General features: G+C 40.5%; 1 protein-coding gene across 2 annotated transcripts; it reads left to right on the top strand.

Moving 5' to 3' along the window:
• The first annotated feature begins 1168 nt into the window (after window positions 1-1168).
• Window positions 1169-51944, top strand: LOC127451724 (LIM homeobox transcription factor 1-alpha-like). 2 transcript variants are annotated; one of them, XM_051716627.1, is made up of 9 exons: window positions 1169-1260; window positions 3884-3969; window positions 4664-4847; window positions 46660-46892; window positions 47178-47341; window positions 47435-47512; window positions 50017-50134; window positions 50207-50362; window positions 50499-51944. In XM_051716627.1, exons 1-9 carry the CDS (start codon window positions 1217-1219, stop codon window positions 50654-50656), a joined length of 1221 nt encoding a protein of 406 aa, XP_051572587.1. In that variant the 5' UTR covers window positions 1169-1216; the 3' UTR covers window positions 50657-51944. The 2 variants fall into 2 exon arrangements, with proteins under 2 accessions (XP_051572587.1, XP_051572589.1); XM_051716629.1 differs by having other exon boundaries at window positions 1252-1260; window positions 4668-4847.
• The last annotated feature ends 825 nt before the right edge of the window (window positions 51945-52769 follow it).

Here is a 52769-nt window from a genome sequence, read left to right as displayed (position 1 = left end):
ATTATGTGCAATACATAGTTTAGTCTTTTTTATATTTATACAACACATCTAACCTCTTCTGCCATTTCATTCCTCTGAAAAAACAAACAAACAAACAAACAAAAAAACAAAACAAAATTTGCAATGTACATAACAGATTTGTATTTGCACTGTACATAACAGATAACAGATATGTATTAGATTTGCTCTATGTATGTGTATGTGTGTATGTATGTGTGTGTATGTATGTGTGTGTGTGTGTGTGTGTGTGTGTGCTGTGTGTGTATGTACGTATGTGTATAATTATTTTTTATTTTTTATTATTATCTGTCTTGCTGCTGTTTTTGTATTGTTTTTGTATTGTTGTACACTGGAAGCTCCTGTCACCAAGACAAATTCCTTGTGTGTGTAAGCATACTTGGCAATAAAGCTTATTCTGATTCTGATGACGTAACAGTGGTGTCGTGTCAGTATTTGGCCACTAGATGGCAGGAACGATTGATTTAACGACCCCCAGATCTACTTGGGGATTTTGATCACTTCATGAACTGTCCTAAACTCCTAAACTAAACTCTTAAACTGTCCGTAACTAAACCTAAGTATGTCTCAAAGTTAAATGCTGACATTTGGCATAATGTTCTTCTAGCCTACATTTGAAGAATGCTTGTTTATCTTTCTATCCTCACACCTGAATGCCTGAATTATTATTGTCAGACAAATAGACTAGTCAAGCAAATATATTGGACACATTATACTTACCTGATATGGCTAATGTGAGCTATACCGTGACAAGTGTATGCTTGCCTCTACATCTGAAACGCTCTTTTGCTTTAAAATTACAAATGGCCAATGGTATGTTACAGATTTGTCTGTCATGTTACATGTAATGATCATTATGAATGGAACGTGTTATTTAAAATGGCCTAATACGGACCAGAGAGAGAGAGAGAGAGAGAGAGAGAGAGTAGACTGGTTGCTGTGATACAATAGGCCACATCTACTTTCTAGATGCCCGTCTTTTTCTTCTTCTTCCCCCTCCCTGGTCTTTTCCTCCTCTTCTAGTACGCGCAGCCCCGAGTCTTCACTCACAGGTTCAACACAGCGATAAAGCGCGCGCGTCTGGAGATCGCCTAAATATCTCGCTATGTTCACGTGCCACTACGTGCATTTGGGAATATAACACTAATATTTCGTTTTTGGAGCATCGTTGCCCGTCCATTTGCTCAAAGGTATTTTGATGTTACCAACAGAAATCGCCGGAGGAGTGTGTTTCAGCACAAGGTAAGTGCGAGCACACGGGACGCATGAGCAGGTAGTCTGCCTCTGTTCTCTCATCAAATGCACATGAGATAACATGACTTTTTAACTTTTATCTGCCGACTCTTCTACTGTGCTCGCATTACGTCTCCAAAATTGCGTGATATTTTCTCAACACTACAATGAACACTTTTACATGCTGTCATTTTACAGAAATGTACACTTTTTGACTGTGCAGGATAATAGTGAATACCTACTTAATTGCAAATAATATTTTAATATTGGGGTTCTGTTTAGTAAAAATGGCAATATTAGGTTAAGCTAGAATAAGCCTTTGTTTCAGTACAGCGAATGTCAACAAGGCCAATAAAACAAAATTCAGACAAGTTGCCTATTAGAATTTTTGAATAAAAATAGGTAAATAAATAAATAAAAACTATCAGCAGGTTAATTACACCGTGTAGGCTAATTTTAGTTTGTTTAGTAGCCTCAGTGGGGTATTTTATTAAATATTACTTAATTCAATTTGATGGGAATTTCTTATGAAATTGAAATGCGTAAATCTAATAATAATAATAATAATAATAATAATAATAATAATAATGCAAAATAGCCCTTTGCATCCCTGAAATAAAGCTATTTGGCAATCTTTGTTTGTGTGTTCATAACATTAATAAGGATCAAACTGGCACATAGGCATTATCGCTAATCGAAGCTCCACTGTTCTACACATCTGTTATCATTGATGATCAGACAGCGAATGACGTAAGAATGTTTATAAGCAGAAAAATTGTTCTATTGCCATAAAGTTTCTATTTACATTTACACTTTAAATCATAACATAGATTATCACATCACAGAGCACCGGAATTGTATTCGATACATGCAAGTAGTCTCTTTCATAACATTTAATGTCATTTATAGACTACACATTATTTTATTGTTTAAATAATATAGCTGAATTTAAACTTAAATGAATGCTACACATGCATCAATATATTTTTTATTGTCAGTGTAGATGAAGACGGAGTTTTTTTCACTTAAATATTAAGTTGAATGCTGCCTTTTTTCTTTTTTTTTAAGATATAACACCTTCCGTTATATCAATATTTGATATTATATTCCGTTTTAAGAGGAATGGAGGTTTTATTAAACGTTAATTGATCTATCAATTTAATATGCTAGATTTGATTATTTAACATCAGTTTTATTTTCGCATATTTTTATCACATCTTGAACTATTTAAAAACTACAAATCTGCACAAACATAAAACGCAAATGTCTCGGTTCAGTGAGAGTGTATTTAATAACACTTCAGATTTAATTAACTGCTTTATTTAAGGGAAAGATATTCGACATAATGTGTGATTTCAATCATAAATTATTACAAACTTAAATTCATGCTTAAAATGTCAGGAAACTATGCTTTATTGCAAATAAACGAAATAATAGTAGTAGTAGTAGTAGTAGTAGTAGTAATAATAATAATAATAATAATAATAATAATATATTGTTTTAATAATAAGTACCAAACTACAACTCTAGCCTTCAAAGAATAATTCTATTTTAAAAGCAATACAGAATATAAAGAAGAAAACATATGGCTAAGCGCATTCTCTTTTGTATTCAGCTGTTTGCCGTCATATCTGTTCACTTCAGTGCCTTAAAAACTCAAACACATTTTAATGAGAAGGCCTAGAAAAATCAAAGCGTTGATCACGCGTGCAACCCGTTATTATTTGATTGAAAAACGCAGGAAAATTATACCAAAATTATGTTCATTTATTGTGTTATAGACCTTATTCCTATATTAAATCAGCTGCGTTGAACTGGATTTAATTTCCAGGTGAGGTATAGGTGCTTTGCAAAAAAAATAAAAAATAAATTAAAAAAATAAATAAATAATTTTTATTAATTAACGAAGTGTAAATTTGGGATATAGACATTCTGTCGGCGCCGCTCCATGCTTTGAGCGCAAGAATAACATTTTATGAACAGTTATCAAAGCACATCCGAATGATAAAAAAAACAAACAAAAAACACGGGGAGATAGATCTGTAAAACACGTTATAAACGGGACCACAACGGACCAGATTTAGGCTTTTTTTTTCTTCCCTGTTTTATACATATGAGTTCTGTTTACTCATTTTTTTTGTGTTAGAATCTTTTTGAATGCGTTCAGGGTAACACTTACCATGTTACACTACTTTTAAATATAATACGCAAATTATAATAGTGATTAAAAATAATAAAGCAGCTCACAAATGAATTAGCCTATGTAATTAAATAAACATGGTATTAACATGTTTTTTTTTTTGGACATGTCACCATCTGATGTGAACATAATTTTTTTAAGTTCAGTGTAAAATACCATTGTATATGAATGTGGGAATCATTTAGGCTAATACTATTGTATTTATTAAAGTACCATGATATTACAATCTAATATCATCACTGTACCACGCTGCCACTTCTGTAAGTGTAACTACACATTCATTATCAAGCTATTACACAGTAATTACATATGTAATTACACTGTAACATCAACATTAATGGAAAGTGCAACCGTCTGCACAACCATGTATATTTGTTTGTGTTTATCGGATTTGTTTCTTAATATATTCTTTGACATGTTGTTTGACTTCAGTCAGCACTCCAAAGAAAGAAGGAACGGAATGAAAACAGAGGAAAACCAATCATGTCTTCAGCAGGCCCCCTTTGCCACTCCTTACGGTGAGACACAGTGATAATTCTGGCTATTGAACTGGCAGCATCAAACATAATTCTTTCAATCTGTGTAAAGCTTATTTACACAAATTGATCACATCATGACAAACTAACAAATGCCAGCAAAAAATATAAAATGGTTTTTGGTTGGTTTTACATGCTTTAAATGCAATCTGTTAAAGCTGAAGTGTGTATTTTCTGTGCAAATAATAACTGTTTTCAAACAAATTCCAGAAAACTCCCCCATTTTCCATTGGTTGTACAAACACACTGTCCCGCCCCAAACTCACACCATTGGTCAAGTCAGTGTCACCATGTCGGGCTGGACAGAACGCTCAAACAAATAGAGGAATGTTTTGATAGCACCACAGAGCCACAGTATTACACTTATAGCAAAAATCAACATACAAATAGCTTACTTTTAGTTGTCTCTACATTAAGCAGGGTTTACCGACTGGCCCCCATTCACTTTCATTGTAAGTAGCACACTGTAACCTCGATATTTTCTTTTTTTTTTTAAAGAAAAGGAGGGACATGTCGAAAATACTTTTTGTGGTAATCAATGTTATGCCACAAATGCTGTCGATTGAGCTCAGCTTGTATTGAACCCAGAACATTCTTTTAATATTTATCAGTTCATTAAGTATTATTTTCGTAAAACTTTATCTGTTAATATCAGTTCTGTTTTCTTTTCCATCAGACAGTGTTGGAGGAGGTGAGGTGTGTGCAGGGTGTGAGTCTCCCATCGCAGACCGTTTCCTCCTACGTGTAAATGAACTGTCCTGGCATGAGACCTGTGTCAAGTGTGCAGTATGTCGCAGCGCATTGAGTGGGACCTGCTATTGTCGGGACCGCTTGCTTTACTGCAAGCATGATTATGAGAAGTAAGACAGCAATTTAATTTGCATCCACACATTTATATACAGTGGCCCCAGAAGAATTTGGACACTTATATGTTACACTTAAAAATGTCTGAATGTCATTGCAATAGATAACAAAATATCAAAGCAAGTGACATTTGCAAACAAATGATGCTAGACCTTTTCTGAGCCACTTTTAATCCACTGGGGTCAAGTAGATTTTTAGTGGATGAATGAAGTCAGTTCCCCTCAGGTTTACACAGAGTAACCATATATAAGTTTATCCCTTAAGGAAATTTCCTTTAGTATTGAAATAAATGTTGGTGGTAGCTGACTCATAGTTGATGAACTAGACCGTAAGTCTGTATCTTAATTGCAGTGGTTGCTGGTTCATTGGTGTATCAATGTTAATCCGAGGGAGATTCCGAGCAGCCATAATTCCCCAGTGACATCACCGGGAGGGCGGACAGTTGAAGGATGATTTTGTGGCCTGTTATCACTGTTGTGAGAAGTGTCAGACACCATTGAGTGGTGTAGACACTCCCACTGTAGCTGACCTCTGGAGGAGAGCTGGAGGAAAACAGAAAGAAAGGCAGGAGAGAAGGAAATGTAAGGTGGAAGAATTCCCAACATGAATGTTCTGGGAAGATAAATCACCTGAGAGTCAAAAATGTTCTAGGATATGAAATTAGTGCATTAATTGACAATTTTCTGATCATTTTTCTTCAGACCGCTGAAGATAAATTGAACCGCTGATTTGATAATAGACTTGCAGCAAACATGTCATAACAAGGCTAAAAGTGATCAACCATTATAAAATGATTGCTCTGGGATCATCATTGCACAGTGAAAACATTTATATTATATAAGCATCTGCTGCTAACTGTTTCAGTGCATGTCAGCAATGTTATTCCCTGTAGCTTGATCAATTTATAATACACTAAATACCGTTATTCAACATAAGATAATGAAGGGGTTTCTTTTCGACCTAGATGTTTTCATATCTTACCACATATACAGAAAGTTGCGAATGATCAAGAAGTAAATGCTTTTTTTGTGCCGAGCTCGAATGCAAATGCTATGTTTGCTGATATTGTTTGCGATATTAAGTCTGCACCATGGTATGTACTGTATTTGTGGAGGAGACTTGGCACAGTCTTGTGCCGGTGACCTTGAGTGAATCAACAACAATGTCTCCTTGTGTTCTCTGTCTGTCCATCGGCACCCACCACTCCTGTCCCGTTACCCCTCCTCAGTCTACAGCAGGTGCGTGCTCCATTTTTGGGGTGCCAAGGAATCTTTGATGGTGCATAAAATGGAATTTGGGAAAAAATTCTTTCTCTTATCTCGTGCTGAACGTACACTGTAAAATGTGCTCTGTGTGGTAACATCTAAATAAACTGGTTTTGTTCACGTCAAAAATATTATTTCAAATGACTACATAAGTCAGGTTCAGGAGTGAAGAAGTTCAGAAGTAAGGGGCAGAGCAAGTTATTATATTTCAATAAAAATTTACAAAGAACAATTCTTTTTTACTTGGACTAATGTGCAACAATGAGTCATGCACAATAAGACCAAGAATGTGCATTAAGAAAGTAGTGTCAATTGTTGTATTCATTCTGACTGCACCTAATAACCAAACATTTTTTATTATAATTCATTATTATTATTTTCAAGTCGAAAATATATATATATATATTTTTGATTTTCTTCCCTTTTTCTCCCCAATTTGGAATGCCCAATTCAAAATGCGCTCTAAGTCCTCGTGGTGGTGTAGTGACTCGCCTCAATCCAGGTGGCGGAGGATGAATTTCAGTTGCCTCCGCGTCTGAGACAGTCAATCCACGCATCTTATCACATGGCTTGTTGAGCGCGTAGCATGTGTGGAGGCTTCACGCTATTCTCCGCGGCATCCACGCACAACTCACCACACGCCCCACCAAGAGCGAACCACATTATAGCGACCACGAGGAGGTTATCCCATGTGACTACCCTCCCTAGCAACCAGACCAATTTGGTTGCTTAGGAGACCTAGCTGGAGTCACTCAGCACACCCTGGGATTCAAACTCACGAACTCCAGGTAGTCAGCGTCTTTACTCACTGAGCTACCCAGGCTCCCAAGTTGAAAATATTATTTAATATGACTGAATCAACCTGACTACATTAGGTTATACCAATAAAAATTATTTAATGGTCAGGTGAGGTAGAAACATCTCCTTAAAGTCAATGCAAAATGCCGTTCACAGCCCATTTTACATCCGTAATCTGATGTATTTCTGAGTGAAACATGATCTACAACAAGAAAAATGTAGGGCGGGACTCTAATCCATTAGGAATTGATTGGATTGTAAAAAGTGGGTGTAACCTACCAGATTGGAGCCAGGTGGTTGAAAGGACGAGGTTGAAAAGTAAAAGGTGGAGTAAATTATTATATTTTTCATAACAATCTATGAAGAACAACCCTTTTTTTACTTGGAATAATGTGCATCAATGAATCATGCACAATAAGACCAGGAACGAACATTGAAGGAATAGTTCACCCAAAAAATTAAAATTCTCTCATCATTTACTCATTCAAGTAATTTTTTACTATAAATTCTCCTCCCTGCCCTGTGGGTGGCGATATGCACAAAGAACGTGGGGGGGAAAAAAGTGGAAGAATGTGAAAGTGAAAGTGGAGATTTATAGTATAAAAGGACTTAAATATTGATCTGTTTCTCACTCACACTTATCATATCACTTCTAAAGACATGGATTTACCACTGGAGTTGCATGGATTACTTTTATGCTGCCTTTATGTGCTTTTTGGATCTTCAAAGGTCTGGTCACCATTCATTTGCAGAGATATTCTTCTAAAAATCTTCGTTTGTGTTCAGCAAAATAAAGAAAGTCATACACATCTGGTATGGCATGAGGGTGAGCAAATGATGAGAGAATTTTAATTTTTGGGTGAACTTTAACTTTTAAGAAAGTGCATGGGGTACATTTTTATCATTCCGACTGCGCCTAATAACCAAACAATTTTCCTTTTTCCAGTGTATGGAGTTTGTATTATTATTCATGATTTTTATTTATTTATTTATTCATTCATTTATTTATTTATTTTTGATCAAGTTAAATATATTTTTGAATATGACTGAATATACCTGACTACCTATGTTACAAAGAAAGTAATTTTTGAAGGTTTGGTGAGGTAAAAATAGTCGACACGAAATGTCAAACGCAACGTCCTGGTTACTTGTGTAACCTCCGTTCCCTGATGGAGGGAACGAGACGTTGTGTCGATGTAGTGACACTAGGGGTCACTCTTGGGAGCCCAAAACACCTCTGGTCTTTGATAAAAGGCCAATGAAAATTGCAGAGTGGTATTTGCATACCACTCCCCCGGACATACGAGTATAAAAGGAGCTGGTATGCAACCACTCATTCAGGTTTTGTGCTGAGAAGCCGAGACAAGGTCCTGGCCATTTCAGCGGGTAGTTCAGCATTGTGGCAGGAGGGACACAATGTCTCGTTCCCTCCATCAGGGAACAGAGATTACGTAAGTAACCAGGACGTTCCCTATCTGTCACTCACTCGACGTTGTGTCGATGCAGTGACACTAGGGGTCCCTATACGAAACACCACACTGGCTGAACTGTGTTACGTGAACTGGCGGTGTGTGACGGGCAGACTACTGTGTCCCTCGTAGCCAGCACACCAGGCCGACACATAACCTCCCCCAACGCTGTTATGAGTGTCGAACGGCCCTTCGGAGACAAGTCGACTGCCCAAAAGATAGAGAGAGGCTGGCCCAGTTGTGGCCTCTTATCCTCTTTTATTTCCTCTCCCCAAAAAAAGGAATTAACCAACTGGGGCCACCAGGTCTACGTCTGGGGGGTGTCCCTCCCAAGGGGAAGACACCATGGAGACCACACCCCGCCCAGAGAGGGGAAGGGGGTATTTGAGTGGAAATATGTCACATGGACATGCTGAGCTTTGTCGGAATTATGTCATGTGGAGAAGTCCCATGGTAGGTCCTACCCTACGGGGGAGGAGTTTCTACAAGCATGGTGACTGGGGCAGAGGGGCCTCTGCCCAAGGAAGACGCAGTTTACCAACAGGGAAATGAATTAGCGGAAGTTATATGTCGCATGGGGTTACCTATGGGGATCACCTACCCCAGTACAGGGCTTAGATAGCACATGTACTGAGCCGGCAGCGAATTTCTCCGCAAACTCGTCTGCCACAGGGCTTGGAGGAAATCATCCAGGGAACACAGTTTGTGAACACTACTGGGAGTCAACAGCGCACATCTTCAGCTCAGGGGAGGTGTAAGGTGCTATGCGCAAGCGATACACCCGGCCAGCTGTCCCGGACTTACTTGCTTGTGCCTGCCACTACACGGGACGAAACTGGTTCCACCCGGAGATTGTAGAACCTCGCAAAGGTGTTGGGTGTTGCCCAGCCCGCTGCTCTGCAAATGTCTGTTAGAGAGGCGCCACTGGTCAAGGCCCAGGAGGCCGCTACACCCCTGGTAGAATGGGCTCGTAGCCCTGCCGGGGGTGGCATGTCCTGGGCGCGATATGCCATTGTTATGACGTCAATGAGCCAGTGGGTGATCCTCTGCTTGGAGACAGCGCTTCCTTTCCGCTGTCCACCAAAGCAGACAAAGAGCTGCACAGAGACTCTAAAGCTCTGCATGTGATCCAAATAGATGAGTAAAGCGCGCACCGGACACAGCAACGTCAGGGCTGGGTCTGCCTCCTCCTGGGGCAGCGCTTGCAGGTTCACCACCTGGTCCCTAAAAGGGGTCGTGGGAACCTTGGGCACATAGCCCGGTCGGGGTCTCAGGATCACGTGAGAGTAGCCTGGACCGAACTCCAGGCACGTTTCGCTGACAGAGAACGCTTGCAGGTCTCCTGCCCTCTTGAAGGAAGTGAGCGCAGTCAGGAGGGAAATCTTCAAAGAGAGTGCCTTAAGCTCAGCTGACTGCAGGGGCTCAAAGGGGGCTCTCCGTAGACCCTGAAGAACTACAGAGAGGTCCCATGAGGGAACGAGGCATGGTCTGAAGGGATTCAACCTCCTGGCGCCTCTCAGGAACCTGATGATCAGGTTGTGCTTCCCCAATTATTTACCGTCCACTATGTCGTGGTGTGCCGCTATAGCAGCTACATACACCTTCAAGGTGGAGGGGGACAGCTGCCCTTCCAACCTCTCCTGCAGGAAGGAAAGCACCGATCCTACTGCACATCTCTGGGGGTCTTAGCATTGGGAAGAACACCACTTAGTGAACAGACGCCACTTCAAGGCATACAGGCGCCTCGTAGAGGGGGCCCTAGCCTGAGTGATTGTGTCTACCACTAGAGGTCTGGTCGCGGGTGCCAGATGGTGCCCCGTCCCTGAGAAAGAAGGTCCTTCCTCAGGGGAATTTTGCCTTGGCTGTCGTGAGGAGCGTGAGGTCTGAGAACCATGTCTGGGTGGGCCAGTAGGGTGCTACCAGGATGACCTGCTCCTCATCCTCCCTGACCTTGCACAGGGTCTGTGCAAGTAGGCTCACTGGGGGAAACGCATATTTGCGAAGTGTGCCAGCGCGTCTATACCGAGAGGTGCCTTGGTCAGGGCGTACCAGAGCGGGCAGTGGGAGGATTCTTGGGAAGCGAACAGGTCTATCTGTGCCTGCCCGAATCGACTCCAAATCAGCTGGACCACCTGAGGGTGGAGTCTCCACTCTCCCCTGAGGGTAACCTACCATGACAGCACGTCCGCTGCAGTGTTGAGGTCGCCCGGGATGTGAGGGGCTTGCAGCAACTTGAGGTGCTGCTGACTCCAGAGGAGGAGACGGCGGGCGATTTGTGACATACAACGGGAGCGTAGACCGCCTTGACGGTTGATATATGCTACCATTGCCGTGTTGTCTGTTCAAACTAACACATGCTTTCCTTGGATCAATGGCCGAAACCTCCACAGAGCGAGCAGGATTGCCAGAAACCCGAGGCAGTTGATGTGCCAACATAGCCGCAGGCCCGTCCAGGGGCCGGCAGCTGCATGCCCATTGCATACAGCGCCCCAGCCCGTTTTGGAGGCATCTGTCATAACCACGACGCACCTGGAGACCTGCTCTAAGGGAACGCCTGCCCATAGAAATGTGAGGTCGGTCCAAGGGCTGAAGAGGCGGTCACAGATCGGCGTGATGGCCACGCGATGTGTCCCGCAGCGCCATGCCCATCTCGGGACTTGAGTCTGAAGCCAGGGCTGAAGCGGTCTCATATGCATCAACCCAAGTGGAGTGGCCACCGCTGAGGATGCCATATGCCCCAGGAGCCTCTGAAACAGTTTCAGTGGAACCGCTGTCTTCTGTCTGAACGCCTTCAAACAGGTCAGCACCGAATGTGCGTGCTCGTTCGAGAGGTGCGCCGTCAACGAGACTGAGTCCAACTCCAAGCCGAGAAAAGAGATGCTCTGAACCGGGAGAGTTAGCTTGCTCTTTTCCCAGTTTACCCGAAGTCCTAGTCGGCTGAGGTGCGAGAGCACCAGGTCCCTGTGTGCACACAACACATCCTGAGAGTGAGCTAGGATTAGCCAATCATCGAGATAATTGAGGATGCGAATGCCCACTTCCCTTAACGGGGCAAGGGCTGCCTCTGCTACCTTCGTGAAGACACGAGGGGACAAGGACAGGCCGAAAGGGAAGACCTTGTACTGATACGCCCGACCCTCAAATGCAAACCGCAGGAAGGGTCTGTGTCGAGGTAGAATCGAGACAGGTTTACCGCCGCAAACCAATCTTGATGCCAGACGCTTACTAGAATGCGTTTTTGCGTCAGCATCTTGAACGGGAGTCTGTGTAAAGCCCGGTTCAGTACTCGCAGGTCCAAGATTGGCCACAACCTACCGCCTTTTTTCGGTACAATGAAGCAGGGGCTGTAAAACCCCTTCTTCATCTCGGCCGGAGGGACAGGCTCTATTGCATCCTTCCGTAGGAGGGTAGCGATCTCCACGCGCAAGGTAGCAGCGTTCTCGCCCTTCACCGAGGTGAAGTGGATGCCGCTGAACCTGGGTGGACGCCTGGCGAACTGAATCGCGTTGCCAAGTCGGACGGTCCAGATCAGCCATCGTGATGGGTTGGAAAGCGCAAGCCACGCGTCCAAGCTCCAGGCAATGGGGACCAAGGGGACAATCTTGTCGGACGTACCGGCGGGTGGGGCCTCGCGGTGGGGCAGAGCCTGAGGTGCCACGCCGTGTCGTGGCACTTATCTGGCTCCTTGTGACCATCCCCGGAACAGCCTGGGATGGGGGAGGAAGAGGCCTGTCCTCGTGACCCGTGTTGACTGTCACATCGGGGGCAGACTTGTGCCACAGCTGGGCACGCAGGGGTGGGGAGTCCGCCGCTGGAGCGCCAAACCTGCCAAAATGGAATGGTGGACGGTGGTCATGATGACGGCCATGCACACCGGGTATGTGACCCAGGGAACAAGGAAACCGCTCTTTTGCTGGGCAAAGTCCTCGACGGTGTCGCCGAATAGGCCAACCTGGGAAATGGGGGCAGCAAGGAACCGTGCCTTGTCGGCCTCTCCCATCTCGACCAGGTTGAGCCAAAGGTGGTGCTCCTGGACCACCAAGGTGGACATCGCCCGCCCAAGAGACCGCGCCGTGACCTTTGTCACACGGAGAGCAAGGTCGATCGCCGAGCGCAGCTCCTGCATCAATCCCGGGGCAGAACTACCCTCGTGCAGTTCCATTAGCGCCTTGGCTTGGTGGACTTGCAGGAGAGCCATGGCATGCAGGGCGGAGGCGGCTTGTCCAGCGGCACTGTAGGCTTTGGCTGTCAGGCCTTGTAGGGGAGCTTTGGGCGCCCGCGCCAGGTGGCGGCACTCTGCGGGCATAGGTGCACTGCGAACGCCTTTTCCACCGGGGGAATCGAAGAATAGCCCCTGGCCGCCCCACCATCGAGCGTAGTGAGGGCGGGGGAGCTGAAAGATCGGGACTGGGCAGTAAAAGGTGCCTCCCACGACCTTGTCAGCTCCTTGTGCACTTCCGGGAAGAAAGGAACTGGGGTGGGGCGTGGCTGTGAGTGGTGCCGCAAGCCCAGGAACCAATCATTGAGCCACGAGGGTTCAGGGGAGAGCGGAGGGTTCCACTCTAGCCCGACGCTCGCGGCTGCCTGGGAAAGCATGTCATTTCCGCGTCAGCCTGTGACTGGGCGACCGTACCCGAGGGGGGAGCCCAGCAGAGGCTTCCGCGTCCGACTGGATGAGCCCGCTCTCCGATGCTGCACTCGAGAGCTCATCACCTTCATGGGCTCCGAACAAGAGGTCGAACTCGCTGTGAGACGAGCTGGCGGACTCATCCGGAAGTCCAATCGAGGCAGACGAGCATGCTGGGGAATGGGAGGTCCGTGGGGGGATACCCGGCGGAGGTGGTCCCATTGAGGTCCCCAAATTGCCCCCCCAGTGCTAACCGCGCTGGCCTCATACCCGTAGGTAGAAGGACTGAGGTGGGGAGCTGCTGGGGTGGCTTTCTTTCTTATGAAGGCAAGCCGCGACCGCAACGTTGCTATGGTCATGTTCTCACAATGAGTACATGATCCATCCACGAACGCTGTCTCCGCTTGGGTCGCGCCCAGACACAAAAGACAGTGATCGTGTCCACCAGAAGGCGAGAGATAACGACCGCAACCAGGAATAACATACAAACGGAAAGGCATCTTTAAAAAAATGCGTCTTTAAAAAGACGTTCCATGTGTGCCCCTCTTTTAGAGAAATATACTCTTTTATTTCTGCCGAAGCGCCCAGGGGTGTTCTCTGCAGTGCACCAGTGCAGAGGAGGGAGAAGCCGCTGAAATGCGCTGTCAGATCCAGCAGAGGTGAATGAACAGTCAGCTCAGTGAACATCGACCGTTCGGCTCCGAAGAGAAAATCTGAATGAGTGGTTGCATACCAGCTCCTTTTATACCCATATGTCTGGGGGAGTGGTATGCAAATACCACTCACCAATTTTCATTGGCCTTTTATCAAAGACCAGAGGTGTTTCGGGCTCCCAAGAGTGACCCCTAGTGTCACTACATCGACACAACTTCGAGTGAGTGACAGATAGGGAACCAATTTTACTTCTGTAATCGGAAGTATTTCTGAGTGAAACAGGATATTCAACACAAAAAAAATATAGGATGAGACATGACTTTAACCCTCAAGAATTGATTGGCTTGTGAAAAGTGGCCATTACATACCAGATTGGAGGCAGGTGATTGGACGGGAAAGGTTGAAAAGTAAGAGGGAAGATTCGTCATGTCTGCCAAAAACGAGTGCGTATACATGCATGATCTTACATCGATTATGCTTAAGAAGCGACAACACAAAAGGTAATGTAAACACCTTAAACAGATTTATTTTATCAATGAAAGGTCATAAATGGTTTAAGCAACAACAGATCGGCACATGTAAATGTGTTCAAGTGTGGAGATCATGCCTTTAAGAGAATAATCCGATGATTTCAGTTCTCATGTAAATGTGGTTTTCTTGCATAGTCTGAGGTTTCGAAGAGGTTTATTTTGGGCAGCGTATTGGTGTGCATGTGTAAACACACTCCATGAAAGTTGTATTAGCAGCAGGTCAAATTACTAGATTTTGATAAAAGATTACGAAGGACATACCGTTTTTACTGGAAATAACGTGCACCAATAAATCTAGACTAGGAGTGTTCATTAAAGGGATAGTTCACCCAAAAATGAAAATGCTCTCATTATTTATTCACCCTCATGCCATCCCAGATGTGTATGACTTTCTTTCTTCTGCTGAAGTCAAATTAAGATTTTTAGAAGAATATTTCAGCTCTGTAGGTCCTTTTAATGCAAGTGAATGGTGGCCAGAAGCTCCAAAAATCACATAAAGGCCACACAGAAGTAATCCATAAGACTCCAGTGGTTAAATCAATAACTTCAGAAGCAATATGAAAGGTGTGGGTGAGAAACAGATCAATATTTAAGTCCTTTTTTTACTCTAAATCTCCACTTTCACTTTCAGATGTGAAAGTGAAACTAAACAGGCATCAAATGTGACTTTCTGATGCAAAAGTGAAAGTGAAAGTGGAGATGTAGTGGAAAAATTATTCTAAAAATCTTTATTTGTGTTCAGCTGAAGAAAGAAATTCATACACATCTGGAATGGCTTGAGGGTGAGTAAATGATGAGAGAATTTTCATTTTTGGGTGAACTATAACTTTAAAGTGCACCTATTATGGTTTTTAAATGTGCCTAATTTTGTTTTAAAGGTCTCATACAATAGATTTACATGCATCCAAGGTCAAAAAACACTTTAATTTGCTCATAATTTAAATTGCAGCATTACCTTTTTTCCCAGTGTCTCAAACGACTCGTTCAATGATCCGTTCTAAAGGATTCATTCTAAACTCCTCCTTTCAGAGAGCCTACTATGCTCTGATTGGTCAGATGTCCCAGTCTGTTGTGATTGGTCTACCACTTAGAGCGCGTGTCGGAAAGGAAACGCCCACTACCATATCCGAGTTTCAGCTCCATCTGAAAAATGTCTGTTTTACCTTACCAATTTGAGCCCGAGTCCGATAGTGATACATCGGAAGATCAACCCGAACCACCATCGCAAGCATGACGAGAACAGGACGTTTCTTAGTGATAAGTTTATATGTAGTTTGACAATAACGTGAGTTAGCCGGTTAGCACAGGCTAACAGCTAACAGGCTAAACAGCCTGCACTGTCTGTACATCTAAACAGACCAGAGGTGGGTTTTTGTTACCAAATTACGTAGGTTAGTACAGGAAGTAAGTTTGGAATTACTAACGACTCGTTTCAGGTGTTCAGAATCTGTTCTTTCTTTTGGGTGTCAATAACTCCATATTTCGTGCACTTTGATTTTTGAAACTTTGCAGACTTTTTTTACATTCACAAACAGCTATATACACACTACATGAAAGGTAATATTTGAAAAACCATAACAGGTGCTCTTTAAGAAAGTAAATAATGTCAGTTTTGATTTCATGTTGACTGCATGAACCAGCCTGACAATATTTTTGCAAACCAAATTTGTCTGCAGTTTCCCAGTGAAATGCCCAGCGGGGGGCACCAAAAGCGAGTGAAATTATGTAATCAGATGAGGTTTTTAAGTTGAATATTAGATGGAGGTTTTAATGAGTAAAATGTACCTCCGTAACCTAACACTTTAACCTAAACCTAACCAACAGTGTCCTCAAAAATAAATGAGAGGTGAACAAAACAGACATCTTTAACGTAAACCAACACCTAAACCCAACCGATAGTGTTTTAAAAGCAAATTCGACATGAAAAACAAATTTTCTAAAGCAACCAGGTCGTTTTGTGTCGCTTCTATGGCACTTTCACTTCACTTTCGTTTCAAGCGTCCTTGGCTGGGATTGAGGTTCGGTCTACAAATCCAAAATCCACCACTCTGTCAGGTGAGCTACAGCGCAAGTTAATCACACTGAAATAAGTATGTAAACGTAGGTTTATCTGTTATGCAAGCGTTAAAATGTGTCTTTTCTCAAACGATGCGTTATAGTTAGTGTTTTGATGTAATAACATAGCAGTGTGTGAGTAATACAGTGAAAAATACATGTTTATAAAGTCCTAAACAGCCATAGTACCTGTGATTTGTGTAAAAGTGAATTAAACGCACAGTTGTTGTAGTGTTAATTTCACCAGGAAACTGCAGTCAACCGGCACGTAAAACTCAGTTTGCAAAAATGTAGTTATAGTAACGTTCATTCTATGAGACTAAGTTGGCATTTACAGTAAGAACTGCTGGTTTTCACTTTTTACAGTGTATGCCGGTTGTATCGTGATCCCTGATTTTCTTGCATCCTACCATTCCTACCTTCACGTTGCATCAGTTCCTTCTACCATCCCTGATGTCCTTGTCATCAAATATCTGACACTTATTGACTATTAATTTCTCAATCGTTCCAGAAACACCTACACACATTGGGAAACCCAACTCAAAGCCAAACACCTTTTCATTAAATCCACACACACTTGCCAACATCCCTGAAATGGTTGAATACTCTCCATCGTCATCTTACTGGCTTTACTTCCTCACCACACTGCAAGTAGATAACCATGCAACCCAGCTTAATGAAACCAGTCCCAGACCAATAAAGGCTCTCAGCCCCAGGGTACGGTGCTTGGATCCCTGGCAGAAAATTAGACTAGCGATGGTCTCGGAGGCCTATCAGCCCCCTCCTCCACAGAGGAGAGCTGAGATGGTAGCGGATATTTTAGACATTCTATGGGGTGGGAAACAGAACCAGCCGAAATCAGACCCCTGTGTGTAAAAAGATGCAAGGAATAACCAAAGGGAAGAAAAATCACATCTCTTTAATGTCTTGGTGGTTTCTACTAGACAGCAATAAGTACATTTACATGCACTTTAAAAGTTAAATTTCAGTGTCAGAATAAACTATAATTTGTGCTAATAAACAATTTAGGTGACTGAAATCGGTCTGATTTTCGCTTAGTTTGACTAACAGACCTGATAACCTTTGTCAATTGAAGTGCCACAAACAGTGCTCAGATTTGCCAAGATATCGAAGTCTGCAATCAAAAGTCGAGATTTCAAGAACACTATGAACTTAAAATTCATCCAAGACCAACTTATCTGAGCTATGTTCATTTTATAGCTACACAATTGTCTCATTATTGTCTATTTTTGTCTCTCTTAAGGAATTTTAATGGAAATATCTGAGAAAAAGTTGATACTTAAATGAAACACAACTGAGATCACAATTAGATAGTCTGAGCTATGAGCGTAAGCTATGAGCAATAAACTTTTCCTCTGGGAATCACCATTTATATCTGTTCAGTGGGTCAGAATCATCATTACAAGAGTTTTGATGTTTTGATATTACTGTAATGTTCACTGCTCTTTTGCTCTGTCTCTCTCTCCTTCTCTCTTTCTCTCTCCTCTGTGCATCTCTCCTTTACCTCGTCCATCACTGTCTGATTTCTAATAATATTTCTCTGTTTCAAACTTCATTTCCTACTTGTTGAGATTTATAGCTGTGATGACACCAATCAGTTTATCTCTCCATTTATCCCACATTTTCGCTTAATCATCTTGCAGCTTGCTTTCTCTTTGTGTCTGTGGGAAGGGGAGAGGGGTGGAGGGGTCTTGATTGGGAACACTGCTAATTATGTTCCTAGACATGACTACAAGCTGTGTTGTGGTTAGAGAGTTGTTGTACTGTCAGAGAGGAATATGACACATGGGATCTGTTGAAATATGCTTTCGCTACTTAGTCAATAAGCTATGGCAAATATCACTATTACTATTTATCATATTTATACATGAGTATTAAACGTCCATTCACCCTGCACCATTTGTGTTACAGACATGAATGAGATCTACAATCGTGTAGCTTGTTGAGGTATTCTATTACTTTTCAAAGTGACTGGAAATGCGATTTTCGCCTTGTGGATGATTAAACAGGTGAAAAATTCTTACACTTACAATATTTTACAATAGACTTACATTGTAGGAGGGACTTGAGATATATCTAGGGAAGTAGGGAAATACCATTGCCCCACTGAGAGCGAGAACTACACATTATAGTGACCACGAGGAGGTTACCCATGTGACTCTACCCTCCCTAGCAACCGGACCAATTTGGTTGCTTAGGAGACCTGGCTGTAGTCACTCAGCACACCCTGGATTCAAACTTGCGACTCCAGGGGTGGTAGTCAGCGTCAATACTCGCTGAGCTACCCAGGCCCCCCAGATTGCTCAATTGTTGAATATATGGGGGCAAAAACAAACAATATATTGACTTCAAAAGTTACTTTTTGTATTGCCTAATTAATGCATTTGTCTGCCAAAATAAAGCAATATAATATCTGAATTTTTACATTTATTGTAGTCCCTATAATATTTCTAAATATTAGAATTATTTTGTATTATTTATATTTAATTATACTTATTTGGGGGCCTTTCAAAAGCAAATACTGATACAGGATTAATTTGATTAAAAAAGAATTAATCAATTAACAGCCCTAAAAATGAAAATAAAAACTGCAATTCACACAAAAACAATTACTTAAATAAGCCACCGTAGATGTACGTAGTAGATACGTACCTTATTCGACTGGTTTGGATACGTCAATCACGGTGCCATCTTGGAACGGTCAACAAGGAGAGCTGTTTGAATGTAAGTGAACGGAGAAGAAGCCTCAGACCACTGCATAAATTGCTTTTGTGTGGAAACAGTTCATCACGTAATGAATTGACTGACTGGGTGCTAATTTTTAGTATGTTTTCCATGATATGTTCATTTGGAGAGGACTTTATTTGCAGTTTGCTAAGGGAAAAAAAAACTGTTTTAGAAGTGAAGTCAGGAAATTGCATCAAGTAAGACATGTCAGCGTATCGTGGTCCACTGGAACTGCTGCTAATAAGGTATCTACGTATGTATATCTAAGTAAGCCACTACAATGATAAACATGCTATCAATTTTTGAGTTCAAAGACATTTTAAACTTTGTTTCTGGGGCTTAAAGTCAAACATCTATAACAGCGCTAACCGTCCGAGGACAGTTAAAAAAAGTTGTTTTTTTTAAAGTCTCATCAAAAGCTGAAATTCTTGGAAAAAGAAATGTTGGCATAAGTAGTTTGGAATAATATTTTATGATTATTTCTTTAATAAATAAAATAATAATAATAATAATAAATTAAATAATTTGTTATATATTAAAAAAAAAACTTTTGCCAATCAAATCAAAGTCAGTGGTGTAACCAACTTGCAGGTAGCCATAACACATAAAACAGTGCACTTAAGATCCCTTTAGACCTTTTTAACTGTGTGTGAAGTTCTTAAAAAATATCACACATTTTGATATTTTTATGAAAATGCACATTTAGTTCAGGTCAAATGGTGTAACCCTAAGAAAACTTCTTGATATCCATGACTCTAAAATGTGATTGAAAATGTTTAGAAAAACTTTTTTTAAAAGTTGTACACCTGTGCTTATTCAAGTAGCAATGAAAGTATTTGAATATCTTTTACTAGATGGTTACACCACTTGACATTTTAAAATTAATTAAATAATTTTGGTAGATTGCTTTTAAAAAAAAATTATGAAACCAACATAGACACAAATATTAAATTTCTACGAACTTAATACATGTGTTTTAATCTATATTTTTAGCAGATTGCTCATTTTTATCATCTTGGACAACCATATTTGTCAACGACCCTAAAAACCATAGCAACCAGAGCAACTATAACACCCAGGCAACCACCCACAACATCTTAGCATTGTGTGAGCGAGTTTACATTTGCACTACTACCATTTTCTTCAGAAAATGTTAAAATCTAGTTTCTAGTTTAAAATTTATGACACTGAGTCACCCCAAACCTTGTTTTAGCGGAAACATATAGAACCTCATTTGTTTGGTCCTGTTGGTGAATTTGTTTAGATTGTATTTCAGATGAGGAGATAAATGTATTATGGTACTTCAAGCCAAGCGGCTCATAAGGTATTCAGTAATATTTGCTTGTCTGCATTGCTACATTTGGAAAACATGTATTGTGGCCAGACGCCTTTGGTGGTTTACACCTAAAGTTTCCATCAGGCCATATATATCAAATTTCTCAGGGAATGAGTGAGGAAGAGGATGGAGGAAGAAAAGAGAGACCCAGGACAGTAGGGAAGAGTGAGAGATGTCAGAAGGCCATGGAGGTGACAAACAGAGGTGGAGAGAGGAAGATGATAGTGGAAGAGCAGAGATGAGCTTAAGGTGTCTGCTCTTGTGATATTGCCACTGTTTTTGCATAATGTGTGATGAGTCCCCATCACCTCGCCTCCTGCACAACAATTTCATTACAGACAGCTAATAAATGTTTCATGGCAGAACAAGCTGCTCATCTTGGCTTTATTAAATCTGAGATAATAAAAAAAGAATGGCAAAAAATGAGAGTGGGGGGTGGGGGTGGGCTAGTTTGGGAGAGAGATAGGAAGAATGCCATAGATATTCTTAAACAGGGCTGCCATATCTTCTGTTTCTGGGGCAACGAGCGAGCACAATCACCCCCCCAACGTCTTTTTTTTCCTCACCCTGCTACAGAGAGACAGGAAATGAGAATCTGGCTGACAGGATATTGCGTTCTGGTTGCCTGGGGATTAGCTGTTTTATCCAAACACACACATACATACACTCACAGACTCACTCTAACTCCACACAACTCAACACATCGATTCTGCTAGTTTGTGCATCTTTATGTATTCAATACACATTCAAGGGATGCGGGAAATTTCTTGTGTTTGTAACGTATGGACAGGTTATGTTGCCAATATGAGATTTTACGTAGTGTTATATCTTGAGGTCAGTCCAAACTGGTCTCATGACAAGTTGTAATAATAGTACAAGATAGCGAAATCGTAAGAAATTGTACAAATAAAAAAAAAAAAATTTTCTATTTTCTTCCGTAGAGAAAAATAAACAAACCAACAGACAATGTTATTATAATTCGATTTTGGACATGCACTACATTTTGTTTTTTGGGTGAGAACAGAACAAAATATAACACCTTTTCACTGTACATCTTGACAGCAGTCTCCTTGGCGATCATGATTTCAAACTTGATTACACTTACTATAGCGCCATCTAGCTCTTTGTGCATGTGTCAAACACTAGGAACATTATTGTCTGTTTCTTATGTACCTGATTAGTACCAATAGAATAGAAAATGCAGTTTTCATGTCGTAATAGGTTCTGTAATGGACGAAAAGTCCTGGATGTAGAAAAAGGGTCCGCATAAAAGCACTGCCAAGTAAAAAAGCATCTGCCAAGTGCATAAATGTAAATAAAAGCTGTAAGGGGGTTCTAGGGAAAGGAGGAAGCGAGAACCGGCTTGAAAATATTAATAATAATTTAATGAACAACTTAACCAAAAACACACAAACATAACCACACACAGGGCAGCTGCTTGTAATTCTCTCTCTCTCTCTCGAACTGTCATCCCCGGCCGCCTTTATCCCTTGCATGCCCCATCAGGCTGATTGGGGACCGGGCATGTGTCATACCAGCCTGGCCACGCCCTCCTCCGCTCTACACTCCTCCCGGCGTTGCCTCAGGCCGGGGAGCCCCCGGCATGACGTACATCCCCCCCTTCCTCTCCGGGGGCGGGGGGTGCCTTGCGCGCCGACTGCCGGCGGGTCATCTCCGCCTTCCTCGACCTGGGAGGAGACAGGAGGGGAAAAACAACAACAAAAAATAAATAGAAATAGGCGAGGGCAAGGCCAACACGGAGCGACAGAGAGAGAGAGAGGAGAGAGAGAGAGAGAAAAAGCAACTCACTCACTGGTTCTCTGATGCGCCGTCGCATGGTCCTTGATCACTCCTCCACCCTCTCAGGCGGACGGCAGCTGCTCCTCCCCGGGCGGACCGGAGTCAGACCTCCGACCCCCAGCAGACAGAACGCCCCTCCGCGTTCCCAGCGACCCGTGGGGACACTCCTCCGCCCCTGGCAGCGGCCCTACCACTCCAGGTGGTTGGGGAGTCACTTCCCTCCTCCCCGCGCGGACGGCAGTCTTCTCTCGACCCCTCCGCATTTCTGGGGGACGGCAGGGCACTCCTCCACCCCTGGCAGAGGCTCCATCGCTCCAGGCATTCAGGGAGTCCAGTCCACTCGCATCGCAGACGGTGGCCGTTCCCTGCATCCGGGTGGTCGGGCTACTCCGTCCCCCGTCGGATGGCAGCGGTGCTCCCCTGGGTGGACGGCAGTGTCGAGGACTCTGTGACGGGCATCCCTCCTCCTTCCCAGGTTTCAGCACCAGTGTAAGGGGGTTCTAGGGAAAGGAGGAGGTGAGAACCGGTTTGAAAACATAAATAATAATTTAATGAACAACTTAACCAAAAACACACAAACATAACCACACACAGAGCAGCTGCCTGTAATTCTCTCTCTCTCTCGAACTGTCGTCCCCGGCTGCCTTTATCCCTCGCGCGCCCCATCAGGCTGATTGGGGACCGGGCGTGCGTCATTCCAGCCTGGCCCCGCCCTCCTCCACTCTACATTGACTAATTAGGTAACACCAACAAAAGTAATTTAGGGTCAGGTCAGGTAGAAAGTACACAACACTGCACATTTTCACATTTTACATTGTAGCAACGATATAAAATTCTTCAAAAACTCTTATTTTTTTGTAGAATTGTGGTCAAAGTGCTTTGGTGTTTCTTGTTAACAGACCAAACATTTAGTAGAAAACTAATACTGACAGCCACTATGAAGTAACCAATGAATATCCCAAAATAGTCTCATGACAACTTGTAATCATTCGTACAAGATGGCAACATTTTAAAATATCGTACAGAATTTCAAATCGATTGTGCAATACAAATGACTGATGTGTCAAAATCCTGTATATGCTTTGCTTGTCTTGTTTCAAACCCCAATATTGCTTTCTTCCATGGTACACAACAGTGAATTTCCAATTAAAATCATGGTTAGGTTTTGGATTTGGGTAATTGGTTAGACTTTATGGTTAGATTTATGTTTGGGGTTTAGGTTAGGGGTTAAACTTAGGAAAAATCGTAAGAACGCTCATTCAGAACCCCAATATTTCTCTTTCTTTCATGGTACACATTCAGCAGTGGTGGAAAGAATACTGATTTGTTTTACTTAAGTTAAATTACTGCTACTGAAGAAATAATTCACTTGAGAAGTAGAAGTACTGAGAAATATTATGACTCAAGTAAGAGTAAGTAGTTTGCCAAAAAACTACTCAGGTAATTAAGTTACAAGTTACTTTATGAAAATTATATTATATATAGTATATACACTTCCATTTTTAGAACACAAAGACTTTTTTGTTCTTGAAAGAAACTTATGCTTCCTTTCACCAAGGATGCATTCAATTGATAAAAAATACTGCCAAAATCATTAATTGGTATTTCAAGTGCTTTTTATTCCATTTTGTCTTTACCCATTATGGCAAACATATACTGTGTCACCTATTCCTTACAAAAGCATGCTAAAGTTCTAATTTGGTACTCAAGAAAATGTTCTTATTATTAGAACAATTGAAAATGGTTGCGCAACCATGCGGAAATCACAATATAGTGGGGGTTTTTCCCCATTTGCTGAGGTATTGAGTTCTTACAAGTTGCTTTACACTGGCAAGTTAAATTTTGGTTTTAAAAATAGGCAAAAAGAAACACATTTCTCCTGAAATTCTATTTTCTCCTAAAGTCTATTGTTTTAGAGAGATGAAGGCTATTCCATACATTACTGTTTTGAAAAAAGAACCTCTAACCAGGATAGAGAGGGAAGTGGATGGCAAGATGCACAACAATAAAACAAGTAAATGACAGTCTCAATTTTTAGAAACAGTTTCCTCACAGGTCCTAAACTAGCAGCTTCTAAATGCCAAAGACCTGCATTGCTGCAAGAGGATTCTTGAACAAACAGAAAATTTTAATACAATATTTATTTAAAAAGAAATAGCCGTTTGTAACATTCTAAATGTCTCTAAATCATCTCTAAACAACATAATGTGCATTGTGACTGAAAAACATTCCTATTTCAGGTTTATTCTCATTTACTTATGTCCAAGTATTTTGGTTATTAAATTAACATACTGTACAAAACTAATATAATGCAATATCACAGAGGAGGACATTTATCCTTTATGATATTGCAGCAATTATCCAGATATGGAATGAGATTATTAAGCAAACTGTTATCAACTCTTACATGCCAACTGAACAAAATAAGGCAAAACTAAACATTTCACACAGTGTTTAGTGAGAGATATGATTGATTCAAACACTAAAAATGGTTGTTCTGTATATGTATTATTGTATTACAGTTGTAATAATAAAGTCTTAATTAACATTATGGTTATTTAACATATTGAGATACCATTATTAAGTCAATTGTAGCATTTGGTTGCATTATGTTTTGTGATTTCTCATACCTATCTTAATATAACATCCATCCCTTGCACACTTTTGGCCTCTAGCGGGTGAGGCTTTTCAGACAGATAAACAGCAGCACAGGGCAGGAAAGTACAGTACAGCACCGTGAGCGAGAGTGTTACCCGCTAGGACAGTTTATTTTGAAGAAGAGGGTCAAACGGTTACAGAATTAAATGTGGGAGTACAATACCGAACTGATGCGGATTGGTAGAAGCGGAGAGAACATCTGTGCGCGTGATGGTGCGAGGAACCGGCAGCGAGGAAAAAAGTAATGTTCCATGAAAAGTCAAAAAAAGATTGCAATGCATGTCATTGTAACTATATCAGATATTATTAATAAAACACAGGAACTCGTAACGTGATATTTTGAATTTCAGGGATATTTTTGTCAGTTTCGGTGGCATTTTTGCCCCGAGTCCCCGTTAATTTCCGACACTCTTGACATTGTATCTTTCTAAGGTATATAAAAAGTTTGTTTTAGACATATAGTAGCAAGTAAACAAGATATCCCCACATATATGTCAAACTACTTTGTGTTAATGTTTGACAGTTAAAACATTGCCTACCTGAAAAACAAGTGAAGTTTGATCAGTGGTTAAACATGTTCAGACGGTCCCCTCGTACCTGAATGAACGGCTCCTTTCCAGAGTAAAATGAAATATGCAGAAAATCACAGTATTAGAGTTCTTGTAGAGTGACAGGGCAGAAAGTCTTGAAGAAGCTAGAAAAGAGAGGACACCGGTGGCAGTTTATGCAAGCTGCTGTGATCATGATGCTGTGACCTGCGGGCTTCCGTCGTGCCGCGCACAGCGCGTTTTAATTTATAAACAGATTTAGTGCTTATAACTTTCTTCTTCCCAGAAATTCAGAAATATTATGTATTTGTTTTTTTGTTTGTTTTTTGTGCTTTGTAATTGTGGTGGAAAATAATTGTAGCGAAGTTGAATACTTCATTTTTAATCAACTCAAGTAAAAGTAAAAGTACTATTATATATTTATACTTAAAAAGGTTGAAAAATGTGAATAATTTACTGAAGTACTGTAACTAGAGTAGTTGTAATTCATTACTTTCCACCTCTGTACAACAGTGTTTTTCCAATTACAATCATGGTTAGGTTTTGGACTTGGGTAAGGGGTTACATTTTATGGTTAGATTTAGGTTTGGGATTTAGGTTAGGGGTTAAACTTAGGAAAAATTGTGAGAATGCTTGTTCAAAACCCCAGTATTTATCTTTCTATCGTGGTACACAACAGTGATATTCCAATTTAAATCATGGTTAGGTTTAGAGTTTGGGTAAGGGGTTACATTTTACAGTTAGATTTGGGGTTTGGGTTTTAGAATAGGTGTTAAACTTTAATTGTATTGTAATTGTAAAAATATTTGTAATTTATTTTGATTGTAAAATAAATTGTAAGAACGCTCATTCAAAATTAAAAAAGTTTATATCGGCATTAGTACACTGAATGTATTACAATTATGTTAGTGTCATATAATAGATGAGAACACATGAAGAAGTGACAGTAGGCTACATGTCCTAATGAGTCTTTTAAAGTGTTCTTCATATGACTAATAAAACATAAATGACACTTTAGAATCCAGCTGAGACTGGTAACGTCATTTCATTGTAAGTTTCAAAGCCCCTTTGGATAGATTATTATGTCTACAATGACACTTTCTGTTTCTCCATTATCACAGACTCAAACGTTATGATCTGTCTCAGTGCAATTAAACATTATTAGACAATTAAAATTTGCATTGCCAGGAAAAGTCAGTTGATTAGTATTTCAGTACTTTTTTATTTTTTATTTTTATTTTTTGCATGAGTGACTGCTACAATGATCAAGCTGAAGTTTTAGCAAAAACATATTAAAGCGTGTACATATGACATGATTGGGACAGTATAATGTGTGTCAGTACTGAACAGTTTAGATGCTCACCTGTGCTTTCTTTTTTGCGTATTTGTGGTCTGATGTGTAAATTTTTATCAACTACCTGTTGGTTTTCTCATATTTCATTGTTGTGAATATTGGCGTGTGTGCGTGTTGGGGAGGAAGGGTGGAGGGAGCGGGTTGTGGGGAATGCTGGGAGATTTTAATAACGTAGAAGCAGTGCAGTGAGATTTAATAAAAGAAGATGATGTGATTACTGAACCCTGGCTTTGAGCCACCTTCCCTCACAGCAATATCCGCTCTCTCTCTTTCTCTTTCTTTCTCTCTCACTCATACACACACACACACACACACACACACACAGCACCAACCCATGCAATTATATGTATATGTATGATTTACATACTGCTTCCAAATATATACAAAGATGCACCAAAGTCTCTTGTATGACAGTGAGTGTGTAATTATGTAAAAGTATGTGTTCGTGCATGGACCAGGCACCCACACAATGATTTTACCATAGATTCATGTAAAGCTCTATTCAGTTGACATCATCAACATAGCTTGTGGCTACATTCTGCCTGATATCCTTCTCGCACCAATAATTCCTTTCCCTCAAGGTAGATTCATACTGTCTCAGAGGTTGAAATGACAGTCTATCCTCAGTTTACTCAGGCTTTCAGATCTGTACATGTTAAAATACACAATTTGTTATTACCTTAGTAACCATCGGGTATTTAACGTGACTTTTTGCAATGTTTCAACATTTTCCACCCATATCTTTTTAAACGGAGATATTGTTTTGTGGGTGAATCTCATAAAAACATGTCGAGATCAATTTTACCCTGCAATAAAAAGGAAAAAAAGAAAGAAAATAAATTATGATTTGCATAAAGAAAATGAAACCTTTTTCCCCCGGCACCTATATATTGAAAAAATATGTATTTTATTTTATTTTATTTATTTATTTATTTATGGGTTTGTTTGTTTGTTTGTTTTTTGGTGATTCGCATTATTCCTAATGTTCATTCTCATTCTCATTACTGTAATACAGTCATTTTTACTGTATTCCAATAAAAAATATTGTAATACAATGTTTTTATTTAAATCTGTATTAAATAAAGGCAGTAAAACAAATACTACCATGACAAATACTTTACATTTTCAATAATATTTCATTATTAATTTAGCATTTCACAGAAATAGATTTTTTTTTTATTATTATTTATTTATTTATTTATTTATTTTTATTATACAGTAATGAGAATGGGGTGGCATGTGTCATGACAATAATGTCACAATACAAAAATGTTTCATTTTCTTAAAGAAAAATAGAATTTCTTATTTTTTCTTATGTCTTTCTTTTTATTTTGACCTACTGAGTTTGGATGATTGTCACAAAACCTGTCAAGAAAATGACCTGGTCCTATTTCACTCCAAAATCAAAAGAAACAAATAAGAAAATATATTCTGCATATAGAAAATAAAGTGACATTTCAGTTATATGCACATTACCCCCCCCCCCAAATTCTCATTACCGCACAGTGAAAATAAAATGGTCATTATGATATTCTCATTACTACAACATGAAAAAAAAAAAAAAAAAAAAAAAAAATATATATATATATATATATATATATATATATATATATATATATATATATATATATATATATATAAGTAGTACTCCCATTTTCGCTCATTTCGATTTTAAAAATCATTGTGCAACAGCGTCTTTTTTTACAGTAATACAGTAAAAAAAATGTCTGTGTTACGATAATGAGAATCACCATTGAAAACAAAGGGACAGTAAAAGTAAAACATATGGACGTGTTGCGGTAATGAGAATTTTTTCAGTTTTAGAACGTTTTTACAAGCAATTTAATTTTTTTATTAAAATGAAGTCAGTTTCATTTAGTTGGTTTAGGTCAAATCAATGTAATATGGTAGTATTAACTACATTTTATTAGGTTAGTCAAACTAAATTTACAAAATTTTCTTATGTTGGTCCGACTTTATTTATTTTATTAATCATCAGTATATGCCAGGTGAGCAAGTGTAAAGAAAGTGAAACTACTGCACTGTTAATTTAATAGCAACTGCTTATAGAGCTAAACAGCACTCAAATCAAACACCACTTAAACGTGAAAGTTCAACAGGCGCCATTCAACACCGCAGTGGTAACCCCCCAAACTCCAGCCTAACAGGCACTCTTTTTAAATAGCAATATAACAGAACATTAAACATGAACAAACCTCCTCCTATTCTCATCTTGCTCAAAACTGCATAAACCACGCTTAATTTCAATATTTGATTGCCCCATCCAGTCCCATGAATAGCATCCTTGGAAATGGAGTTTCATTAATGCTACAAAAAGTATTAATTTAGTCCAAACTCAGATGGATTAAGTAAAATTCAATTTTACAAATTTAATTAGATGGAATGCAATGAAATCAAGTTGTGACAAATTGTTCTAGAACTGTTTAGTTTTTAATTGCTTTAGTTAATTAAGTAAACTGAACAACCTGCAAAAATCATTAGTGTGTGTGTGTATGTGTGTGTGTGTGTGTGTGTGACAATAATGTCAAAAGCATCTTAAAAGTCATAAATGTAAGCTTCATTTTCTTTATGCAAAACCTAATTTCATATTTTCTTTGCATTGATTTGGGGTTAAACGTGACAAGGACATTTTCTTGACAGGTTTCTTTAGAATCACCCATAAGTACTTTTCAGTTCCAGTAATGCATAATTGTTAATTTTGCATTTTATAGAATGAGATTTTAAGTATAATTACTTATTTTTTCTTATATCTTTGTTTTGACCAGGACAGGTTTCGTAAGATTCACCCTTGCAGTCGGTGGCTGTATGAATTCTGCTGAGGGTTTTTGGTGTTAGTGTTCTTGGTGGTGGGTTTAGTAGGTGGTGATTTGGGTAATTTGGCAGATGGATTGAGACAGATTAGCTGCAGCAGCTGCGTTTCGGACAGGATCATCATATCTGTGCAGATTAGAGGCTGTAATGTGCGGACCTGGCTGCCTGTCACTGTACCAGATTTCTGCTATGACACCTTCATCTCATACACTCAGGGTTCCTCAACAACACACATACACACATAAAAGCACACTACAGACACACATATACACACCAGATGTCCTGCCATCCATCCCGCAACTTTCATAGCGTCTTTTTATTTCATCTGTTCCTCACCTCCAAAGCATTTTTTCTTTCATCTTTTTAAGTGTCACAGTTCTTCCTTTCATTCACCACCACATTAGTTGTACTTGCTCAGGCAAGTATCACAATTACTTTTGCTTATTTTTAGGATTAGTGTTTTTTTATTTAAACCTTGACACATCATTTGTACTGAACGATACCACAAATCATGCAGCTTGTTGAGGAAAAGAGTGCTATTACTTTACGATTTTCACCTAGCACACGATAAAAGTGGCGATACAAAATTCCATGGACTTATACTGAAGGTGGGACCCGAGCCGTACCTCAGGGATAGTTTTGATAGAATTTCATAGAGACTTTGGCTTGTTTTGACCTGGGCCAGTAAGTAACCACCTAGCAACCAGCCTGAACACCCTTAGCAACCACAGAGCAACATGTTAACTACCTTTCAGAACACCTTAGCATTGTGTCGGTGAGATTTGCATTGGCATGCACCATTCACATTTTCTGTTTTTGTATTCTTCTTGTCCATTTCAGGATTTTGACAGTAACTTTGCTTTCCCATTGCTCTGTATGCCACATGTCTCCTGTGAATGGTGCCTGTTGCTTTGGGTTAATGAAATGTGCACAAGGATTAGACTCTCATCTGTACCATATGAGCGTTCAAAGGTACATCTGTGGGTACCTGTCAATATTGATGATAGTGCATGTGCATGGCCGTGTATATGCTTGTGGAAGTGTGTATGCATGTATGCACGAGTATAGTGTTTATCTGAGTGTGTGAAAAAGAGAGCAGAGAGATTAACCCCATGCTATCCTCAATCCCTGGTTATGAGTTTACAGCGTCTGTCTGGGCATTGCACTGTTTAAACAACAATCTAATTAATCCTGTCTTTATTAGTTTCACTGAGCTGGGGAGGGAGGCTGGGAGAGAGAGAGGGAGAACAGGGAATTCTGGCAGAAAATATCAACCGTGGAGGGAGGGGATAGAGCAGGAAAAAAATGAAGGGTTTGGCAGGGATTTAAGAGTAAATGTGCAGTGCTTTTAAAAACAATTGTGATGTTGATGGGCAGTGTTGGGTAACGTTACTTTTAAAAGTAACTCATTAGAATATTGCGTTACTCCTAAAAAAAACGTAATTAATTAAAAATGTGTTTTTATAGAAAGTAAAGCATTACGATATTTACTTTTGCATTACTTTTTTCTCACAGCCACTTTCTCTTCTGCTATGTTATGCATTCCATACAAGAGACATTACATGTCTTGCTAGCTACTGCACAACACTCATGTCAAAACAACATAGTAAACAAAAAGATATTTAGAAAGTAGGTCTTCACGTCATATTTATAATAAAGAATCAATAACATGAATATGCATGATTTGTTTTCCCATCAACATGGCAGCCAATATGAATAATGAAAGAATTTTCTCCCCTTTTTCTCCCCAATTTGGAATGCCCAATTTCCAATGCACTCTAAGTCCTCATGGTGGCGTAGTGACTCGCCTCAATCCGGGTGGTGGAGGACGAATCTCAGTTGCCTCCGCGTCTGAAACGTCAACCCGTGCATCTTATCACGTGGCTTGTTGAGCACATTACTATGGAGACATAGCGCGTGTGGAGACTTCATGCTATTCTCCACGGCATCCACGCACCCCACCGAAAGCGAACCACATTATAGCGGCCACGAGGAGGTTACCCCATGTGACTCTACCCTCCCTAGCAACCGGGCAAATTTGGTTGCATAGGAGACCTGGCTGGAGTCACTCAGCATGCCCTGGATTCGAACTCGCGACTCCAGGTGTGGTAGTTAGCGTCTTTACTCGCTGAGCTACCCAGACCCTGAATATCCACTGTCTTACCTAAAGCAGCAAAGTCCAACACTTGAACCTGCATCACATATGTCATCATATGCGGTGCCCATCGACAATGTCAGAGTCAACTTAAGATGTTTTTCAAAAGTCAGGCTAAAATTCAGTGGGGAATGCCAACCTAACATGTTCAAGGAATAAGTCTGTTAATAAATTAATATTTTTCACTGTGACAAGGAGGAGGGCGGGCCCGGCCCCCAATCGGGCTAATCAGCCAAGGAAAGGGATAAGTGCAGCAGAATGCGGCAGTTCAGGAGAGAGAGAGAGCCACACACACCTGCAGTGTGTGCATTTGTGTTCTGTGTCTTTTTGTTTAAGTTTTCATGAAACTATTATTTTGACGGTTCAGCCGGTTCCCGCCTCCTCCTTTCCCAACCTTAACCTTGTTACATTGGTGCCAAAACCTGGAAAGGAGGGTGCGCTGTTGTGGGGTTCTCGCCACTGCCATCCACCCAAAGGAGAAGCCGCAGCCATCCGCCGGGGGACAGAGGAGTTGCTGCCGGCCGCCTGGATGTGGAGGAACGGCTGCCGTCCGTGAGGGGAGGAGGGGACGTCAAAACGCGGATGGGCGTTCCATCTGCCAGGGGTTGGAGGACTGGCTCCGGTCCGCCCGGGGAGGAGCAGCTGTCGTCCGCCAGAGGGTGGAAGAGTGATCGAGGACCAGGCGACATTGTGTCTGGGAACCGGCGAGCAAGTTTTTTTCTCTCTCTCCTCTCTCTCTCTCTCTCTCACTGTCGCTCTGCCTTGCCCTTTCCCTCTCCTCTTTTTTTTGTTTTGTTTTGTTTTTCCCTCCCCTCGTCCCCCTCCCCAGCCCTAGAGCGGCAGGGAAAAGCCTTCCCCCTCCTTTCCCCGCCCCGGAAATTCTCTCTGTGCATTCTCTCTCCCGAACTGCCACATTCTGCTGCACTTATCCCTCCTCCTCGTCACATTCAGTCATCTCAGTGCACACTTGTTTTGTGTACACAGTGCGTACAGACACCACAACTTCAAAGGCGCATGTTGATACAACTTAAATGGAATACTTTTTAATGCTACCAAAATGTCATAAAAACAGTTTGTTTCATGAATCAAACTACTTCTTTATTATAAAACAAAAATGTAGAATATTTTTAGAAACTAAGACATTTTATCTAGGCACACATTCAGTATAGAACTTTGCTTGGAGCCACTGAGGAGTATTTCACCCTGTGTATCATGTCATGGCCAGTGGAAGACTAGTCTTATAATCCCTCTGCCTAAACGCATTTACTGATTTTTTAACGCAGTGTTAACACATAAATCATCTGCGTTTCACTCAACCGAATGTTCACCTCATATATCGCTAAAACACAAAATGCGCATGCGTGTTAGCGAGTTGATTGACAGGCGATGTCTGTATCTAAAAGGTGATTGGTTCTTTTACCTGCAAGGTGGAACTTTCTCTCTACATCCATTGACAGTTGGGTGATAGAGCTTCTTGGTTGGGCATTCCAATTTCTCCCATTCATTTAAATAGATGTGACTCATCTCTCTCTGCTAAATAGTCTTTGACCTCACACTCTATTGAACAACAATGCCCATCATGCACTACATCTCCTCCCTGAAGTTTGCACACTTTTACTCCTGATTTCTTGCAATAAAGGGACAGGTGTACAAAAGCAATGTATTACTTTATTTAAAAAGTAACTCTGATATTATGGTCAAAAATAAAAGATATTGCGTTACTTTACTCGTTACTCGAAAAAGTAATCTTATTACGTAACGTGCGTTACTTTTATCACGTTACCCCCAACATTGTTGATGAGCGACGTGGAAGGGAAACTTAAGGGAGTTTAAGGAGAGGACGAGGCATTTTGGGGTGTGGGTAGCCAACATGATAACACGGAAAGTTGCCATGTTGCTTCCAATTGTTCCAGTACCCTGACAACGGCCCCATTCTGCTGAGTTACTGAGAAGTGACATCTCTGATTCAGACATTGCATCAGTTGAAACGTGTTTACCTTTTCCTGTGGTGCAACCGGAGGTTCGGTGCGTCAGCAGTGAGGGGTGAGCAGTGAGCAGTGAGGAGATTTGGGTTCTCTTCCTGCGTTAAAACCAGGAAGTAATCGTGTTCACAAAATTAATGATAAGAGCGATTCGGAGGTTCTGTTTTCCCTCTAAAATTAAAATTTTCCTCTACTGACAGTTATATTCAGGGTTTGGGGGTAGAGTGTAAGGAAAATTCACATAAGCACGTAAAGTCAGCATAAAAGTAATCCATAAGACTCCAGTTGTTTTATCAATGTAGTTCACTAGTTCGAATCCCAGGGCATGCTGAGTGACTCCATCCAGGTCTCCTAAGCAACCAAATTGGCCCGGTTGCTAGGGAGGGTAGAGTCACATGGGGTAACCTTCTCATGGTCGCTATAATGTGGTTCATTCTCGGTGGGGCACGTGGTGAGTTGAGCGTGGTTGCTGCGGTGGATGGCATGAAGCCTCCACATGTGCTATGTCTGCTTGGCAACGCGCTCAACAAGCCATGTGACAAGCTGCGCGGGTTGGCGGTCTCAGACGCAGAGGCAACTGGGATTCGTCCTCCACCACCCAGACCCGAATCACTATGCCACCACGAGGATTTAAAAGGGCATTGGGAATTGGGCATTGAGAAAAAGGGGAAAAAATAAAATAAATAAATAAGTAAATAAATGTCTTCTGAACTGATCCTATCATTTTTGAGTGAGAACAGACAAAAATAAACTTCTTTTTCACTGTACACCTTGCCATTCCAATCTCTAGGCACAATCATGATTTCAAGCTCGATTACACTTCATAGTGCCTGATGCAAGCACAGAGCGCTAGATGGCGCTATAGGAAGTGTAATTGAGCTTGAAGTCATGATCACCAAGAAGACTGCTGTCAATGTTTATAGTTAAAAAGGAGTTTTATTTTGGTCTGTTCTCATCCAAAATCGATTGAATCGCTTAAGAAGATATTGGCTGCGTCCGAAACCAGGAAAATGCTGCCTCCGAAAGCTGTATATGGAGGTAGGATGAAAATAAGGTGCCTTTCAAACTGTTCTGAGACCAGTTTCCATTCATTCAAAAACACTGTCAGTTAAGCCATTAACTGATTAGGCGTTTTCGGATGCAGTCATTGATTAAACCACTGGAGTCTTATGGATTACTTTTATTACTTTATGTGCTTTGTGGAGCTTCATAGTTTTTGGACCCCATGCATTGTATGGACCTACAGAGCTGAAATATTCTTCTAATAATCTTTATTTACACATCTGGGATGGCATGAGAGTGAGCAAATTTTTTGGGTGTACTTTCCCTTTAAAGGAATATTCCGGGTTCAATATAAGTTAAGCTCGATCGACAGCATTTGTGGACAGCATTTAAAGATAACGTGGTTCTCGCTCTCGGTGGGGTGCGTGGTGAGTTGTGCATGGATGCCACAGTGGATGGCATGAAGCCTCCACACACACTATGTCTCCGAGGTAACGCATTCAACAAGCCAGGTGATAAGATGCATGGGTTGACGATCTCAGATGCGGAGGCAACTGAGATTCGTCCTCCGCCACCCGGATTGAAGTGAGTCACTACGCCACCAAGAGGACTTAGAGTGCATTGGGAATTGGGCGTTCCAAATTTAAAAAACAAAAAAAAATTTCAGTTTCAGATGCCATTGTAAACATTTATTATTCACAGTCAGCCATGATTACTTTATTCATGATTGAAAGTGTCAAATAACAGGATGTTACTGAGATTAAGCGAGTAGTATTCGGCTGGTCATGTGATTCTAACATGGCAACCCCCATGTGCGGACCCTCTCCATGTAGATTAAAACAGCTTTTATAAGGTTACTGATATGACTGGAGTCTTCATTTTAATGTGAGTGGTCATGATTTCCTACATATATTTCATAATTTAAATTCATGATTAGTCGTGTGGCGGCATGCGAGGTTCGGATGTGTGAGAGGCGAGCTCTGCGCACTTTGCGAGTTTTAATACTTTTTGTGTCATAAACCGATGAGATTCGATACACCCTGATTCTTAACTGTTCTAGGTAGACAATATGTCAAGGAATTCAAAATCCTCAGGCTCTGGAGATATTAAAAGACACTTACGTGATCAAGCTGAAGCCCCTGAGCAGCAGGCCGAAAGCCGGGAGTCAATTTGGATGGTGAAGTGAAGGAAATTCGGCGTCAATTAATGAACATGTCAGCAATGCTGATGAAGGTCGTTGCTGAATTGGAGGATCTTGCTGTAATACGTCGATCGATCACTGCCATGGAGATGAAATTCACTGAGATGGTTACAAGAGTAGCGGATGTTGAGAAATGGATCAATTATCTGGAGTCATCAGAGAGGGAATTAGCTACTAACCCTCTAGCGACCAAGGTGGATTTGGAATGCGTCTGGGAAAAGTTGGAAGACTTGGAGAATCGTAACTGGCGAAACAACGTCAGAATTGTTGGAATTTCTGAGGACGAAGAAGGCCGAGATATGGTGAAATTCCTGGACGTGCTCTTCCTGAGTCTGCTCGACATAACAGTCCATAAGCTGGAAATCGAGCGAGCTCACAGAGTTCCGGCTCGGAGATCCACGGAGGGAGACAGGCCCTGGTCAATTCTGGCCAAATTTCTGAGATCATCCAATAAAGATCTCGTGTTACGCGAGGCGAGGAGTAAAGGAAGGCTTTCTTGGAAGAATCACAGCATTTTCTTGTTCCCAGACTTTGCGAATTCGACAAGTGAGAAATGTGATCGATTCAAGGAATGAATCCTTGGGGTCTCATAGGCGTACATGGACTGTTTGAATTTAGAGGGATGGACGCCGGTTGGCGCTGTTGTGCACGTGGTTAATGCGCACGTTTTTCTTTTTTCTGTTTTTTTTTTTATTTTGTTCTGGGGGATGTTAAGGGTTTGATTGTTGCAATAATGTTGGAATGTTGTCAATATAATTTTATTTTTGACACACAATCTATTTTTTCTAATATGTCAAAATGTCATATGTTAATATGAGTGGATTGTCTCTCTCCACGTGGAATGTGAATGAGTTGGGGCACCACATAAAAAGAAGCAAGGTTATTTATTTTCTTAAACATAAGAAATATGATATAGTGGGGGGAGGGGTGACGCCATGCAAAGGGCAGACGTGTGAGAGACAGCTCTGCGCACTTTGCTAATTTTTTTCATTATTTTCATGATATAATCCGGTGAAATTCAATACACCCAGTTACACATTTACTGTTTGAGGTAAACATGGCAAATAAGTCAAAATCGTTGGGCTCTGGAGACATTAAAAAACACTTACATGTTCAAGATGAAAGCGTAGACAGGCCTGTGGACCGGGGACTCGATTTGGATGGTGCGGCGGGAGAAGGAATCCAGCGTCAACTGTCCAACATGTCGGTGATGTTGACGAAGGTACTTGCGGACTTAGAGGATCTCGCTGTAATACGTCGATCGATTACGGTGATGGAAAAGAATTCTCTGAGCTAGTCATAAGAGTGACAGATGTTGAAAAACGAATCGATTATTTGGAGTCATCAGAGAGGGAATTAGCCGCTAATCCGCCCACGACCAAAGTTGATTTGGAACGTGTTCTTGAAAAGCTTGAAGATCTTGAGAATAGAAGCCGCAGGAATAACATTCGAATTGTTGGAATTCCTGAGGATGAATAGGGCAGAGATATGGTGAAATTCATAGACGAGCCTGCTTGACATAACAGGCCACAAGCTGAAAATCGAGCGAGCTCACAGAGACCCAGCTCAGAGATCTGCTGATGGAGGAAGGCCCCGATCGATTCTGGCCAAATTTTTTAGATCATCCAATAAAGATCTTGTGTTGCGCCAGGCGAGGAGCAAAGGAAAGCTTTCTTGGAAGAATTACAATATTTTCTTGTTCCCGGACTTTGCGAACTCGACGAGAGAAACGCGATCGGTTTAAGGAATGCAAGAAACTCTTACATCAGCGGAAGATCAATTTTTCTCTGATGTTTCCAGCCAGACTGAAAATAAACACCAAGGATGGCAGCAAAGTATTTACATGTCCCAATCAGGCAATGTCTTTTATTGAAACAATGGGTGAGTAACCATTGGGTGTTTTTCTTGTGAGTGGATTGACTCACTTTACATACTCTGGCTTTCAGAGGAAGCTGGGTGCCATTTTTGTTTCCTTTTGCACTGGCTCCGCCGAGCGGCTGGAGTTTGTTTTGTTTTGTGGATTAACACTTTTCCTTAAAGAAACTTTTGCATTGATGGAAGATCACATTTACAATGAATGGATGACCGCAAAATATCTACATGCCCACACAAAAGGATGTCTATTATAAAGTTGGCGGTCTGTGTAAATCATGGGATATACTTTTATGCGGCCTCCGAGCGAATTGACTCTTGACCATCCGAGGAACCGGGATGCGTGTTTCGTTTCCTTTTGTGCTGGTTCCGCCTAGTGGTTGGAGCTTGTTTTGTTAAATAACATTACTTCGGGACAGTTATGGATGAATCTGTCAGTTCCTTGTGCTTATGCCTCCTGTTGGCTGGAGTATGATTTGTGGAGTATTTTAATGGGACATTGGAATGATTATGTCATCTGCTGCACTCATCAGCTGGCTCACTGAAGATTCGATTGTCTGACCGAGGAAACTAAACGGCTTTATATCGGCTGAAATTTGTTTTGTGAAGGAACACACCTTTGAGACAGTTCTGTGAATGAGTCTACATGTTCTTTGTGTTTATTCTGCCTATTGGCTGGGGTTTGTTTTACAAAATATTTGATGTTATGTAATTTTGCCTTACAAATTCGGGAGGCAAAACTGAGCAATCCGATTGTCGCGGGCGCTCTCGTAGGCGTACATGGACTCTTTGAGTTTAAATGGATTGACGCCTGTTGGTGCTTTCGTGCGTGGGGTTAATGCGCACATTTTTCTTTTTTCTGTTTGTTTTGTTCGGAGGGAAGTTCGGGGTTTTATTGTTGCATTGATGTTGAAATGTGGTCTTCATAATTTTGTTTTTGGCACACAATTTATTTTTTCTATTATATTAAAATGTCGAATGTTGGTATGAGTGTACTATCTCTCTCCACGTGGAATGTGAATGGGTTGGGGCACCCCATAAAAAGAAGGAAGGTTATTTATTTTCTTAAACGTAAGAAATATGATATAGTGTTTCTTCAAGAAACACATCTCTCCCCGCAGGAAGCTGAAAAATTTGGAAAGATATGGGGTGGACATGTTTTCTTTAGTGTTGGCTCAAGTAAGAGCAAGGGAGTCATTATATTGGTAAATAAACATTTACAATAAAAATATCTCAAACAGTTTAATGATAAATTGGGAAGAGTCATTATTGTTTTAGCAGAAATTCAGGGGCAAAGTCTGATTTTGGCTAATATTTACACATCTAACGCTGATGATCAGGGCTTTTTTATAGATCTTAAAGGGATGTTGCAAACCGCTGGCACCCTTCATGATATAATTTTGGGAGGAGACTTTAATCTTTTGATGGACTCAGTCCTTGATCATAGTGATGCAAAAGTGTGTAAGCCCCCTAGAGCAACACTGACGCTTCACAGGATGTGTAAAAATCTTGGTCTTACAGATATTTGGAGACTTTTGAACCCATCTGGTAGAGACTATACATTTTTTTCATAAGTCCATAAGATTTATTCTAGAATAGATTTTTTTTTTATATCCAAATCCCTCATTTCATCTGTTGTTGACTGCTCAATTGGAAACAGTTTAGTCTCGGATCACGCCCTGGTGAGTTTAGAGGTGTTGCCTCTAAAAAAATAAATCATATAGTTGGCGCCTTAATGTATCCCTTTTGCGAAATCCTGATTTCCAACAAATGTTAAAGACTGAAATCAGTGTATATATGGAGACCAACTGGTCCTTGGTATCCTCTGTGGGCATGGCTTGGGAGGCACTTAAGGCAGTTCTTAGGGGTCGGATCATACAGTATGCCTCATTCATCAAAAAATCCAAAGCACGAGCACTCGTGGAGTTGGAAGGAAATATTAAAAGTGCAGAGGCAGAGCTGAAGCGCCGTATGTCTGATGGCCTCAAAGAATTGACCCGATTGAAATATAGATATAATACTATTTTGTCGCAGAAAGTGGAGTTTTGGTTATTCAGGGCAAGACAGTCATACTTTGAGTCGGGGGACAAAGCAGGGAAGCTTTTGGCTAGATATAAAAAGCAGATAGAGTCTTTTTCTACCATTCCCTCAGTGAAATCTGCTGGTGGTGAAATTTTTACCTCAGCCATTGATATTAATAATGCCTTTAAAGAATTCTATCTTGATCTTTATAGTTCCACGTCTTTGTCTACTGATAAAGATATTAGAAACTTTGTGGAACCATTAGATCTTCCTAAACTGAAGACTGAGCACAAAAACACTCTTGATTCTGAGATAACCTTGGAGGAGCTTGACGAGGTAATTAAGTCCCTACCTACTGGCAAGGCTCCAGGGCCAGATGGTTTTGCCGCAGAATTTTTTAAATCCTATGCTACAGAACTGGCTCCACTTTTGTTAGAAGTTTATACTGAATCATTAAAGAATGGAAAACTTCCTCCAACCATGACACAAGCCCGGATCAGTCTGATTCTTAAAAAGTCTGATCCAAGCGAGCGTAAGAGTTACCGTCCACTTTCCCTGATCCAGCTAGATGTTAAAATATTGTCAAAAATTTTGGCTAATCGATTAAGTTATGACAACTCTTATACATATAGATCAGGTGGGGTTTATTCAGGGCCACAACTCTTCTGATAACATCAGACGTCTCATCAATATCATGTGGACAGTAGCGAATGATCGGTCTCTGGTCGCTGCCATCTCACTTGACGCCGAAAAGGCGTTTGATATGGTTGAATGGGATTATCTTTTTAAGATTTTGGAAATGTATGGGTTCGAGAGTACATTCATTGGTTGGATTAAGTTACTTTATAAACACCCTGTAGCAGCGGTACAAACAAATGGATTAATTTCAGATTATTTTACTCTGAATAGGGGCACTCGGCAGGGTTGCCCTCTTTCCCCATTATTGTTCTGTCTTGCCCTGGAACCATTAGCAGCCGCGATAAGAAAGGAGGATGATTTTCCAGGGGTGATTGCGGGAGGTGTGGCGCATAAGCTTCTGCTTTACGCAGATGATATTTTATTATTCATCTCCGACCCCACTAGATCTATGCCTTGCCTCCACAGAATTATTAATTCCTTTTCCAAGTTCTCAGGATACAAAGTCAATTGGTCTAAATCCGAAGCTTTGGCTTTGACAGCGTATTGTTCAGTAACGGCCTTCCAGCCGGGCGCCTTCCAGTGGCCCAAACAGGGCATTAAGTATTTAAGAATTTTCTTCCCAGCAAATTTGTCTGATTTAGTCAGAGTTAATTTTGATCCCTTAATAAAAAGGTTTTTGAATGATGTGGACAGGCGGGCTTCATTACACTTATCGATGATTGGGAAGGTTAATGTAATTAAAATTAATTGTATTCCAAAATTCAACTACCTGTTACAATCTCTCCCTATAGATATCCCCCTCTCTTATTTCAAGCAATTTGATAGCATAGCGAAGTCCTTCATTTGGAATGGTAAGCGTGCCAGGTTAAATTTCAATAAGTTACATAGGCCGATTGACAAAGGTGGGTTAGGCCTACCCAAGATTTTGTTTTATTATTATGCATTCGGTCTCAAACATTTGGCTCATTGGTCGCTTCCACCTGAGAGAGCCCCTCCCTGGTTTTTTATTGAAAAGGAAGCTCTTGCCCCTATCTCGCCTCTGCATAGCCTTTCGATCAAATTAATCGGAGAAGTTAAGTCACACCCCGTTATTTTGCATTTACACTCAATATGGACAAAAGTGTCCAGAGTGTTTAATTCTGATATTTATTTAAACGTAGCCTCAAGCATATGGCAGAACCCTAAACTATGCATTAATAAGTCCCCTTTCTGTTGGACAGATTGGATTGTGAGGGGGGTTAATACACTCGGTGACCTATGAGAGTGGAGTATTGAGACCTTTTCAAAATTTGGTTCAAAATTTTGGGATTCCCAGATCTCAATTTTATAAGTATTTACAGCTGCGCCACCTACTCTGCACTGTTTCTGGGAGTGGCATGCACCCCCCTAGTGCGGCAGATACTCTGGGAGTGGTGATTACTGCTTTTGGAAAAGGTCATGAGGCATCAGTGTATTACTCCCTGCTAATTCATAGTCTGGGGGACAGAGCTTTAAATTCCCTCAAAGATTATGGGAGGAAGATTTAAATTTGTTTTTGGAGGAGGGAGTGTGGACTAGGATCCTTAAAATCCTAGCCCTAGATCTCCTTTTGCCCCAGGCTCTGTATTTTGGGTGACGGGGTGGTCATTGATGTAGGAGATAAGTACATGAAGAATTGGATCCTGGCCAGTGTTATGGTGGGCAGACAGGTTATCCTTAGGGGATGGAAGTCAGCTGGAGCCCCCTCGTTTCATGAGTGGTGCGAGGAGATGGGCAGGGTGGCAGCTTGGGAAGAGTTGTCATATAGAAGGCTAGGCAACATGGATATGTTCATCAGGAGGTGGGGCAGCTATTTGGCCTTTTTGGAGGGCTCTCGGGGAGGGGCAGTGGAGGGAGACATGTTTTAAATGTGTATGTTGTAGCCTTTTTTTTTTTTACATATTCCTTTTTTTAAATGTATTTCTAAATATTTTATCCTGTTTTATTGTTTGTTTGTGTGTCTTTGTCAACTGTATTTGACCACTGGGGTATCTGTTTTTGTTGGGTGGTTAATGTTTGGGATGAAGGGTTGTAAATAATATAATGTGATTCCAAATATTCTGTTATTATATATATATACAGGTGCATCTCAATAAATTAGAATGTCGTGGAAAAGTTAATTTATTTCAGTAATTCAACTCAAATTGTGAAACTCGTGTATTAAATATATTCAGTGCACACAGACTGAAGTAGTTTAAGTCTTTGGTTCTTTTAATTGTGATGATTTTGGCTCACATTTAACAAAAACCCACCAATTCACTATCTCAAAAAATTAGAATACATCATAAGACCAATAAAAAAAACATTTTTAGTGAATTGTTGGCCTTCTGGAAAGTATGTTCATTTACTGTATATGTACTCAATACTTGGTAGGGGCTCCTTTTGCTTTAATTACTGCCTCAATTCGGCGTGGCATGGAGGTGATCAGTTTGTGGCACTGCTGAGGTGGTATGGAAGCCCAGGTTTCTTTGACATTGGCCTTCAGCTCATCTGCATTTTTTGGTCTCTTGTTTCTCATTTTCCTCTTGACAATACCCCATAGATTCTCTATGGGGTTCAGGTCTGGTGAGTTTGCTGGCCAGTCAAGCACAACAACACCATGGTCATTTAACCAACTTTTGGTGCTTTTGGCAGTGTGGGCAGGTGCCAAATCCTGCTGGAAAATGAAATCAGCATCTTTAAAAAGCTGGTCAGCAGAAGGAAGCATGAAGTGCTCCAAAAGTTCTTGGTAAATGGGTGCAGTGACTTTGGTTTTCAAAAAACACAATGGACCAACACCAGCAGATGACATTGCACCCCAAATCATCACAGACTGTGGAAACTTAACACTGGACTTCAAGCAACTTGGGCTATGAGCTTCTCCACCCTTCCTCCAGACTCTAGGACCTTGGTTTCCAAATGAAATACAAAACTTGCTCTCATCTGAAAAGAGGACTTTGGACCACTGGGCAACAGTCCAGTTCTTCTTCTCCTTAGCCCAGGTAAGACGCCTCTGCCGTTGTCTGTGGTTCAGGAGTGGCTTAACAAGAGGAATATGACAACTGTAGCCAAATTCCTTGACATGTCTGTGTGTGGTGGCTCTTGATGCCTTGACCCCAGCCTCAGTCCATTCCTTGTGAAGTTCACCCAAATTCTTGAATCGATTTTGCTTGACAATCATAAGGCTGCGGTTCTCTTGGTTGGTTGTGCATCTTTTTCTTCCACACTTTTTCCTTCCACTCAACTTTCTGTTAACATGCTTGGATACAGCACTCTGTGAACAGCCAGCTTCTTTGGCAATGAATGTTTGTGGCTTACCCTCCTTGTGAAGGGTGTCAATGATTGTCTTCTGGACAACTGTCAGATCAGCAGTCTTCCCCATGATTGTGTAGCCTAGTGAACCAAACTGAGAGACCATTTTGAAGGCTCAGGAAACCTTTGCAGGTGTTTTGAGTTGATTAGCTCATTGGCATGTCACCATATTCTAATTTTTTGAGATAGTGAATTGGTGGGTTTTTGTTAAATGTGAGCCAAAATCATCACAATTAAAAGAACCAAAGACTTAAACTACTTCAGTCTGTGTGCATTGAATTTATTTAATACACAAGTTTCACAATTTGAGTTGAATTACTGAAATAAATGAACTTTTCCACGACATTCTAATTTATTGAGATGCACCTGTATATATATATATATATATATATATATATATATATATGGAATCAATAAAAACTTTTAATAAGAAAAAAAAAGAAATATGATGTAGTGTTTCTTCAAGAAATGCATCTTTCCCCACAGGAGGCTGAAAAAATTGGGAAGATACATGGGGTGGACATGTTTTCTTTACTGCTGGCTCAAATAAGAGCAGGGGAGTCATTACACTAATAAGTAATCATCTACAATTCAAATGTTTCAAACAGATTAAAGATAAATTAGGAAGAATCATTATTGTTTTAGCAGAAATTCAGGGGCAAAGGTTGATTTTGGCTAATATTTACGCACCTAACGCTGATGATCAAGGCTTTTTTATAGATCTTTAAGGGATGTTGCAAGCCACTGGCACCCCTCATGATATAATATTGGGAGGTTATATATAATATATATATATATATAAAGTTATAAAAATGAATTATATTCCAAAATTCAACTAACTACTACTGTCTTTCCCCGTTGAAGTTCCCCTCTTTTATTTTAAACAATTTGATAATATAGCTAAATCTTTTATTTGGAATGGTAAATGCCCTCAGTTGCATTCCGGTAAGTTACATAGGCCAATTGACAAAGGTGGGTTAGGTCTCTCTGAGATTTTGTTTTACTATTATGCTTTAGGTCACTTCCACCTGAGAGAGCCCCTCCCTGGCTCAATATCAAACAGGAGGTCCTTGCCCCTATCTTGTCATTGCAAAGTCTTTCTACCAAGCTGCCCGGAGAAGTAAAGACACATCCCGTTATCTCGCACATGCATTTAGTGTGGAAAAACGTTTCCTGCGTGTTCAATTCAGACATTTGCCTGAACGTTGCTGCAAGTATTTGGTTGAACCCTAAATTATGTATTAATAAGTCCCCTTTCTTCTGGACAGAATGGATTGAGAAGGGTGTTGCTACGCTGGGTGACCTGTATGAAAATGGAGCATTGAAATCCTTTGAAAATATAATACAGCGGTTTGGGATTCCCAGATCTCAATTCTTTAGGTACTTACAGCTGCGCCATCTACTCTGTGCCACCTTTGGGTGTAGTACGCAGCCCCCTAAAGCGGCAGACATTCTTGAGATGGTACTTGCTGCTTTTAGAAAGGTCATGAAGCTTCAGCGTACTATTCCTGGCTAATTCAGAGTCTTGGGGACGAGGTTTTAACATCTCTTAAGAAGTTATAGGAGAGAGACTTGAATTTAGTACCGGAAGGTGGAGAATGGGGTAGGATTTAAAAAAAATTCAAGTCTATGTCTAGGGATGCAAAGGTGCACCTTATTAAATTTAAGATTCTGCATCGTTTTTATTGGACTCCCTCTAGATTGTTGTAACAAGGTTTAGGTTGGGAAAGGAAGAGGTGGGAACCGGCTGAACAGTCAAAATAATATTTAATAAGAACTTAAACAAAAAGACACAACATAAACACACACATGGCAGCTGCATGTGGCTCTCTCTCTCCCGAACTGCCGCGTTCCGCTGCATTTATCCCTCCTCCTCGTCACAATTGTATAGGCTTGGCCTTAAAGACACACCTACTTGCTGGCAATGCCATTTGGAGGATGGGGACATAGCCCATGTTTTTTGGTGCTGTACTAAGATTCAAGAGTTTTGGTCGAGGGTTCAGAATTGTATCTGTGAGGTCTTGAGCACTCATGGGATGATGGGATGGGTATTAATATAATAAACAAACATAAAAAACTGGGTCCTTACCAGCGTGATGATCAGCAGGCAGGTAATTCTTAGGGGATGGAAGTCGGCTGGTGCGCCCTCACTTCATGAGTGGTGCACCGAGTTGGGCAGAGTGGCGGCTTTTGAAGAGATGTCACATAGAAGGCTGGGAAGTTTGGGTGCATATGGGAAGAAGTGGGGCTCTTATTTGGCCTTCCTGGAAGGTTGCCAGGGAGGAGCAGTGGAGATGGACAATTTTGATTAAAATTAATATGTGGAACCCTTTTTCTTTTTCTTTTATGTTGGTTAATTGTATACGTTTTTTGTTATGTCATTGAATATTTTCTTTAGACCATCTGTATATATGTGTGTCTGTTGTTATTCAGTGTTTGACCACTGGGATGTATGTTGGGTGACAGGCACATAACTGGTAAAAGTTGATTCTGTGTATTCTTATGCTATTTGTTTAAATATGTGTATGGAATCAATAAAAAAAAATTAAACTCTTTAGGAGTTAAACTTTTTTAATGAGGAAAAACTACTGAGTGCACCTTTAACTTAACCTGATCACCAACATATTGGTATTTCCTATTATGGTCATATATGCGGTAAGGCAGATATTGATGGGTTTTATATGACAAATTGCTTAATATGTTCCTCATTTGTAAGTCTCTTTGGATAAAAGCGTAAATGTGACTAAATGTAAATTTACTTTAAATTGCTTTGGATGAAAGTGTCTGGCGAATTAATGTGTATAAAATGAAATATTTTTTTTACTTAGCTGTCATTGTGTTACATCTAGTGTGTTGTTAAATATTGCCACCCAGTGTTACAGACAAAACATTGCATAAAGTGAAATTTTAAAGACAAAAACACTGATAAACATGTGTGTTTGTGTGTGCAAGGTTGTTTGTGCGGAAGTGCAGTGCGTGTCTGCAGGCAATCGGACGCTCAGAGCTCATCATGCGTGTGCTGGGGCAGGTGTACCACCTGGGCTGTTTCACCTGCTGTGAGTGTGAGCGCCGGCTACAGAGAGGTGATGAGTTTGTGCTGAAGGAGGGACAGCTGCTCTGCCGGGGAGACTATGAGAAGGAGAGAGAGATGCTGGCTACCATCAGTCCGGCTCCTACGGAGTCAGGTACAAGTGACCTTCATCTCTCCACTGTTTCAGTGTCCTTTATATTTAAAGCTGAAGTGTGAACATACTTCCATCCCAGTTTAATATGCAGAGCCAATTATAAGGAAGTAATTTGGAAGTTGACTTCAAAAAAAGTGTAAACACTGTGACTGTCAGACAAGTCAACTTTTAGCTCAACCAAAGCGTTCGGCAAACCTGTTTTTTGCTATTCTGTTTGGTGCTGCTAGTAGCGCTGAAATTACACACTTCATCTCTTGTGTCCTAATGCTCACCTTCTCTGTGCAGTAAAGAGTGAGGATGAGGAGGGTGGTGGTGTCTCTGTTGGGGGGAAAGGTGGGGATGATGGGAAGGAACATAAGAGATCCAAGAGACCACGTACTATCTTGACCACACAACAGCGACGCGCCTTCAAGGCGTCCTTCGAGGTGTCTTCCAAACCCTGTCGAAAGGTCAGTAAACACAGACAACCTGTGTGCATGCATGTGTAAATGGCACTCATGTTCAACAGAACATCTTGTGCATGTACTGTCTTTGCATTGTAGGTGAGAGAAACTCTTGCAGCTGAGACTGGACTGACTGTGAGAGTCGTGCAGGTGTGGTTCCAAAATCAAAGAGCAAAGGTAGAATGTCATCAACTCGTATTCTCATTTTTAATAAATCAAACGCGAATCAGCATTTATCCCCAGTCTGAAACACCATCGTACTTTGCCATCCTGAATCACCCAAGTCCTTTTTGGTCCTGGAACAACATTTACAACAACTATTAACCAAGAAGATTTTAGGTGTAGGTTTACAGATAGCAAACTGGCCTCATAGAAATACATTATTTTACCTACATTTTTGCATTGCAACAGTTTCCTGATGAAATGAACACTAGAAGTCTGTAGAGTCGTGAAGAGCATGCAAGTCGACACGTGAGCTGAAAATGTCACAGAAGCACCACAAAATGACGTGGTTGCTTCAGTAATTGCATTTTTCATCTATCATCTACTTTCATTTTGGTTTCGGTTTAAGGTTTAGGGTAGGGACGTTGGTTTTGTTGATTTAAAACTCGATAAAGCCAGTGTTGGGTAAGCTACGTAAAAATAATAATCCACTACTAATGATTAATGATTTATCTAAAATTGTAATCAGATTACTAAGTAATCACATTACTAATTACTTTACTGTTAAGTTACTTTCTAAAACATTTTTCTGCTTAACAAATTCAAAATAATGTCTATATTTATTTCTTTTTCATTGTTACATACAAGTCAAACACTCAGCACCTCAGCATTCTCCTTCACAATGACTCGATACGGGGCCATAATTCATGTATTAAATACATAAATAATATATTAGAAATACGCATAACCCTATAATGTACTTAAAAGTAATTACATTATTTGAAAGTCAGTAACTGTAATCTGATTACAGTAATTAAAATGTAGTGAATTACATTAATTTGTGACTAAAAATTAATTAGATTACAGTAACTAATTACTTTGTAATTGGATTACATCCCACACTGGATAACGCATTACAAGGTGCACTCAGTAACTTTTTGTTTGTATCATCTTGGACTTACACTGACACCTATGGGCATGTATGCAGCATCATTCAAAATCAATAGTTTTCAGTTTCTGATTTTTCTTAATCGCGATTATCGCATTTACCATTAATAAAGCAAAAACCAGCATAAACACTGGATGGGAGGGCAGAACCTTTGTAATGTGTCCAGCTGGAGTCATTACACTGATGCACACTTCACAATACACACACACACAACAGCGCTTCCCTGTCAGTGATAAAATGATGTACAAAGGACGAATGTACTCTTAGTGCTATTTGATGTACAAATCAAGCCCAGGTGGGACTTGTGACAAAAATCAAGTATTTTTCAGCCCATGTAGGTATTGTAAGAAGCATACCAAGTCTTAACTATCACCAAAACACAGTATGAGACATTTTTGTCTGCAAGCGCTTTTCATGTGGAGTTCAAAGCTGCGCCTGATGCTGGCTTTGACGCTTAGACACTAAACATGAACACAGTTTCACGATTGCTGTAGGAAAGCGAATAGCCACAGTCTACCATTTAAGAGATTTAATGCCCATTGCAATGAAAATGCAACCTATGTGGGGTCTAGTTCTTTCAATTAATCAAACTCCCAATTAGACTTTGGGAAACATTTAATGTTACTTGAATTGGTGATATTTTGGTGCATTTCTGTCTTTATACTGTGGATGGCTTTGTTTGGAAAATGTTAATAAATCATTATATTGTTTTGTTTACATTCCTAAGATGGATATAAATGCATTTTGACAGGAAAAGGAGTACATATGGTGTCAAATTTCAGCATTTTCAAAATCTGTGATTAATTATGATTAACTACAAAAAAATATGCGCTTTATAGCGATTAAAAAAATATTGACTGACAGCACTATTTTGTAAATAGATTTCAAAATTACATTAATTTCTTTAGGAGTAAAACTTTTTTAATGTGGAAACAATTATTGAGTACACCTTTAACTTTCTTTTAGGGCCACACAGTGGACATTTCATCTCTGAACTGCCGCGATACGTGTCAGAAGCCATGTAATATCATTTAACTTTCTTCATGAGATCTTGCTTACATATAGGGTTATGCTTTGGGCTCGTGTTAGGGGCTTGAACATTCTTATGGCATGTTTACATTTGCAGTGACAAAGCGACCAGAAGTAATTCATGTTCAATGAGAGTTGTCGATTTGAAGTGGCATTAGCAACAGCGACCATTCGTGATGTGACAAAGTTGCAGAGTTTAACTTCATGCAAACAAGCAGCTTTGTGATATGGCAATTACCAATATGCCGCCTTATACAGTTGGATGCAGCATTTGAATAGGAACACCTTTTAGCAACCAACAGCGCTGCGACGTCCAGCAATTTAATTGCTGTCAGTGTGAAATCCCCTTCACCAATGTTTCCATTTGGTTTCAGGGATTGGTTAGGGTTACAGTATGTGAATGACTGTTGAAAAGGAATGCTGCTTTAGGACCAACAAAGGTCAGGAATGTGTTCTACTTGGGTAAATCACATCATGCAACATATCATTAATACTGAATAAGGATGATGTCAATGAGTGCTTTTTGCTGTGTGTTGCTCAGATGAAGAAGATTGCTCGCAGACAGCAGCAGCAGCAACAGCAGCAGGGACAGGAGCAGATGGGTGGGACTAGGAGAGGGCCGAGCAGAGGGGGACGCCAGAGTAATGATGACAGTGAGGGTACGACACAGCCCAGACAACTTTGTGAAGTGGCTTGAAAGAAGGTGTGAACTCTACTCTGTCTCTCCACAGATGGCTCCAGCAGTCACGGGCTGGATGGGCTGCTCTCTTATTCCTCTCTGCCACGCCAACAACTGCTGGCTTTGGATCCAAACATATACGGGGGTGAGCAGTTCAGACATGGGCTCACGCCACCACAGCTAGGCCCTGAGCAGATGCACTCCTATGGTAAGACACTGAAACAAGGCACCACTGGAAGCTTCATTTATTACTACATATCGTAAATGCTGTTCACAGATTTTATGTAAATAAAAATAATAACCTGGAATATACCTTTAATAATTGATGTGTTTGTCTAATTCAGACTCAGAAACAGTATTTCATGACTTGGACAGCGATGGAAGTCTCAGTCACCTTGGCGACTGTCTTTTGTCAACTGTAGAAGGTGGCATTCTGGCTGGACGAATAGGAAATCCCATTGACCGCCTCTACTCAATGCAAAACTCCTACTTTACCTCATGACCCGTCCAAAACCTTGTTTCCACCATCCTAAACCACTTCATCACCACAACAGGGGCATCGGATAGATTCTCACTGGAGAATCTCTCATCATCAAATCTACCTGGAACCCACAAACTGAAGAATCATATCTTAGCCCTGCCAAATAAAGATCTATAAAGGGCCTACAACCATTAAAATGATACAGGATTTGATCATATCCTAAAAATTAATGGGCAGCACATTTTCACTGGAATTACGCCATTTTTGAGTGTATTACACACATGTACACATTTTATGTAACAGACATAGGGATATTACAGATATCGACAGCTTGTTCATGAAGTATGTGTTACCTCATCTTTTATTCACTACTGACAAAGTAAACCCCATTTTACACACCTTTCACTAAGAATGTTTTCACATTGTGTCATTTTTACATAGGAATGGGCATCTATTCAAATCTAAAACCAAAAAAAGTCTATCATGCCGGCAAAAGTCAAATCAATATAACTTAAATAAATTGATCAGATTTTAATTAACTAAAATAAGTTTATTAAAGTAATAAATTAAATCAGTTCATTAACATTAAAGGAGTATTCCAGGTTCATCGTAAGCTGACAACTTTTATTGTAAGTGCCTCTCTGTTACCTAGATTTTTGCTTTTTTTTAAAGAAAAGAACAGACGAGTCAAAATAATTTTTTGTGGTAATCAACATTATGCCATAGATGCTGTCATTTAACCAAAGTCTTTCAAGCAAGTCAGTCTACTGGCGGCCATCTTTGGAACGCTCTCGGGAAGCTTTTTCCAGTCATGAAACTGCAGCTTCTATCTACTTGAATGGGGAAAGACCGAAATTTCCAAAACAGTTGGTCACTATTACGATCATAGGACATATTTCAAATCAGCAGGAAAATCTGACAACACTGGTATCATAAATTGTGCTTCTTTATATGAGATTATGCTAAAAAAAAAAACACACACACAATTTTCCCGGTGTGTATAGCTAATGCTCAAGAGCGTTCTAGAGTTGATTGACAGGCGCTGTCTGTATCCAAAGGGTGACTGGCTCTTTTACCAGTAAGGCAAGAATTCCTTTCTACATCCGTTGGCCATTGGGTGTTCTAATTTCTCCCATTCATTTTAATAGAAGTGACCTGTCTCTGTTAAATAGTCTCTGATTGAATTGAACTTGTATTGAACCCGGAACATTCCTTTAAAGAGATAGTTCATGCAAATATTTAAATTCTCTAATCATTTACTCACCCTCATGCCATCCCAGATGTGTGAGTTTCTTTCTTCTGCAGAACACAAACAAAGATTTTTAGAAGAATATTTCAGCTCTGTAGATCCATACAATGCAAGTGAATGGGTACCAACATTGTAAAGCTCCAAAAAACACATAAATACAGAATAAAAGTAATAGTTAAATCCATATCTTCAGAAGTGATATGATAGGTATCAGTGAGAAACAGATCAATATTTAAGTCTTTCTTTTTTAACTATAAATTCTCCTCCCTGCCCAGTAGGTGGCGATATGCACAAAGAATGCAAATCACCAAAAATAAAAGAAGAAGAATGTGAAAGTGGCGATTGATAGTAAAAAAGACTTAAATATTGATCTGTTTCTCACCCACACCTATCATATCACTTCTGCAGACATGGATTAAACCACTGGAGTATTATAGATTACTTTATTCTGCCTGGAGCTTCAAAGTTTTGGTCAACATTCACTTGCATTGTATGGACCTACAGAGCTGAGATATTCTTCTAAAAATCTTAATTTGTGTTCAGCAGAAGAAAGGAAGTCATACACATCTGGGATGGCATGAGGGTGAGTAAATGAAGACAGCATTTCCATTTTTGAGTGAACTAACCCTTTAAGTTGTTGAATTATTTTTACAAAGGAAAAATGTTGACAGTGCAGTAATTAAAAAAATACACTGGATTTAATTTGGCCTGTACGTATTTACAAAAACAGATTTTGTATTTTGACACATGCTCATCTGGTACAGTGGAAGTGGGGTTTTCCCCCTGTTTGCAAGCCACATTAAAGGTGTATTAGACAATTAAAATACAATAGAAAATAAAAGATAGTGGCAAAAACAAACCAATAAATAAACAGGCAAAGTAAAT

The sequence above is a fragment of the Myxocyprinus asiaticus genome, chromosome 14, assembly GCF_019703515.2.
Source record: "Myxocyprinus asiaticus isolate MX2 ecotype Aquarium Trade chromosome 14, UBuf_Myxa_2, whole genome shotgun sequence".
In the NCBI taxonomy this organism is placed as follows: domain Eukaryota; kingdom Metazoa; phylum Chordata; class Actinopteri; order Cypriniformes; family Catostomidae; genus Myxocyprinus; species Myxocyprinus asiaticus.
Note: the sequence above shows the minus strand (reverse complement) of the source record. Positions and strands in the feature narration are given on the sequence as shown.

Bases quoted from the DNA above. Each gene is read 5' to 3' on its own strand.
- LOC127451724 (XM_051716627.1), top strand. From the start codon at position 1,217: ATGTTACCAACAGAAATCGCCGGAGGAGTGTGTTTCAGCACAAG. The intron at 1,261-3,883 runs GTAAGTGCGAGC...GTTTGACTTCAG, and splicing joins GGAGTGTGTTTCAGCACAAG to TCAGCACTCCAAAGAAAGAA. The intron at 50,363-50,498 runs GTAAGACACTGA...TGTCTAATTCAG, and splicing joins TGAGCAGATGCACTCCTATG to ACTCAGAAACAGTATTTCAT.